The 72089-nt window shown below is 34.4% G+C and overlaps 3 protein-coding genes and 3 non-coding genes across 7 annotated transcripts; 1 reads left to right on the forward strand and 5 right to left on the reverse strand.

Annotated features, from left to right (window-relative positions):
* Positions 1–4452: 4452 nt before the first annotated feature.
* Positions 4453–4525, reverse strand: TRNAA-AGC. The gene has a single exon. It is a non-coding gene; the product is annotated as a tRNA-Ala (tRNA).
* A 3886-nt stretch (positions 4526–8411) lies between these two features.
* TRNAA-AGC lies at positions 8412–8484 on the reverse strand. The gene has a single exon. It is a non-coding gene; the product is annotated as a tRNA-Ala (tRNA).
* Positions 8485–12269: 3785 nt separating this feature from the next.
* LOC115971432 (BTB/POZ domain-containing protein At1g63850) lies at positions 12270–15904 on the reverse strand. Of its 2 annotated transcripts, none has more exons than XM_031091354.1 (3): positions 15469–15904; positions 14208–15102; positions 12270–13514 (listed from the first exon to the last, which is right to left on the reverse strand). In XM_031091354.1, the coding sequence occupies exons 1-3, from the start codon at positions 15528–15530 to the stop codon at positions 12576–12578; spliced, it is 1896 nt and encodes a 631-aa protein (XP_030947214.1). In that variant the 5' UTR covers positions 15531–15904; the 3' UTR covers positions 12270–12575. The 2 variants fall into 2 exon arrangements, with proteins under 2 accessions (XP_030947214.1, XP_030947215.1); XM_031091355.1 differs by having other exon boundaries at positions 14208–15084; positions 15451–15904.
* Positions 15905–32864: 16960 nt separating this feature from the next.
* TRNAM-CAU lies at positions 32865–32937 on the reverse strand. Its single transcript has one exon. It is a non-coding gene; the product is annotated as a tRNA-Met (tRNA).
* Positions 32938–48648: 15711 nt separating this feature from the next.
* Positions 48649–49517, forward strand: LOC115971942 (E3 ubiquitin-protein ligase RHA1B-like). Its single transcript, XM_031092060.1, has one exon. It carries the CDS (start codon positions 48805–48807, stop codon positions 49300–49302), a length of 498 nt encoding a protein of 165 aa, XP_030947920.1. The 5' UTR covers positions 48649–48804; the 3' UTR covers positions 49303–49517.
* An 8979-nt stretch (positions 49518–58496) lies between these two features.
* LOC115972025 lies at positions 58497–68937 on the reverse strand. Its single transcript, XM_031092162.1, has 8 exons — positions 68660–68937; positions 68511–68532; positions 66058–66114; positions 65891–65972; positions 59623–59718; positions 59392–59516; positions 59279–59297; positions 58497–59182 (listed from the first exon to the last, which is right to left on the reverse strand). Exons 1-8 carry the CDS (start codon positions 68760–68762, stop codon positions 58931–58933), a joined length of 756 nt encoding a protein of 251 aa, XP_030948022.1. The 5' UTR covers positions 68763–68937; the 3' UTR covers positions 58497–58930.
* Between the last annotated feature and the right edge of the window lie 3152 nt (positions 68938–72089).

Consider the following 72089-nt stretch of genomic DNA (forward strand, 5'->3'; position numbering starts at 1 on the left):
TTCCACAAGGGATCAATGTTTGTTTTATTGGTCCATACATTATTTTTATTTCGTAAAATATTTTTATATCCTCTTCACATTATTCTTTTTTTCTCTTTTTTGTAAATTTAAACACCAATTGAACTATCACCATATTCGGATATTCCTTTTCGATGTCTAGGAAGCTGGAATGGAAGCACCTATAATATGTGTACATGAAATAAGGTCATGTCCAATTGTTAAAAAGATAAAAAGAAAAAAGAAAAAAGAAAAGAAGGACATTTCCATGAGCCCATTACACGTTTGATGTTGATATACAAATGTAGGGCCCAAACTGGACCGAAGTGATTTTTAGAATCCAAAAGATGTTTCAACTTTCAACTCACGAAAGTGAAATTTGATATCAACAATTATGATTTTATGTCATTCCAACAAAAATTGATAAAGTAGTAAAGGAAAAATTGATAAACACAATTAAGTTATGGTTCATATCTAAAAAAAATTAATGTAATTTGGTGTAACCACTTGACATATTCACTTATTACAACCACAGCTCTTAAGTTCAAATTTTATTATATAGTATATGATAATACGATGCTCCAACCGATAATAATACTAAATTTTCATTAATTTTAACCGGACACTAAAATTACACAAAGGAACATAGAACAACCTTGGGAAGTTTACAAGAGAAGTTTCCCAATTTTTATTACTTTCCCAGAAAGTACAAACAAGAACAAATTACTATTCCCTTAACACAAAATACTCACTCAAGGTCACAATGCTACAATACATTGCTCAAAATACAAGAAAATACATTCCTTTCCCAAACACAACAAACCCTCTATATTCCTTCATTAAATTGTTGTTGATACCCCCAAAATTTTCAAGGTAAAATGCAATAAATAATATTCAATGACAGTTACCAACCCTTTTATAACTTGTTGCAAACTTTGGGAATTTGCCTATAGCCATATTGCACTATGTTCACACCAAACAAGCCTCTCTGCTTAGTACTTACTACTTAGCAACCGCTTGGTAATTGTACTATGTTCAACAAATGTGCCCTACTCGTTAAGGCAGATATAATTTAAGGCAGATAACTAATTACCCACTAAAGTGTTAATTTTGATATTGCAAATTAACATTAAATTAGGGTGTATATTACGATATCCTTATAATTTAATTAACCTAAACACACAGGGAAATAGTTTTGATCTGTTCCATTTGATGTATATAACTCCTTTTACGGCTACATTATCTATATAACCTAACCATATCCATACCACCTTATCTTTATAACTATGTCAACGAAATATTGTCTTAACTCTTTGACTTTAAGTAAATCAAACTGGTAGAAATCCCTATAGTTCAGCCAACAAATAGTGGAGTGAAGCTTAATCTGATGAACAATAACTTCTCAGTTGTCAAACAACAAAGATGAGAACAATTGATTCTTCTTTTGTTGCTAAGCATGAATATTTACATCTTTGTTTGAAAAACGTGAAGATGTACCTCATTCCTGATCATGTTGTACTTTTCAGATATCCAAAGGCCCTTGATAGATTGAGGTCTTTTATTTTTATTTTTATGAGAGCTAAAAGGATCTTTAGTGTTGTTAAAATGCACTGATGCGAGCGTTTAGAATAGCTTATTTTTAATTTTGTATTGGCTTCTTTTGCTTAAAAATAAAGTTGGACAAAAATATAACTTGACTTGAATGAATAACAGTAAGGACTTAATTTGTAACGATCCCAAACTGGTATTGGGTTCGTACGTTAAAGGTCCAAACAATAAAATTTGTAGAGCGTGGATGTCCAAGAACTAGGTTAACTCAAAAAGAAAAACGATTAAACCTCACGTTTGTAGATAGATTAGCACAGATATAACGATCAATTTATCCTTGAAACAAATTCAGTTCTTTGGTTCATAAGGTTTTTTTCTGAGTATTCTTTGTTTTTGGTGTACCGATCTCCTTTTCTCAATACTTTCTTTCATGTTATATACTGCCCTCTTGATATCATCTTCACCACACACATGTAAGTTGGGTTCGGGGGATCTCTTTCTGTCCCATCTAACACCTTCCGGAACCTCCAACTAGCAGCTGTAAGGCTACTTCATCACTGTTCAGGCATCACTTCCACATTAATGCGACCAGAGAGTTGGTTGAGAGGCAATTAATGCGGAGGCAGCTGTTGTTATAGATATTTGTTTGCCTTTTCTTTCTTACCCTTGGTCCCATATCCCACTTTTAGTGGTAACGTAGCTCCGAAGTACGTTTGTAATAAGGTGGCGTTCTGGTCGTCTTCGGACTCATATTGCCGAGAAGGATTTTGTCCTCGGATGAATATTGAACTCACCTTACGTGATATCTACTCTTCCTTTCGTTTGGTTACCCTTACAACCTAATATGGGCCTCCTCGGACAGCTTTACGTCCTCGAATAAGCCACAGGCCCAATTAACTAGACTTTAATAATTTATCGATTAACCGACCCCCACAATAACATTTTTTTTTAAAAATGTGAAATTTTAAAGAATGTACCATAAGATGAATTTTTTTTTTTAAAAAAAAAAAAAAAAATTAAGGATAGGTAGATACTGGATAGTAGGGATTGGATCACTAATGCATCATATCTAAAGTAATTAATTAAAAGAGAGGTGATACGTTCACAACATTTTTACAATATTTTCACAACAAATCATAGGTGGTTAATCGTTATTGGTTCTAATTTGAACCTAAGATTAATATTACTTTTTTGTCCCAACAATAACAACCTACCACTTAAGATTTGTTGTAAAAATGTTGTGAATATATCATTTCTCTTAATAAGAAAGTAGAGATTTGGTTCCTAGATCCTGAGATAGTCTGATAGAAAATTTAGGCTTTTGTTAGGGTTAGTTAGATATTATCTCCATAAAAATCTCTAGATTTAGATTTGAATTTGAATTCTAATAGATTAAGTGTAATCCAAAGTCCAAACCATATCACAAAAGCCCGAATTTTTTGTGTAATCCAAACCATATCCTGATTTGCTTGAATGTCAATTAATGATTGAATTACATTTTTACACATGGGTTCACCACTTAAAGTACTCTAATCATTAGTTGACACTCAAACAAGATAATTAGTTGACACCTAAACAAGTAGTTGTAAAGCGTGTACCCAAATGTGTGTCCCTAGACTTTTGGGAATTCTACTCCAAGTTGATTTTGTAACATTTTGAGAATTGTTGTAGATTAGAGAAATGTTATGTCTATAACATTTGCACAATAAATTCTAAGTGGCATATTATTGTTGATAGTTAATATGGTAAGCAAAAATTAATTTTAGTAATATGTTTAAATTAAAACCAGTAACAATTTACCAGCTAAGATTTGTTGTGGAAATATTGTGAGCTAAGCAATTCTCGCATACTTAAGGATCAAATTGGAAGAGCTAGCTCTCCCTATGACTATTCTCTATAGTAAACTAGCTCTCCCTATGACTATTCTATATAGTAAACTAGTACCCATCGCTTAGCAATCCATCATAAACATAGAGCAATTGGAATGTGGAAGCAAAAACTGCTCCTCTACTAGCACAAAGCCAAAACCTTTATAATAACTTCTTCTTTTTCTTTATTGAGAATTTCAACTTATGGCATCTGCTTCTGATAAATACTTTTATAATAACTTTGAAAATATTAATTTGGAGTTACTCTAACAAGTAGCCCAGCATGCACAAGTGCATGTAGTAGTGAAGGCAATAAATGTTATTTATATATATATATATATATATATATTGAATCATGTCATGTCACAGAATCTTACGCATGTAAACAAGGACATTGCACACTCATGCATCCAATTTAAAACTTTTCATAGGATCATCATAATCATAATGCGTGCCAATCATTGAATTACAAGGAAAACTACCATTTGTGAACCCTTAAAAGACAATATATAATCACATCACACGCACGCAAGACGCAAAAAAATCCTTTTTAGATCGAGTTGAAACAAAGCAAAAATGTCGAACAAGAAGGATGAGGAGGAAAAGGCAAAGAAAAGCAGTCCAAATGGGTGCCACGCTTGCAAGAAGAGTGTTGGTATAATAGGGTTCAAATGTAGGTGTGGAAATATTTTTTGTGCAGTTCATAGGTACTCTGATAAACACAACTGCACCTATGATTATCAGGCTGCTGCTAAGGCTGCTATAGCAAAAGCCAACCCTGTTGTCAAAGCTAAGAAGATAGATAAAATTTAGACTATATTGTTTCTACTTTATAGCCTTTCCTAAAACATCATATGGTATATGCCTTGATTATTAAGTTCTGCCAAGAGTCTTGTAACTTAATTGACAATTTTTCATGCATAAAATATTTGGGGATCTAGGTGAGAAAATAGTTCGAGTTAACAGTATTTTGTAACTATCTAGTATTTTGTCACTATCTAAAAAAAACCTTAACTAAAATAAAAAGTTCAGAAATTTTTGGAGATGCAGGGTATCGATCCCTGTACCTCTCGCATGCTAAGCGAGCGCTCTACCATCTGAGCTACATCCCCATTTGGGTTTTTTATCTTTTACTTGAGAAACTAATTATTGAGAGTAAATAATGGGATAATGGATTTCTTCATATCGGCAACGTTCTACTTCTGCTTGATTAGGAAGCCTAGTCAATTAGTTAGAACCTTTTCTTTTACAAACTTCAATTTTCACACACTAATATTTGGTTCAATATGTATCTGGTACTGTATTAAGGAAGCAGGGGTGTAGGGGGAGTTGCTTTGGAATCAATTAAAAAAATAGGTTTTTTTTTTTTAATAACAAATTTCACTCTTGGATTTTTATATTAATGAGTAATTTATTCAAATAAAAGGTTTAGGGATCACGTTGACACCATATATTATATAATAAAAATTAGATTAAGAAGCAATGTTTGCGCTAAGTGAATATTCTATTTAATTGTCAAGTGGTTGCACCAAGATATTTTTTTTAAGAAACAACAATACAATTGTTCTTATCTACTTTTCGTATTAAAAAATAAATAAAAAATGTTTCCTCGCTTTATTGATTTTTTAGATGGACACAAAAACTTAGTTGTTGTTATCAAAATTTTTTTTCTCACATATCATAAAATTGCTATTAAAAACAAATATAAGAATTTTTAGGGAGGAGTATGATAATTTTTTAAAATGCCTTATGATAACTTATTTAAAAATCCTAACTTGATCAGGATTCAAAATTCTTCATCTAATATTTATTATAAAAAATTTCTTTATTTAATAGAATTCTTGCTATTATAAGTATTAATTTTTTTGATAGATAATTCTTCTTACCAACTTTTCCCCTATTGTACACCAAAAAAAAAAAAAACTTTTCCCCTATTGCTTTATCAATTCTTTGCATTTGCTGTTTAGTCTTTGCTTCCTGTCCACACAATGGTCTCTTTGACTTGGCCTACGTCGTGCGTTGGAAAGGTCTAGGTCGTTGTCTCAGACTCTCAGGTCATGCCCTATTGTTTTTTAATGTAGTATTTGTAAGGTACTTTTAACTCTATAATTAGTTTTCCTCCAAAGAAAAAAAAAAAAAAAAAAAAAAAAAAAAAAAAAAAAAAAAAAAAAAAAAAAACCTCTATAATTAGTTGGTATTAGATTTAAAGTAAATTTGATATTCCAAATAACAAATAACATGATAGCCTTTGGTGATTATAGCTATCATTTTTAGTCCCTCAAATGACATGATCAAACTCAAAATTGACATGTTATCATTTCATTGAAACTAAAAGTGATCACTCTAAGTTTTTTAGTAACTAAAATCGATCACCTTAAAGGGTACGTTTGTATAGGCTATTGCAAAACTGTGTTTTGAGTTTAAAATATACGTTTATAAAAAAAGTTATGATGAGTTACTATTGCAAAATGAATTTTGGGATTTTGAGTTTTAAAAATACTTTTTAAGCTTCCAAAACGCCTAACCAAATGGACTTAAAGTATGTTAGAAATTAAAGGTGATCAATTTAAACTTCAAGAACCGAAATCTCTAATAAGCTAAGCTAAATTCAAGGACCAAGACTATATTTTGACTTGAAAAGTGAAAGTAAATTTCTTTTCTGATGACATTGCCAGTGCCCACTTCCTCATTTGTAATTTTCTTCCCAGAGAACCAATATAAAATTAATATCAAGCTCATTTTTTAATTGCTGAGAAAACTGAAGAAAGAATAACATTTTATATTCTTGTGTATTCTGTATAGTGATAGTCACATAACAATGAAATCTGGGTACCCTTTTGCTTTCTATAATTATTTTCTGAGTAACCAAACAGGAAATGCAAAGAAAGAACGGAGGGGCTAACAGCGATGGGGTAGCCGTCGCCTTTAGTACCGAAGGCCATGAAGATAGCAATTGGTTTGCTTCTTTCCTCCATCTCCATCTCCTCTTCCATTGTTGTTTTTGCTTCTTTTTGCTAAAGATTAATATGAGACTTCTGAATTTGGACTTCCATTTTCGAAAAGTGCAAGAAACAAACACACTTAACGATGAAAATTTTGCATAAATTTTAAATTTTTAAAATTGGGAAAGTGTTTTCTTTAGTGTTATAGATTATGGTAAAATAATATTTGCTCCCTAAATTTTTTTTAAAAAAAAAATCATTTTTAAACTTTAAAAAATTTATTTTTCTCCCTAAACTAATGAATTTTTTTTTTAATTCTTAAACTGTTGAAAATAATTTTCTTCATGTTCTAAAAGTTTATTTTTTGTTCTTAAATTATTGAAAAAAAATTCAATTTTGTCTCTAAATTATTTAAAAAACACTTTACAAAGTTTAAGAGTAAAAAAAAAAAAAAAATTTAAAGTTTAGGGATTAAAAAAAAAAAACTTGGTAAAATTTAGGCACCAAAATAATATTTTGCCCTATAAATTATATGAAAATTTGAATTTTTATAATTTTTAATTTGAAAGAAAAAAATTATATATATTTTTTTATATAAGCAGTATAGAAACTCCTCGTTGATTGTTTTTATCATGATCAAAAATATTAATTAGGTTTTTAGTGTAAGCAAAAATTAGACATCATTTGACGACAATAAATTTTACCAATTTAATTATTTAAAATCCACCAAAAAAAAAATTTAATATAAGAAATAATAAAATATGAAGAAATAAAAGTATTCATACTTTGAATCCAATTAACTCAATTAATATCTAATATTTTTTTCATACTTTGAATCCAATTAACTCAATTAATATTAAAAAAATATTAGCTTTTAAATTAATATTAATAGCATTGATATTTGTATCCACATTACTATTCTCTCTCAAAAATCAAGATGGTGGGCATTGGATATCATTTAAAAAAATACGCATAGTACTTTTGTGAATTCATTTTTTGTTGTATTGATTTTGGTCCCCTAAATTTGAGTGTTTTAATTTGGTTCACTAAATTTGATTTCATTTTTAAAATTGTCCCTTCAATATTCTCAATGGCGATTTAGTCTTAAAGTGCCAACGGCCAACATCTCTCTCTCCTGACCATTTTGAAAATAAAATCAAATTGGATGGACCATAATGAAGAGTATAAAATTTAAATTTAAAAAAAATAAAAAATAAAAAAACCTTAATGCAAACAAATCCAAACTTTAAACATCAAAATCATAATTTAGTCCTGTTTTTATTAAAGGATAAAATAGTGCACATAGAAAACTAAAGCTTGGAATTCTCCACTTTAAATGAATAGTGTTCACTTGGAATTGTCCCTACGTTATCTGACAAGGGTTGACAAATGATGTAATAGTCATTCATTTAGTTATTATTTGTATATTCTCACTTCAAAGTTGGAAGATAATATTTGTAAAAATTTCAAAAAGATATATATCCAGATGCTGAACTTTTGGAGCTGATTTTTGGCAGGAATTGTTCTTCACATCGTTCGTTAATGTCAAAAGCAAAAGCAAAAGCATGATGCTAGAGGCACTAAAAAGTAAACCACAATGTTGCCTATGCACTTTCTCCTCTTCAAAAGGAGTCCACGTTTTAGTGCTCCTCATAACTGGCCACATGTTTATTGCATGCAAGCAATAAGGCTACAAATCGAAATCGGACATTGTTAGAACTTGGTTCATGAGCTCTCAATCAAAGAGAGCTCCAAGGCTTGAGATCTATGTCACCTTCCACACCCGATGGTGTTCATTTATAGTCATGGCCGTCCAAGACTCCAAGCATCAAAATAATGTTCAATTTTCCAAAGAGGAAGTAAAATTTGTTGTTCTCTCTATGAAATAAAAGGGAACCACTAGAAAATATTGCATTCTTGCTACTACACAGACAAACGCTCACAATTCCAAAATTTCAGTCTTTTCAGATTGTCTGTCTATTAAGTTGTAAGCAACGACCATTCTTTGAGGCATTTTATCAAACAGGCGTGGGAAAAAGGAAAAAGAAAAATAATGTGGAGATGCGGGGTATCGATCCCCGTACCTCTCGCATGCTAAGCGAGCGCTCTACCATCTGAGCTACATCCCCGAGTTGATGTTCAGCTTTCAACTTTATTTTACTTATAACATAGAGGTCGCAATTGCTGAAGTTGAAGCCAGTTCAGTCACAAACAGAGAGTTCACAGGAACAAGGATTAAGGAAGGTAATATAGGTGCAAAACTAGAACTTGTTAGAGTTAATATTATACTTCAAATGTGCCTTATAAATTGATATTTAACTGGTGAGGGTAATGTCACAGAGCTTTTGGAAAACATTATCTTGTGGAAAAAACTTCACCAATGAGCAGCAAGTGTTGACTTGAAGATGGCCTCTAGTTTGTAATGTCCCTTTAGAGTGTAGACTCAACATACCTATCCACAAACTTCCTTACTACTGGGCCCAAATGTTTATTTGTTTCTTCCTTTTTTATCCTGAAATGTTGCCTTTTTTTCTTTTCTTTTCTTTTATTCTTTTGCGCCCATTGAATTGTTGCCTGTTTTGAATTGTATACCATAAAATATTATCCAAATCAGTGTTTTCCATGAAGTGGGGTTGGTCGAAGAGGCTTGTTGACTTGACTTCCGGGGCTCCAGTCATTCTTAATGTGCTCCGTAGATTGTAGTTTGGGCTTTACAGAGAAGGATTCCCAAGCCAATGAGAGCCACACCATTAATTATCTAACTGTACATCCACTTCTTGTCTCAAAAATGCATTACTTTTGACTTAAGAGAAGGATTAACTTCTAGCAGAATGGGAATCTCATAGCTTGAAGAATTAGATTACAGAATCAAAGATCAATGAAGAAGCAAAACTATATTCCTGATCAATGAAGAAGTAAGACTATATTCCCACAGAAGAACCCATGTATAAGTTATTCTTGAGGATACATAGTCCAAAAAAGTATTAAGCCACGTTCTAACAAACAAAAAAAAAATTAAATCTTATCAGGCCACCCATAAAAGCACCCATCATCTTTGTTCTTTTGCACACCTTATTGATTCTTAACCAACAAGTTGTACACCAGTCATACTCGCAGTGTCATCTTAGCATGGAGTATTGTTAAGATTAGGAAATCATGGACCTTAGCTAATAAGGGCAAACACCTTTCAAATATTTGTATAACCCGAACCCTTGGCCAGTACACCCAAAATTGCAAGCCCAACGTTTTATTCTGAAACAAGTACAGGTTGAGATCTTCGGACTGAAAAAGAGGCTGAGAACTTAAGGCCCGTTTTGGTCATAGTTTTCAAAATTTGTTGTTTTAAAAAATGTGAAAACTATGGTTTAAAAAGTGTTATTGAAATACGTGTTTTTAGTGTGAGTAAAAAAAAAAAAAAGTGTTTGGTATCATAGTTTAAACAATATTTTTCAGTGTTCAAAAAATATAAAATATGTGTTTGGTACGTGTGTTTTAAATGATAAAAAAAGCTGACCAATGTACTTAAATATTATTTTTTTAATCGGGAGAGAGAACATGCATTATATTCCCAGCTCCTCTCTTCCTTCTTCAAATCTTCTCTTCCTTGAGAGCAGAAAACAAAACCCATGGTGTAGTCCTCATCTCCATCAACGCTAAAGAAGGTCCACGGCTGGGCTTCACGTTCCTCGACATCTCATCTCCATTGTCAGCACTCCAAGACCCAGCAAGAAATCGAGCTTTTGTCGCCGCCGTCGTCGACCCATTTTTTTTATCCAGGTTCGAATCTCACTTTCACCTTGCTTGTGTGAGATTGATAGGGGTTATTGGTGATGCGGTGTGTGGGATTTTGACGCGTTTATGAAGCCACTGTTAGGATTAATGGCGCTGGGTCCATGAGGGGTAAGGTGGAATGGCGCTGGGTGAGGGGAGTTATGGAGGTGGGTGAGAGTTCGGACTGTGTGATCTTCTTTGTACCAAGCATTTGGGTTTGGGGCGTGAAGAGATAAGAGTACAAAGAGGAGACAAAGATTCAAAAAAGCTGATCAGGTGGGCCCCTAAGTGTGTTCAATTTTATTACCGAAATGCCACTGGAAACACCTGTTTGTTGTTTAAAATCAACTGCGAGCACATTCCAAAAAACGTTGTTCAAACATGGGTTTTGGAGCAATAATTTTCAAACAACCCTGTTTTGAAAATGGTAACCAAACACATTTTTTAAAATTTTGGACACTAGTGTTCAGTGTTTAAACACTGAACACTGTGTTTTGAAAATGGTGACCAAACGGGCTCTTAGTTCTGCAAACATTGTAGACTCTAAAGTCCCAACACTCAATAACAACAGAATGTAATTGTAGCATCATATTTTCCCAAATCTAAACTAATAAAAAAAGAGTAATGCTACATACACAAACAATTTTACAACATTTTTACAAAATATTGATGTGACTAACTTTTTATTGGTTTTTATCTAGGCCCACCATTAATATCATTTTTTTTATTTACCAATAATCATTCACCACATCAGCAGTTTGTAAAAAATTTTGTAAAATAGTTTATATCTCTAGCATTATTCAAAAAAAAAAAAAAAACTCAATATATAGCAAATAAATAGCAATTATAAAACGAGACATGAATTACAAAGAATATGCGTAATTCATAAATTTGGCAAGAGCCATTGGTAAGGACAACTACAAGCTTTGTTGTGACCACAATTTTTAGAAATTACATGTCAATGAAGAATAATGTGTATGAAATACAAGAACAAAAGAAAGATGAATCTCACCTTGACAAAAAAAAAAATTATAAGAAAATTTTGGAACTCTAGGTGAATCAACTTTTTAAATGAAGCAAATGGAAACAAGAGCATTCATTTGGATGATGAAGTCCGACATATAAGTTATAACCATAAATTAGATATGCATAGATATTATGTGTCAACAGATGTGATTTGCCTAAGGCCTTATTATTCAAGGTAATTGATTGGATAACTCACATGCATATCGCATTATGACTCCAATAGTGACTAGTCAATTTTTTCACCATTTGCCCTCCAAATATATTTTATTGAAATCGAATGTCTGTAAGTTAATCAAATCAAGCTGTATCTTCAATCTGATAAGTCCAAACTTATTCTAGTGCTGACAGGGAGTGAACTGGTTACTTGAACCTGGAATAGGGGACAAGAGCTAGTTAATCATACTTTTTAGGATGCCTTAGCTACCTGCCAGCCTCGTGAAAGAACAACCGGTCCTTGACTACTACAGATTCCAGTTTACCAATATAATTGTTCTTTTAATTAAGAAAGTTAATTCTTCAATTAGAGGAAAGTTAATTCTCCAAAAAGATGACAAAAATAATAAGATAGTTAGGGATATTCTTCAAATTCGCGAACCTGCAAACTAATCCAACCAAACCCGACACCTTGGGTTGGTTTATCACAGGCTGATAGGCTAAGTTATGTTGGATTAGAATTTTATTTTAAGCCTCAAGTTGAATCTGGTTTGGATTGATAATTTTTTCAACATCATTGACCCAATTCGACCCATCTTATTTATGAATTTATTTTATGAACTTTACTTTTACTAGATTTGATTTTAGTATTTTCAAAAATATTTTTGGTGAATTTGAAATTTTAGAATTTAATTTTATCATATCATGTGAATTGTAATAATTTATTAAAAAAGAGCTTAAAAAGTTGATGAAACCCTAATTTTTTATAAGGGATGAGATATGTATACACAATCTACCGACCCATGTGAGTTGGGTTGGAAATTCCTTAACCCAATAAGGTCAAGTTGAGTTAAAAAAATCCTTAAAAAAACACCCATAAACCTCACCCAAACCAACCCGTACACACCCTAAAGATTACAACTACTGGACTAATTGAAACACCAATCCAGATAAAATAGTAAGGGAAAGGAAAAAAGAATTTAACTATCAAATTAGACAAGATAACTAATTCTGAGTATATTTCTCAACAAGATATGGGAGTTGCAAACATAGATCTTTATCTTCTTCCAGGCTAAACCTGGCTACTTTCAGTCAAGGCAAATACACCATACACCTCTATGAAAGTTCACTCCATGAAATACTGTCCATCCTGGTTTAGAAAGGAAGAAGATAAAAGAACAAAATCACCCTAAATAAAGAATCATGACCAAAGTGATCACGAGAAGGTAATGGGAGATAAACAGACCCATTAGCATGTCACTATTGACTTTCAGTTCTCGATGGTAGCAGTTGTAATTCGTAATGGACGTTGCCTTTCCTGCTCGCTATTCCGTCTCCAAAAAGATCTCCTCCACCAAACTTCGAAACCCCTTTGTATGTTTGGACAATCTTCACCAGAGTTCAAGAAACGATTAAACCAAGTGAGCAAAATTTCCTGCTGCCAAGCAAGAGGCAGAGTGAGAATCGTGTTACTAAGTCCATCTTCAATTAAGTGCCGATCAAGGCCCTTGGTTGCTCTCCTCATCCACCCAAAATCATCATAAAATGGCTCTAGCCATGTCCTTAGTAGCAAGCACCTCACATCTTTAGAAGCCAATAGCTGCCCCTTCCCAATCCCAACAAATAGCCGTGCTGTAACTCTGCTAACCTCAAACCTATGAACTGCAGGCACTTTAGAATGTGCCCCAGCCAATTCAGATTGAGATGCCCATGTTTTCAAAAAATCTTCAGCAATCTGCCTATCAATCAGAATATCCAAAATCCAATGCAAATTATCTGCTTGCCGTGCAATCTGACCCACTTCCTTTAAGTCTGACTTTGCTGCCCGCAAAAAATATTGGCAAAGCAATTGCAAACACCCATCACAAGCCGAGTACAACGACTCTTTACGAAGATCATTCTGCGACGAATTCTCATGAAGCATCTTTGAAACCAATCCTTTCATTTCTCGCCTCGCCTTCTCATCTTTCCCTTCAAGAACTACATGTAAGAGTTTCAGCAGCACTTCTTCATTGTCATTGCCATCCTCAGCTCCACTAGTAACCTCAATTGAAACCCTTTTCAAAACTTCCCCTGCTCCAACACCTTCAAGGCGGAGCTCAGACAACAATGAAGCCACCTTCTCTTCTTCATCTTCAGCCCATGGTGCAGCTTCCAAGTATTCCAAACAAGATAAAACGCCAGCATCAAACCCAATTGCAGCTGATACCTAAAAATAAAACAAACAGGAGGCATTTCAATACCACCCAAAACCCTAAACCAAAATTTGAGTATTTTTCATTCACCAGCTGCCCTATACAGAAAATCCACCTAAATTACGCACAAAGGTTAAATTTTTCTCAACTCCCAAACCCCACTTCCAAAAACTTCAAAATTTTTAACACATCCAACTATTTCTATAGTTTCTCAGCAATCAAACAGAGCAATGCATATATGATATAACACTGATGTATCTAAATTTCCCTAAAATAAATAGATTAAAAAAAGAAAACAAATTGGATTCTTTTTCATTCACCAACTTTCCAAAAACAGAAGCCTAAAGTTTTCTCAACTCACAAACCCCAATTCCTAAAACCCAAATTTTTTTTTAGCATATCCAACAACTCCTACAGTTTCTCAGCAATCAAACAGAACAATGCAAAAAACCCTGAAAACAATATCCCCAAACGAAATTTCCCTTAAATAAATAAAAAGAAAACAAATTCGAATCTTGTTCATTCACCAACTTTCCAAAAATAGAAAACCCACCTAAGTTAACCCCAAATGCTTATAGTTTCCCATGCCCATACCCCAAACTCCAAAAACCCATAAATTCTTAACCACATTCCATCTATTCCTTCACTTTCTCAGCAATCAAACAGAAATACACACAACTTTTTCCAAAAATAAACAAAAATGTTACCTTTAAGATACCAAGAACTCTGGGAACGTCCTCTTTCATGAGCTTCTTCCTGAGATCCCTACAGTACATCAACCTCAAGGTCTCGATGTAGACCTCCACGTCATCACAGTCCGCAATCTCAACAATGCAGGGTGACCCAGTTGGCCTCTGACTCTGTTGCTTGGACCCACGCTCAGATAGCTTGACCGCGAAGAACCTACTGTGCGCCACCAGAATCTGACGGTGGAGATTCATCGACACGCTGACACCATCTTTGGAGCTCAGTGTGAGCTTCACGTCGCTGGAGTTCGGGTCGTTGAACTGGTTCCCGGGGCTCCGAGTGGCCAAGATTTCAGAGATTCGTTGCAAGGTGAGAGCTTGTTTGTCCTGTGGCAATGGGGACTTTGTGGGGACCAAAACGGTCGCGTTTTGGTATTGTGGGATCTGAGACAGTGGTCTGGGATGGATATCGGGTTCGCTGGCCATCATTTCGAAAAGGGTCGGGCTGGATCGGGTTTTATCGGGTGGCGGAGGTGGTGACATCGGGTTTAGTAGACCCGCTGTGAGTGCGGAGTTGAATTTGGTGAAGCTTGAAGTAAACGAATCGTGACCGTTCATCGTCGTTGTTGAAGTGGGTGTGAAATCCATTACGGGTGATAGACTACCCGGCGACAATCGGATCCTGAAGCTGGACGAAGACTCGGGTTCCGAGTTCGGATTCGGAGTACGGTGAGGAGGTGGAGATGGGGGAGGTGGTGGTGGTGGGGGTCTTGAGTTTGAAGCTGGACAGCACCAGGGATTGTTTTTGTCAGTTGAAACAATGGTGGGCGGGTCAAGTTTCCGGGTCGGGTATTCAGTGGTGGTAGTTGCAGAGGCTGAGATAGTGGTTTCCCGGTACTTACGGCGTTTGGGCTTGGTGGGTTGGGTTTGGGCTTTGAGTTTAGTACTAGTAGTTGTTGTTGAAGTTGCTGCTGCCATGAAATGTAGGTGTGTGGAGTATGTGGTTTTTTTGTCTTTTTGTTTATGGCATTGGCATCAGAGACACAGAGAGAGAAAGAGAGTTAAGGATTATTAAAAATGGCGGTAGAAACGAGACAGTGTTGGATGTGGATTCAAGTAAAAGACAGGAGAACAGCACAGACGTACTGAGGAAACATTTATTGTGTGTGTTGGAGATCAGATCATGACTATGAGTGAACGATTGAGTCTTTAAAAATATCTACTTTTGTTTTGTTTGTTTGATGACGTGTATGGCTCCCGGTACTTACGGCGTTTGGGCTTGGTGGGTTGGGTTTGGGCTTTGAGTTTAGTACTAGTAGTTGTTGTTGAAGTTGCTGCTGCCATGAAATGTAGGTGTGTGGAGTATGTGGTTTTTTTGTCTTTTTGTTTATGGCATTGGCATCAGAGACACAGAGAGAGAAAGAGAGTTAAGGATTATTAAAAATGGCGGTAGAAACGAGACAGTGTTGGATGTGGATTCAAGTAAAAGACAGGAGAACAGCACAGACGTACTGAGGAAACATTTATTGTGTGTGTTGGAGATCAGATCATGACTATGAGTGAACGATTGAGTCTTTAAAAATATCTACTTTTGTTTTGTTTGTTTGATGACGTGTATGGCTATGTCTGTATGTGTGTGTGTGTGAGCGAGTGTGTAATGGTGATGGGTTTTGGGTTTGCTTTTGGGAGTTTGAGCCCTTGTGGGCTTGGCTATTGTGTCTTTCGAATTGTAACTATCTCATGTATATATATCAATACGCGAGAGATTTATATAATCACAAAGTTTATACCTTATGTATATTCTCCTATATCTCATAATGCATGAAATACCTTTTCAAACCAAGAGAGAGACAGAGATTAGGCCCACAGGTCACAAGTGCACAGTGTTTTTTTTGTTTGTTTTATGCATTATGCAGAAGCGAAGTATTGTGATAATGTCTTTTGTGGTTTCTTGCTTCAATCGGCGGGGAATGTGCTGTGCTACTTGGAAGTATTTGTATTGATTTCTTTGGATTATTTAGGCCTCTGATGTTGGGTTTGGGGCACTCTCAGTCCTGAATACCAATGGGGGTGCTCTTAATTCCAAAAAGATGTTTGATTAGTGACCATAAAATTGAAAACTAGGTGGACTAAGACCTGCTTTTTTCATGTCTTTGACAGTCACACAAGTATCCTAGGTCAATGTAGACCATTGATTGGACTTGCTTGATAACGGTTATAATGATTCCTTTAACTATGGCACTATGATTGATTGAAGGTTGTGAACTTTTATACTTCTGGAAAAAGAATGGCTAATAGATTGATGATAGTGAGTGTCACACACTCAAAGTTTTACAAGTGTCATCACTCGATTAAAAGTGGATCTGTTCTACGTGGTTAATCCATTCTGCACGCAACAATAATCCCATTTTCTATAATATAAACGTAAGTTTCACAAAGATGCAAAGTTGGTGACCACTTTGAGTGTCTAATGAGCAAATTATCAGCATGCATTCCTTTTGTCAAGTGTGACTAAAAACCAGTTATTACCTCAATAATATCATGCCTCTTTACTCACATAATTGTAATTTTTTTGGGGTACAATATTGTTTCGTTCTTAATTGTAATTTTTTTGGGGTACAATATTGTTTTGTTCTTAAACTTTGCATAGAGTTTATTTTGTTTTTTTTTTTTTTAAGTTACAATTTATGTACTGATATACACTTTGGTTAATTTTTATTCTGTGTGGTCCAATGGAATATTGAGTTGGCATAGGGACCTCATTAAAGCTGGGCAGATTTTTTTTTTATTTTATTTATTTATTTATTTTTTTACAAACCAAAAGCAACAATACTTAAAAATAATAAGACTTCATGATAATTTCGTTTGTTTAAAGTTTAACATATCTCACATTTGTTGGCTTCACGAAAAAACATGCTCAATACAAGAATAAAGCATGAAATCCATTTGGGTTTTAAATAATAATTAATTTATGAGGTTGACATGAACATGAATTGAGCACATATATATATATATATATATTTTTTTTTTATCACTAAAATATTACCTTAACAAAATGGATGTGACTTAATCACCATTTTGTATGATTCTACAAGTGGTAGAACAGGGTCTCACCATGGTGGGCACCCTTCTACGTGGTGGGACTACACAATGATTCAAATGGAACCAAGGTATTATTTGTTTCCAAGTGATGGAATAGAAGTTGACTCTCTGTTACTTTCAGACTTCAGACTCCTATTTAAGATGTACAGTGCCTTAATTTTGCAAAAGTGAATGGGAGCTCAAATTACCTTGTTTTTTCCCCCTTTTTTTTTTTATAATTCGCTCAAATCACCTGGTAAAACAACATTATAATAAGCTCTCTTTTTCATTACAGGCTGTGATGTTTTGTTGCTTCCCTTTCACTTTTATTTTGATACCTTGCCATTTTTTGGGTATCATGTGAATCTCTCTCTCTCCCATAGTTTATTTTTTCTCCTGGAGTTATTTATAAAAAGAAGCTGAAAGATGCTAGCACTAGGTCAAAAAAAGATTAACACTACCTATGTGGCATATCCTAGGAGATCCTATCAACTAGATTTGCTTTTATAAAATTGGATAGTTACAATGTATAGAGGAAAAAAAAATTGGATAGTTGCAAATTGAACACTATTCTCCTCCTAGAGGAGAACAATAATAATGTCACATGGCACTAAAATGTACTGTCTTGTGTTCTTTACAGTATAAATTAGAATCATTATATATTTCCTGCGTAGGGCATTCCAACTTATAGCACATATAATTATCTTGATGGCCTCCTATAAAGTATAAAATAACCCAATACAAAAATGCTGGGCTAATAGCATAGTGGTTGGTCCTGACCCACATTTGTATTCATGGTCACCCCAACCATGATAAAATAAATAAATAAAACTAAAAAGCTGTAATTGCCCTGCCGTCAGTATCAGAGTTTAGAAGCACTAATCATTTGTCATAGCAGGAAAGAAAAAAGAAAAGAAGAATCAGCACCAAGGTATCTTAGAATATTTCAAAGGAAGCCCTAATAGGAAAATATTATCTGTCTATAGGGTGCATTTGGTTGGATTTGCAGGGAGGTGAATTGGGCTACATAGAAGAGCATTAGCATTCGGAGATGTAAAAAAAACATATTTTGCATCTTCAAATACTACTTTATCTATTTTACTAATCAATTTTACAACTCACCATACATTCTAATTTTTATTTTTATTTTTATTTTTACATACAATCCAATAAAATAATATAAACCACCTAATAAAATAATAAAAAGTATTATTTTCTTTTTTTTTTCCTCACTCACTTTTTCTCCTCACACACAACTACATATTAAAATAAATTTTTTTTTTTACAACCTATAAACAGCAAGGTTGCATATATACAACCTTACTATTCATAGGTTGCAAATTTTTTTAGTTTAAAAATCCAGTGGAAGTGGGTTTTAGGTGGCTTAAGTTGTAAAACAGCAACTGGAGGGTGCTTAGTTACATCCCCAATTCTAGTGCTCTTAATTTGCTAGTAGAAATTTTTTGTAATTTACCTGTTTGAGAAAAAAAAAATGATATCTTATGTAATGGGTATATATACGGAACACCATATGTATGTAAAGTTTAAGCATGTCGATCCCATATTATGTAAGAGATGTGTTGTATTCATGTATTTCATAATGTACTTTATGTCAACACATGTAATTTAGGAGTAGTTTCTTCAAATACATGTTCGAATGAAATTGCAAGATTTATGTATCTTTAGTCAAACTGAGGCAGTATAAATGACAGCACAACCTGCGTTATCAACATGACAATAATGCCATTATCTTTATCTTCGCAAGGCTGATTATCAAAAGGACAGAACTTCTGATAAAACATTTGTTCTTAATACAATTAGTCAATTGATGTAGAATAGACAGTACAGATCTTCCTAGAGCAGTAAGAGCGTCGAAAGTTACAGCACAAGATCAAGGAGCGCCAATAGAGGCCATCAAGGTGACAATGTCAGAATTGTATGAAATTTGGCAGGTTGAAGAAAAACACCATTCTGATCCAGAATCGAGAAAAACTCGACCATCACCTAAATTTAGGCAAATTCTTTCGTTAAGGTCCTGAAAACAGTTTTTTTTGCTATTTATTGTAATAATTGTTTTTTCTTAATAACTTTTTTGTTTAAAAGTTAGAATAAAGTCTTGTCTATTTTGGGGCATCTCTTAGAGACAATATTTTCAATTTTAGCAATCATTTTAATTTTGCTATTTTTGGCAAAAATCACTATTTTGCCACCTAATTACGTGATTAGCGCGAATTAGGGTTTATGGGCGTTGCCCTAGCCGCCCTAGGGTTTCTTTTATTATTTAAACATATTGTAGCCTCCAGGGCAATTCAATTATTCAGATTTATTAAAAAAAATACAGACTTGGTCTATTTCTCTTTGGTGGATTTCAAGATCCTATCACCTTGGGATTCAAGGAACCCCTCATGAATTCGAGGTTTTCATTCAGAAGCCAACGTGTTTAGTTTCCTTTTTCTTTCTGAAAGTAACGTGTTTATTTTCTTGTAGCTTCCGTGACATCATTAGTAAGGAAAAAATTTCAACTGTAAGGAGTACATCATTGTAAAACATAAATTTCCATGTGGTGCGTACTATGACTTTGGCAACTCTTATAAAGAAATGGACAATTTTTACATTCAGAAAATTGAAGAAAATACAATAGGTTTCAAAGACAAAGCAAGAACAATAAAAAACCAATAGAGGCTCTCTTCCCATTTCTTTTTTTTCTTGGAAATTCTGGGCCCTCTTCACTTCTAATAAACAATTTGACTCAACTCTGAACTCTCACACTTGAAACTCTTTCAAATGCCTATGGTGCTTTGCACATTTCTCACAATATTTGTAGGTTAAAATGGCATCAAGCAATCCTTGATATGCCCATCTCAGATGATCCATCTAAACCTCTCCATTATTGCTTACTATAAAATATTGACACAGAAAAACAGGATGTGATATAATTTTCTTAACACAAGATAGCCAAACCTTTTCAGTGAAATTATTTTCTACTCTTTACTTTCTGGATTTGGTAATTGCCAAAACATGTTGGTGTCTCTCCTTCACTCTCTGCATGTGTGTTTGTGCATGCACTCTGATATTCACACACTTTACAAATAAAGAAGCATGCATAGTGATATACTGATGTACATCTATCTCATAATATTATGTAACTTGATGCTCCATAATAAATCACACTCGCTATTTTTTTCCCCCTTTGAAATAGTAATAATGATATTATTATGATATGCAACCATTAAAATATACGCGTTGAAGGTCCAATCAGTTTATTCTATTCATCAACTTGAATACAAATTAGCAAAAGCCAAAAGGTTTAGGTAATATCTCAAAATGCTTCAACTCTACGAAACATTAATTGAAACAACCAATGATGGTAGTACGGTGATAAACATATGTAGTGAATAACCCACTAAGAGCTCCCATGAGCATTCTTGTATAATAAAGCACCACGTATTCAACCCCTTACAGCTAATTTGGACCTAGTCCAATGCCACGTCCCTTCCTTCAGATTCATCAAATAAAAAAAGGTAAAGAAATCAATTTTCCATGTGAAAATATAAAAAAACTAAAATTAATGGGTAATATATTATTTTGGTCCCTAAATTTTATCTTTTTATCTCTAAATTTTTAAAAAATTCATTTTTTTCATCCCAAACTTTGTAATGATTTTTTTTTTTAATAGTTTGAGACAAAAATAGGGATGAAAAAAAAAAAAAAACTGTTTTCAATAGTTTGGGAAAGAAAAAATAATTTTTTTTTTTTTTAAGTTTAAGGACAAAAAGTGAAACATTTTCAATAATTTAGAGAAAAAAAAAACTTTTCACTAATTTAGAGATGAAAAAAATAAAAATTTTAGGGATAAAAAATTTTTTTTGATAAAATTTAGGGACTAAAAAATAAAAAATTTCAAAGGCAGCTAAATGCCACTATAAAATTTTGTTTGATGTCATATGAATGAGAAATCGACAATACTCATGTATCCACTATCCATGCTTACCAAATATATGCAAGAAATGTGTTAAAAGAAAAATAATTGCAAACCTGCAGCAGAGGACATTATTAAGTTAAGACACCATATAATTCACATAATTATGCTGACCTAGTTTAATCAATGGCAGTGATAACAGCCTGCTCTGCTGTAGGAATTAGGATGGTGCACATGAAAAAGCTATGTAAGCATATTAGTCTCACTGTAGATTCTGAATTTTCAATTGTGTATATATATATATATATATATCTCAACCAAAATACAGACACAGGCAATAATTTTGTTGAATAATTGTGATGGATCGTATGATATGCCACACTGTTCTTCACTCTCAAGCTGGGCTAGGTGGCGCCTATGGGCTCAGAGCCTAGCGGCCTGCTTGGCATAGTCGTGGTGGTACGGTACAAGGTCCCCAAATTTCAACAAGTTTATATATGTGGGAAATTTTTTTGCCGATCTTAAATATTAGCTCTAATGCACGAGGTAGGATTGGGCTTCTAATCTATCAGGCTAAGATATCTATAACAATCAGGATTAGGAGTTGTTATTATTGTTGGTGTCGGTGCTTGATCTCACCTCACGATGATTTCACTCTCAATTTTAAGATTGTAAACGAGCCAAGGCAAAAGTCGAGTATCAAATGTTTCTGATTGTTAATTTTATTTTATTTCAACCAGGAGCTTAGCTCAAACTCTTTATTAAAATGAATTACATCCTTAGGTTTAGTTCAATTTTTTTTCAAACAATCTCGAACATATTCAAAAACATCTACTTGATTATTTTTGTTTCTCATATATAGTAAAAATCACGACTAAATTTTTTTATCTTTTCATAAATATATGTAAATAATTAATGACTAAATTTTGATTGAAATTATAATATTTGATCTAATTAGAAAGAATGATTTATGATCATGAATTTATTAATACTAAATTCACTAGTTTCTCCACACACACACACACACACACACACAAAAGATTCACTAACAATATATTATTAAAAATATATAATTTTCACTTGGAAATTGACTATTTATGTTATTTACAAACTTACACAATAAATTTCAAGTCTATATATTTCTATATTAAATCAAGTCTCATGTTCATAAGCTTATTCACAAACACATTATTATGTGTCTATTTGGACAAAAAGTTTTTATTTTTTGTCTCAGTATTTTTGAAAATATGCAAACTTCTAATTTTTTTTTTTTTATCACACGTTTAGTATAAAAACTACCAAAAACTATATATATTTGCAAATAAGCAATAGGAAACTACAGGGTACCAAATGAACATTATTTTTGAACCTGGTTTATTTAATAATCGAGCATTTTCTCGAGTCAAATTCAAGTTGTTCATAATCCATTTCGTTTATTTCCAATCCTAACAAAAGTAATTCATATTAGAAATTAGGGATTAACATAGATTGGGCAGTTTAGTCATGGACAATTTGCCTATTTAATTCTTCTAGTCTTGCTTGCTGAAAGTTAAAAGAAAAAAAGTTTAGAAGCATATGCTGGCTCATATGTATTCTTGGTGGATTTTATAATCGGTTGATTTGGACCCTAGCCTTTCATTTTGAAGATTTTATGGCCTGAGCCTTGAATGGCTATATAGGTCAGACTCAAAATGCTTAGGCCACTAATGGATTTAGCAAAGGATTTAGGACATAATGAGATTGGCCCATCAAACAAGGCCTGTGCTACGGTTCCATAGCTATTTTTGAACCATAAATCTTATACCCTATCTCTAAATTAATTGTTCTTTAAATGGGGGTTCAAAACTTTAAATGATAACTTAGTGATGATAGTAAAATCTTTGTAGTGTTCTATTTTATGTTCAAATCTCACCGGGCCCCTCTCCTACTATCTACCAACAAACACATATAAGTATAATCTTCAAAGAATATAGTTTAGATACAAAATTAATTGTAGCCTTAAACTACAATTTTACGTAATATCTTTTTATTAGAGGTGAATTTTGACAAATCTACCATTAAATTACATCTTCTTATTATATATTCTATACTTGCAAAAATTTTAGAAAATTAAAAATCAATAGTTATGTCATCAATAAATTGTTTAAGTTTGAAGTTTTTGTAGTTCAAAATTATATATAAAATATAAGCTTATAGATCATATAGTAAATAATATTTGATTGATACAAAATTTGATATGTATATTAAAAATGCATAGAATATACTGCTAGAGATATATTAGCCCATTAGTATAGGCCCAAGCCTAATTCTACTTTGTGTGCAAGATCTTCAGGCAAAGTAGGAGCAGGGGATCCAAGCTCAGGGTTAAGGTTAGGTAACTCGTCTTCAACGATTAGATTTTTAAAATATATAGGAATATTTATTTTATTAAATAAGATTGTAACCTTAAACTACAACCAATTTTATCACTAAACTTTGACAATATTCAAATGAATACCAATTAAAATCAGATTTTTTTTTTCTCAAAATTATGAATTTTTTCCATATTTCAAATTTTAAATTTATATAAATTTCTTTAGCAATTATTGTTTTCCTAAGCATGCATGATTGATACGCATTAATATTTGATGTGAGGTTTAAGGTTGCTTTTTAGGGTCACATATTTTTTGTTTTTATTTTGAGAACATCTTATCAACATGACAACTTCACGTATTGTTTAGTATAAAAATACACATTATTATTGTTTTCAAAAAAAAAAAAAAAAAGTACACATTATTATTAATTTTTTAACCCAAGAGATATTTTCAAATAATATTTTTTAGTACAAAAGTTGTTGCAACATGTAAATGATTCAGTTAATGTATATCTTTACTGTAGACATAGCCATTCATTTTAAGAAATTTTTTATGAGAAACTAAAAGAGCTATTAAGAAAGTCAGTCACTTTCTCATATTTTCATTAAAAAGTTTTTTAAAATAATTTTCCTAAGATATACATTAATAAAACCCTGATGTAAATTAGCATATTTCTCAAAAGAAAATTTATTAACTCGTATGAAAGGAATAAGGTGAGAGGAGAGAGGACTCCTTGTCGGGTGCATGGCACCAAAGGGTCCAGCCCACACATGGGCTTGTATTGTTATTCGCGTGGCCAACAGGAGCTAGAATTCCTAATTAAAGTGGAATTAAAATTTGTGTGCTACCAGGATTGTATGGCGGTTGGGTTATATAAATCATTGTTATTAATTCCGTTCCGTTTCGGTCGGAGCGGTCGAAATTTTTCGTACTGGTATGCAAACTGGTACCAGAATACCCCACGTTCCACCTCGGGTCAAATTTCGGCCCGTTTCGGTCCATTTCGGTCATTCTGGCCAATTCCGGCCGAGATGCAAATTTCGGCCGATATCGGATTTGGCCTATTATTAACTTTTAAAAAAAAAAAAAAATTTATTTGGGAGTTATTTTGGGAGTTCTTTTGATGATGAATTTGATCCTTCTCTCATGGATGATGATGAGGAGGAGGAGTAAATCTTATATTATTTGATATTTAGTTATTGTCTTGTAATCTTCTTATTGTGTGATGTTAAATTGATATTATATTTCAAGTTATTGATGTTTAAGACTTAAGAGTTAAGACTAAATGATTTGTATTATTTGATATTTAGTTATTTATTTATTAGAATTGACAATTTTATGTTCTTCAAGAATATATATAAATTATTTTTTAAGAACTCCGAAACACCCTGAAACGGTACGCCGAAATCTACCGGTACCGAAATATTTCATTCCACTGGACAAACCGAAACGGGGTCCGAAATGGTATTAATAACAATGATATAAATAAGGTTTTTTTTTTTTTTTTTTTTTTTTTTTTTTTTTTTTTTTGCTGCATATACTAGAGAAAAGAAAAAGAAGAGTGCCTTTGGAGAGAAAAAAAGGAAAAGAAAAAGAAGAGCTGTCAGGTGTGATTGGAGAGAGATTTTTTTTAGCTGTGAAACATAAACAAGAGAAGATAATTTTGGAGTTTTTCTCTAGAGATATATTTTGAGTACTAAAACCAAGGGTAGTTGTTGTATTCAGAGTGTGACTGAAGATTTCGGGTGAATTTATATTATTCTTTGGGAGATATTATTGTATTTGGTGTGAATCTTAAGTTAGGCATAAACTTGAGAGGATATTGTATTTTTCTTGATAATAGTAAAATCACTTTAGCTCTGTAGATGAAGGCAAATTGCTGAACCACATAAATATTGTCTTGTGTAATTATTTTCTTTGGCGCATTTTTTTTTTCTTCTATTTTTGCATCTCACAGATCTAAGAATGTGTACCCTTACGACATACATTAATCATTCATTTTAGGATTTTTTTTTTTTTTTTTTTTTTTGAGGAATTGAAAAGCTATCAAGAAAGTCCGTCACTTTTTCATATTTCCATTAAAAATTTTCTTAAAATGGTTTACTAAGGCATACGTTAGTAAAACCCTTATGTAAATTAGCATATCTCTCAAAAGAAAATTTATTAGCTCCTATGGAAGGAATAGGGTGAGAGGAGAAAGAACTCATCCCATAGGAGTGAATAATTTATCCTATCAATATGATATCGTTAAATTGGACTAATCACCTTCAGTTTTTGCAATAATATAGATCTCAATAATTCACATAAGTTTCTACATAGGAATTGATCTCAACAATAATGAATTTTGGGTAAAGGGATAAAACAATTAATGACATAGCTGGGGAAATTTTTTTTTTAATAGATATAATAGAATTTCAACCAATGACGTCCACTCCATGATAATTGCATTTTATCATCAAGTCAATATATCAATTGGTTTTTAGTGTAGGTGGGGTTCAAACCTCGAATTTTTTATTCATCAATATAAGACTTCACCAGTTAAGGTAATCGAAACTCACATGTTGGAGAGAGTTTGTTTTTTGTTTTGTTTGTTTGTTTGCTTTTTTTTTTTTTTTACAAGATGAAAATTCTACTCTAATCTAATCTAAATGTATATGTGTGTAAATTTCCTTACTGAAGACTTGAACCCAACCCTTGTCCCCCACACTCCACAAGTACTTATACTTGTTGGAGAGAGTTAATTCTATTAGATCACTTATTTCTAGAATGTTAATGACATGGCCACAAGTATTTTTTTGCAATTAAATTGAAGAGAAATCAATAGCCTAGAAAATTTGTAACTCTTACAAAGTTATATTGAGTATAACTTGAACCCATCTCAAGTTTTTATGTATTTCTAAATTTTGTTACTCATATCACCCCATGGATTAATTATTTGCTATTTTCCTATTTATAGATATCAAAAAATTAAATGAAATTGAAATAAAGAAAAAAAATAACCTAAAAACCAATAATAGAACAAAAGTCATGGCTTTACTGAATAAGACTTATTAAGTTGCCTTTCCAACTCTTGCTTTTGACATATTAGTTCAAATTCATAATACCTCCTAATCGAGGTGTTAGGACAAACTTTACAATTTAAGCATTTGTCATATTTTAAGACCAATCTAATCCCTTTTATTCACAAGTAAAAAAAAATTGTGACTTCAAAGATGCATCACTATTTTTTCTTCATTTTCGGTGTGGATATAAGTAGTGGGCCTGACTTCCCTAATTTGAACCCACATCCAAAATCAAGTCAATCAAAACTCAACTTGTGGCAAGGCGACGAAAATGACCCCAACAACAACACTAACTTTAATGATATATTTTTCAGATTAACTATGATTCTTAATAGATTTGTTATCACGATTTCAACCGTATACTATGTAGTACTCGTTTCGTTTCGTAAGCATAATCATTAATTTGTTCGTGTACGTTCCTTATTATTTCTCTTTTCATTATGTGAATGGTCATCGTAGCAATTGCTTTTAACACACTTACATAGTGATATGGCAGAGAGCATGATTAATGAAACCCTGTAATTGCTTTGCTGTGTTAATCATGTCTTTTTAAATAGAGTTGGGTATAGCTGTTCAATTTGAGAATTGTTCAAACACGCGTTGAACAACTAGCTAGACAAAAACCAAAACTTAAGAATAGCAGATGGGACAGATGATGACATTATTTATAATAATTATTAGGGCACAAAAGCTAAAAAGCAATTGCAGTACACTGATCAATATTCATTCATAGTTCATTCTATCACTGCCATGCATTAAGACTTTTTAAGAGCTTCAAAAAATAACATTCCCCGTGACTCACAAGTCACAACTTGTACGTGTGCATGTGTATGAGTGTCTCTGTGCTTGTGTGTGTGTGTGTGTGAGAGAGAAAGAGAGAGAGAGAGAGAGGTTGATGGTGAAGACAGTAAGGTAAACATCATATATGGAGATAAGAGTGGATTTACTAGCACTTTTGATTAGGTACAAGAACACCAGACATCCCCACATGCAAACATGACCCACCATTGTGACATATGTCTCTGGTAATATCGTTATCTTTCTGGAAATCTCTTGCTCACTTGGATTTTCTCAACTAGGGTCCCATTCCCATCCAACTACAAAGCCCTATAAAACTACTTTTCAGACCCACCAGACTTTAAACTTAAATAAAAAATCAGCTTATGGTACTAATAAATTGCAGTTCAATTAACCATATTTTTCTCTAAAATATGATTTCTTTAAATAAATAAATAAAAAGTATCCTATACACTATGCTCTTAATTATAAATATATTCTCCCAACTAAAGCCTCACTTTTGAGTAATCTTTGAGAAGCAAACATCCAAACAACATATTTATGACCCAAAAAAAAAAAAAAAAATTCTCTACAAAACATGTCAATAGTTTGTGTGTATGCTGACGCATCCTAGTGTGAACCCTATGTTCATGTATGTCTTTATATCAAGTTATTAATACTTTCGAGAAAAAAATAATAATAAATGGCATGAGCAAAGGAACATTACTTAAAGTGAACCTACCGAAAGCGATAATCATGTAACATAAATAATCAGAAGATATATGAATTAGTTCTTGAAAAAAAAAAGAAAAAAGGACAGGGTTACATATATAATGGCATACTGAGAGAGAATCCAAACCAAGAGTCAAAAGAAGGGACATTCTCACATTGAAGATAACGTAATAATGCTATCATATTGTACGGACAATATGATTGGGGCGTTCGTAAATATAATTGAGAAAAATATCATCTTATACTTGTTTATATCAATATTTATAATTGATACGAGAATGTCGACAATGTAAATATTTAATCATCATTTTGATTAGTTATAGGCTTGTAGCTAGCTAGATACCTTCCCCAATAAATTAAACTCAGTTCTCAGGGGGTTCTGTTGTTGTCACAAACAAAACGTGGGTATACAGTAAAGGCTCTAATAAGTGAGCTGTTCAATAGCAAAAGCAATTGTACAGAATTCTGGAGTACGTCTGGACTGGAAACCAAACAAATGGGGGGATAATATATGGGTAAATGTACTGTGATTATATCGTTTATCAATTACATGTCTCTGATACCTGTCAGTGTACATAACTGCTTTTTCACTTTTTACAGAAATATAAAATGCTAATTGATACATAAGCAACTTGTAGAAAAACTGAAAAAGTGCTAAGCTAGCTCATTTTTTTGTGATCCCAATTTGTCAAGCTATACCACTACTGTATGCCTTGCTTTATTAGTTGTTAGTAACATGCATGCTTGTGTGCATGGTTTTTAGACTCGGACGGGTCAATGAACCCTAAAAGAAATAGATTCAAAGCTTTTAAGGTGAGATTGAGGTCGATCTGTGATGACGTTATAATTAATTTAATAATTATTTAAATATATAAAATTAGTATAAATAGAAAAATTAATTAAAATAATCCAATTAAATATAGAAATCAATCTTTTTTAAATATATTTTTCATATCATAACTTTCACAAGACAAATAAAAAATATCAAATCCTTATCCTATGCAAACTTAAATATAGTATTTATTTATATGTTGATTAATTAAACTTGTGATAATAATAATAATAATAATTATTATTATTATTATTATTATTATTATTATATAAGAATTAGAAGGACACTTGCATTAAATAAAATATTTTTTAAAATTATTTAACAATTTTGAATTTAATAATTATTATATACTTAATTTTATTTATTTCATTTTTAAAAAACTGTAAATATTAATTAAAAATAGAGTAATGCTATTACTACACATTTTACACAATTTTCACACATTTTAACTGTACTACTCATATCTCTCCATGCAGCAAATTATGACAAAAATTGTATAAAAATTATAGTACCAACGTTACTCTTAAAAATAGTTAATATATTTATTGCACACAGCACATCATATTGGGCTAAGCTGAAAAAAGAGCTAAATCTAAGAGCATTTGCAGCAGTGTAGCTATATTGCTATATTTTAGCTACACTGCTGCTAAAATGATGCTCCAGCAGTGGAGCTAAATCTAAAAATTTTAGCTCCACTGCTACAGTGCACATCTAAAAATAGATGTGCACTGTTCATGAGGAGCAAAAAAAAAAATTATTATTTTAATCATCCGGCATTAAAATAATGGCACACTCTCTCTCTCTCATTCACTCTCTCTCTCTCTCATTCATCTTTGAACATCACTCTCTCTCTCAATCCGGTCTCTCCAACTAGCCGCGATTCCACTCGACGAAAATATCGACGAGCTCCGAATGCGACCCATTGGGTCTTGACTCGGACCGTGAAATTGTCCACAGCAGCTTGTACCAGTCGCTCAGAGTCAACCTGCCGAGGCGACTCATGGGATTCTTGGACTACCAGTTTACAGAGAGAAAGGATCCGAGAGAGTTCCCGAGTCACGAGGAAATGCTCTTATACCTTGAGGATTTTGCTAAGGATTTTGGGTTGGTTGAGTTGGTACGGTTCGAGCACGAAGTGGTTCGGGTTGAAAGAGTTGATGAAGTGAGTCACCAGTGGGTTGTTGAGTCGAGGACTCGGAGGAGTGAGTCAGAAGAGGAAGAGGAAGAGGTGTTTGAGGCTGTGGTGGTTTGTAATGGTCATCACACTGAGCCACGAATTGCTCACTTCCTAGGTTTGTTTTGATTTATCTATGCTATTTAAAGGTTTCCTATTTGGCTGTTTTTTTTTTTTTTTTTTTTTTTTTTTTTGCTGTTGTGGATTGGTGGTGGTGGTGGTGGTGGTGGAGGAGGAGGAGGAGGAGGAGGATGTTTGTGCTGTGTGGTGGTGGTGGAGGATGTTTGTGCTGTTTGGTGGGGGTGATATATTATTTTATTGTAGTAGGAATATTATTATTTTATTGTAGTAGAAATATTATTTTATTATGATGAATATATTATTTTATTATATTGAAAGTTAAAATAGATCCACTGCTGCAGCATGTGTGTAGGTAAAATAGATAAAGTAACTTTTGGTGAAGTTAAATTGCTAAAAATTTAGCTCCACTGCTGTGGATGCTCTAATGACTGGAATTTTTTGCTTTTATTCAAAAACCAGAAGCACTCATCATTTCCAATGTAAGTCACAGCAATATTCAACTAAAAAGAGAGTAAATTACTAAGTGATGGAGAAGAACAAAAGAAAGAGGAGAAGAAGCAGCAAAAGACAAAGGCGTGACCCAACGACGGCTTTAGGAATTTTTTTCAGAATGTTTCTTAACAAGCATAAATTACACAATTTAATAAAAATAAAATTTTATATGTTGACAATAACAACAACAAAAATAAAAAAAAAAACACGTAAATACATAAAATTTTACAACATAAAGCTTGTAGAGTTCAGTTGTGGTTGTTGTTAGTGTTGCTGAACAGAAATGGACGGCGATGGCTGGGGAGAATAAGTGAGTTGCTTATTTCCTTTTAGCTTTTAGGTTTGATTTAGTTTTAGTTTAAATTTTTTAATGATTTGTGAATCCACGAGGCACTGAGGCAATGCAGATTTTTTTTTTAATATTTGCTGAATTAAAAACTTAATCGTGTTGGTGTCAAAGTAGTGATAGTCTTAGTCGGAGATAAGATTGATCTTGTACTGAGCTTTTCTATTGGCATTTGGTTTGGGCCTTGTTAGTGGTTTTATTATAATTTTTTTTTCTAGATTTTCATTCAAGTTTTTTTTTTTTGGGGGGGGGGGGGGGTTCCATGGTTTTATAAATCAGTGCAGTGAAAGAATCAAAAAAGTGACTAGTTACTGGTTTTTTGGTCGGACCGAGATCCGACCGATAGTTGAATTGGTGACATCATAAATAATATAATTAATAAAATTTTAAATTATATAAATAAAAAATATAATAAGTTTATTACTAATAATATGATAGCAAAATGTAAAAACATAATATTTAGTGACACTTTTCGTGTAAATTTAATCAAATTTCCTTAGAATGGACAATCACATGTTTAATTATAATCATAAAAATAAAAATAAAAATTTTATTATATATATAATGAATTAATTGATGTTATATTAAAATTAAGTAACTTTTTAAGTTTTTTCACTTAATTAACTAAAACTACTATTTTTTTCTAACCAAAATTATAGGAAAAAGAAAAAAGAAAAGTAATTGCACAATAAAAAAAAGCTAAATTTACGTAACTTTGACCAATTAGTTGTATAATATATATTATAATGTTTTTGAGGAAAAATAGTCATACAATGATAGTGTGTCAGGTAAAGCAAAAACTAAAAGTAAAGCCATAGTATAGGCTTAAAAGAATATAAAAGCATGTAGTTCTTTTTGCTTGAATGTCTCTAATATATTGTTAAGTTGCTCAAATTATAGACCAAAATTTAATTTTATTGGCATAAAAAAAATTCAGGTTGTTCCCAAATTTTTTTTAAAGGTAGATAAATATAAAAATTTAAATTATTATGTATAAAGTTTTTTTTTTTTTTTTTTTTTTTTCAGGTCATGGTGGTTCTGCCCCTAGCGTGACCAACAACTGTGTTGGAAATATGCTGTCTCAACTTGGCGCAGCCTTGCTTCGTTGTCTTCTTCTTCTCTAGGTTTTTTTCTTTTTTCTTTTTTCCTTACAAATTCTTTTGTTCAAGATTTGGAAAAAAAAAAAAAAAAATTTCTAAAGTGCATGTTGGCCAAATCTTTAATTTTGGCTAGCATGGGCCAAAACAAAAAAGAACCATGAGAACTGCGAGAACCATTCACAGTTCTAAGAATTGTGCGATTCAACTGGGTTTCGTACGGGTCCATGCTTTTTGGCATAAAGAGGTTCTTAAGGTTAAAAGAATAGCAAAAATGAGGGATTCACGGTTAACTGGGTCGGACCGTACGGTTCGGTCTAGTTTCAAAACCATGCTTATGTGTATGTAAGAGAGAGAATATTCTTAGGAAAAATTCTAGGGTCACAACTAATTTCACACCCTTTTCACAATTATTTTATGTGACTGACTGTGAGAAGTAGAAAAAAAATTAACGTGAAAAGTACACATAGCTAGTTACCGCATACATAGAATAGTTATGAAAGGTATTGATTGTGATCCTAGAATAACTCTATCGGAAATTTTGAAAGCAACTTCTAGGAGAAAATATGGAATATCTCCATAGTAACTGAATTCTAATGCAACGACAAATCAATTTCAATAAAAAAAATAGAGAAATAAAGTAGGATGGAAAATATACAAAATCAATAAAAGAAGATGAGTAGAAAAACTTATTAGATACCATACCCTTGACTCAGGTATCTAATAAGATATACCTACTATTGGATTTGAACCAATGACTCTTGCCGTATGAAAGCAATACTCTAACCACTGAGTTAAGTAAGTCATTTATCATCACAAAGAGAGAAAAATGGGGCCTATGACATCGATAGATTATAAAATGAGTAAGAATATCTTCATAGTTATCTAATTGGTACAAATACAATACAAGGACATAACATGTATAATTGGTACAAATACAATACAAGGACATAACATGCATATACTTATCTTTTTCAATGACAAGCATCTATGTTTGCAGCGTTGTTGTACAATCAAAAAGTGTTTTTCCATGTTTTTCTCTACATTTGGCTAATGCGAAATGCAAACAAGAAAAAAAAATGAAGGGAAATTTCCCTAATGAGGAAACCAATTTATGGGTTTATTAGTTATTAGTTAAGCCATAAATTTTGTTAATTATAAGCTTATTACTTCTTTCCCATACGCAAGGGGCAAGGACTGCTCACACTAGTGGGAGAATAAAATGTTCACAAACAATGATTAGTGCTTCAATTTCCCAAAACAAAGGGAAAAAAAATGGACACAAGGGAAAAAAAGCCATGTGGTCCTTGTCAGTTTTGACAGTTTATATCACCAATGAGGCAGTGATCAACGTGCTTTCACATGTTGCCTTAAAATTAAGCATGACCCAGCAAACCATTTTGCATATGCTTTTACAATACAAGTTGCGGCTGCTAATTAATTCTGCCACTAAGTATTCATATGTTTTTTGGCCATTGCTATGAAGCATAGACAATATCTGATCAGCAAGGTTGGACAGAATTTGATCTTTTAACTTATTAGTAGACCGAGTTGTGATGCTTAGTTCAACATAATGGCAGGCAATTTCTGATTATTAGTTATTAATTTAGGAAACGTAGAGAACTAATTACGTACAAATCTCATCTTTCAAGTAAAATGTCTAGGCAATGAGTAAAAAAGAAGCCAGAACTCTGAACTTATTGGATTAAATATTACCATTGGAATAGTTTTGGCTTAAGATATTAGCATTACACCTTGGTTTAGAAAGAAATCACAGTTGGATTTAGTTGGCTGACCTGTTAATCTGATCCTAATAGGGCCAAAATGCCAGAGTACTCGCAAATACTCAAACTTGTGCCTCATTTGAATTTGTGGTTTTGTTTATGTTAAACTTACTAACAAATTGCTTTCACAACCTGGTCCTTCTAGGCCATTAATTAAGCTATTAAGGTAGCACGATAAGCATGTGCCTCAAGAATTTTGCACTGCTCAAAAGATGAAGAAGCAAACACACCAAAAGAGATGCAGACAAAACTCACCAAATAACTTTTATTATGGACTAATTAGGATTCTCAAATCCTTCTATTTTGAGTTCAAAACAAAGATAATCACTTTCCCATTAGACTTTGAAAGTATCCTCGCAACCACATTAGCTAACAATGGCACTTCACTAATACATTCATTGTTGTCTGAAAATAAATTTATAAACAAAATAAACAAATGAAAAAAAAGACCCATTCAAACGCACACTCAAGTGACCCAAAATTTGTTTTGCTTAAATGAAAATTACGAATACACACAATATTTATAAAAATAAGACTAGCTACTGTCTTTTATGAATAGTATCTTACATATATTAAGCCAGTTTTGATAACATAAAATAGTGAAGAATGTGAATGTGATTCGGATTGGGAGTCCAGGGCATGGACACACAAACAAATTAAGAATGAGACAAAGAAGGTGGTGGTGACTGGTGAGAGGTCTGGTCCTGGTGGTCGGGAGGTGGGTGCGTAGGGCTTATAATACTATAATATATATTTGGGAGTGGATGTTAGAATTAAAAGAATAAACAAGTATGGGGCTGTGAATCTGTTATAGGGTGGGGCAATGATGTTGTGGCTGTATTCGGACATGTGTCAGAGCAAAATTGGTAATAGGACCTTGGTGCTGCATGGTGATGATCAGCATCAACTAAGCATATATATATGTATATGCCACTCGCTACCCACGTTGTGCTCACACATATTGCCACGCCCTTCTCTTCTTCCAACTTCTAATCCATACTCCTTTCTTGTTTTGGCTAGGCCTCACCAATCTCTCTCGTTGAAAGTGTTGATTGGTTCAAAACTATACAAAATATATATATATCAGGTCTTGAGTCAGAGTTCTCATGATTGTCATTAGTGAGAGCATTGGTGTTCATCTTCATTTGTAAAATGGTAATCTATATGTAATTATATATAGTGATTGAATTAGAACTAAGGGTGCGATTGTATAAACTGTTGGAAGCGATATTTTGAGTTTAAAATGAGTTTTTAAAAAAAAATAATAAAATAATAATAAAAACTATAAAGAGTTGCGGTTGCACAACAAAATTTTAAGTTTTAAAAATGTTCTTTTAAATTTTCAAATGGCCCCATAAATCAAACGTAAGTCGTGAGAGGTATTAATTCATGAACTTTTTTTTTTGTTTTTGTTTTTGAGAAATCAATTATTCATGAACTATTTGTTTTCATGAGAACATGTTTTATGTCTACCACTACCATTAATATTGTTAGATGCTTTTCGTTTGAGGGTCGCTACATCCACTTTTCACTTTAGTACGTAAAAGTTAGTAAAGCAAAAAAAAAAATGGTCAGCATCATTTGTATATAAATGCTTTTCGTGACATTATTCATAAAATTGACTTGTAAATGAACTTCGTATCTTTGTTTTGTGTATAAATGTCTAGTCATCACCTGCATTAATCAATGTATTATGATTTGAAAGTCATGCATAATGCACTTTTTTTTAGGGTCCAAAGGTTCCTTATCATAGATCAAAACACTTGGGTAATCTTTTCTTAAATTAACATAGTATCATGTGGGAAGTTCTAATCAATTAGTGTTCTTTAATGACTCGCATTTTAAGTTTTGTGCTCCTCAATTTTCTTTGCAACTGTTGTGTGTGTGTGTGTCTCTCTCTCAAATAGGCTATTTGATTCAGCAAATAAAGAAGTGCAATTTGACATGTCTAGTGGCGATTCAATCTATAATTGAGAGACCTAAAAACGTTGTCTCAAACAAGCTTATAAAAGCCATTTGCTATGTTCAAAAGTGGTGCCCCCAACTTATTAAGAATGGGCAATGGCACCATGATATGTCAGAAGACACCAAATTAGTATCACCCAATAGCCATAATATAACCAGGCCCTCCTTTTGCCATTGTTTTCTTTTATATATGTGTAGCTTCTTTTGGTGGAACTATCAGCCCCCACACTTCATGTTTAGGACATTTCATTTTCAACACCATGACTCTCTTTTTCCCACTACTTTATTTGATGATTGATCCCTAGCTAATAATTAATCTTCGGCTGTCCTGTCCATTTTTACAACTTTCAATTATTACTAAGGATATATATATACCTTTGTCTTGATTAAACGAACGATTCGGTTGTTACTGACGTCATTTTCAAGGGATCATAGTTTTATTTTATGAATCAATAACATGGACCCTATCGACAAATTAAGCCACCGAATAGGATCTAATTATGTACGTGATAATTAGTCACACCAAAAAAAAAATCATCGAAGCCGTTTGTACTTTGTATTCCAAGAAAATTTTTGTCACCTTTAGATTTGTCAAATGCTAATGGTTAATGCGTTAGTTAAATGGAAGAGTTTTGGGATAATTTGTATAACAATTTTGTCACCTGTGGATCTGACAAATGCACTCGGTACTAATTAGGAAGGCTATGATGAATCCCTATATGTCTCCTCTTTTTTTCTTTTTTCTTTTTTTTACCAGATTAGGATAGTAAATAAGTTGATCCAGTCAAGTCGAATATTAAAAGGACAAAGTTTTACTACAAAATTGATTATAACCTAAAACTACAACCTTACTCAATATCTTTTTATTAGATGTGAATTTTGACAAATCTACCATTGGATTATATTTTCTTCTTATATCCTTCATACTTACAAAATTACTAGAAAATTAAAGATCAATAGCTATATCATCAATAAATTGTTTAAATTGCAAGTTTTTGTGGTTTAAAATTATGCATAAAATATAAACTTATAGATAATATAGTAAATAATATCTAAATAACACAAAATTTGACATGTGTATTAAAAGCATAAAAAACATGCAATTTAATGGTTAGATTTTCAAAATATATAGCAATATTTATTTTATTGACTAAAGCTGTAGTCTTAGGTTATAACCAATTTTGTAGCTAAATTTTGTCCATATTAAAATTATTATTATTATTATTATTATTATATATAAAACAAGAGTTGAGCTTAAGCTTATCATCAAATTAGATTACATATTCAAGCTTTGTTTAAGTTTTCGTCAAACAAGCTACATAAGCTTATTCACAAGTTATTTGATTAATTTATTTTTTTCCATATATATAATAAATAGTACAACAACAAAAAAAATTACCCCTTTCATAAATCTATTATAACACTCTGTTTGTTTCAGTATTAACGTTTTCTTGAAAATGGTTTATTTTCCAAAGAACATTTTCTAAAAAATTATCTCATTTTCTGGTGTTTAGTAACAACCTTGAAAATGTACTTGAGAATGTTTTATGGTGTTTGGTATGCATAAAATTTCTATAACATTTCATGTATAATTTAAAACATGTGTATTATGTAAATCAACTAATGTAATCAATATAAATAAAAAACCAAGAATGAATTTGGTTTTCATACTAAAATTTTGACAATAAATACAATAAAAAATAGTTGTTCAATTTTCATGATCTCTACCAATCATCTTGCTTATATATATGAACAGTAATTCTCATTGTAAGGACACGATTCTTTGGCGGCCCAATAAGGATGTTGGGCTCGTGCATGAAAGATCCCTCACAATATGATTTGTAGAGAGTGGACTTGAAAAACTAGCCGTTGGTCACGGGGCGATGCTCCGGTCTTGATTTTAGAGGAATTCATATAGCAAGAGGGGTTGGGTTTGAATATTTAAGCTCTGCAGGGTCGCATCCTATGGGGTTGGACTCCTCGGACTTGATCTGAGGGTCATTAAGGTCTTATCCCGGTTACCCGACAGTGGGTTTTTCTGTGATGTGCAGGTGTTCTCCTGATATTTTCCCCCATGGAGTCTTTGTTTTTTGGAGGTGGAAGGGGGCCTCCCCTTAGATTTACTTACTTTCTTCTTTTATACTCGTCTGCGTTAACTGTCCTTCGTCCACGTGTAGGGTCAACCTTTACAAGACTGATATTTGTCCCATCAGTCTAATCCCAGAATTGTTAGGGATGATTGATAAGGCTGAAGAATACGGCTCTGCTAGGTGCAGAGTCTTATCTGGGAAGGGTCATAAGGGTAACTTTCCCAAGATATTTTAGGTCTCTTTTCAAGTTTAGTCCTATACCAGTTTTACCCCTTTATTCCGGTGGGATTTTGGATCTGCCGAGGACTGAACTGTCCTCGGCTGTATTCCAAAACAGTCTTGTGCTCTATGTTATCGGGTTTGGGCCATAGCTCTCCTCGGCTTGGGCCATAGCTCTCCTCGGCTTGGGCCTTCGGACTCTCCACGAGCAAATGGGCCTGGCCCATAGATTATTGGGCCCCACAATAGCCCCTCAAAACCCGGCTGTTCAACCTCCCGGTTGGAAAGGGGGGTTTTGGCAATGCCGAGCCTTTATTACTGCTCCTTTAATATAGCCCTCCATTAATGCTGACGGTTTCTCCACCTGCCCAAAAGATATATCGGCTTACAAGGCGCTCCCTTTAATTTGCTCGTGACTCGCTCCTGCCGTTTGGCTGTCCAAGACGCGCCTTTAATGACATTCCCTTTACGAGACTTATTTACGTCCGACGGCTCATCTGATGAGGTGGGGAAATGGAACGGACACATCTTTATTCTTCAGATTCTTTTGGAAACCTGAATGAATTTAATACCTTCCGTTTTGCCCCTCCTATAAGAAGGCAAGTAGGAAGCCATCACTTTTGTGCAGACACCCCTCCATCTTTCTGAGATCTGAAACCCTCATCCTTCCTTAGCGTTCACTTAACCCAATTGTTATACACCCAATCAGAATACGTTTATCATAACGAGTGATGAAGGAACCATACCCCTCCTCAAAGCACCGTGTTCTAATAAAACTCGAAATGGCTCGGTCAGGGCAAAGGTGGCGAAGACTTAAGATTCGTCTCACCTTCCCTTCAGCCAAAATCCGAAGCAGGGACTCATCACGTCCAACTTTCGGCGTGACTGAGTCGAGAACTCCCATCATCACAACCAACCGCTCTCTTATGAGCTCACCTAATATGGCCCCAGCGTGTTAGGAGTCAGGACCGAGGCAGGGACTAAGTGTCTCTGCTTCTTCCTCTCTTCGTTCACTGGTGGCCTTCTCCGCTTCCCTTTCTTAGTCTTCCCAGCACCAGATCCATTCTGGTGCTTTCTCTTCTCCCTCTTTTGCTCATTTTCTTTCTTTTCATCTCTTCTCTCTTCTTCTCCTCCTTCTTTACTCATGTCCTCCATCTTCCTCATTCATCTCCTCCATCTTCTTCATTGATTTCTTCCTTACTATTTCCTTCTCCTTCATCTTTTTCCAAAGAAGGTTTTTATCGTAATATGAGCAGTATTGAGGCAGAGATTGGAGAGACTTTGAAGACGAGTTTAAAAGACGTCTGACTATTTACTTATCTGTACTGCGGATGTTATCGTTGCTTAGGCAGTTTACATTTTGTATAGGCTTGTTTGAGCCCCTCTTTGTACGTTGTAATAATTTTTCGTATTAATAAAAATTGTTGTTATTTTATTTCGCATGTTCTGTCTCTATGCTTTTTTTTTAAAATTTGCAAACGCTGTTCGGCACAATAATATAGCATTTGAATCGATGATAAATAAGGCCAAAATACTCGCTGATAAAAAGATGTCACCATAACTTTAACAGAGTTGCTTAACATAGCAATGCGTACTTGTGAATAACGATACTTGCCCGAAACAATGCTGGGATTAGAACTGGATGCTCTATGCGGTGTAGGAAGTAATCATTCAAAGACATATCATCCGCCAAAATGAACAGCCCCCTTAGGCTACCGAATAGTGGAGTGTCCCACCATCATCATAACACTTTTATCGGCCTTAACATTTTACAGTATCTGAGCCGGGGACTTTCCCATCCGAGCAGTTGGTTTCCCCATAGGCTTGAGTCCGAGGACTATGCAAGGCCTTGGTTTTGTATAAAACTTGTAATTTCTTTTTTTTTTACTCGGTTTCCCCATAGGCTTGAGTCCGAGGACCATGCAAGGCCTTGGTTCTGTCCAAAACTTGTAAGATTTCTTTTTTTGTACTTGGTTTCCCCATAGGCTTGAGTCCGAGGACCATGCAAGACCTTGGTTCTGTCCAAAACTTGTAAGATTTCTTTTTTTGTACTTGGTTTCCCCATAGGCTTGAGTCCGAGGACCATGCAAGGCCTTGGTTCTGTCCAAAACTTGTAAGATTTCTTTTTGTACTTGGTTTCCCCATAGGCTTGAGTCCGAAGACCATGCAAGGCCTTGGTTCTGTCCAAAACTTGTAAGATTTCTTTTTTGTACTTGGTTTCCCCATAGGCTTGAGTCCGAGGACCATGCAAAGCCTTGGTTCTATCCAAAACTTGTAAGATTTCTTTTTTGTACTTGGTTTCCCCATAGGCTTGAGTCCGAGGACCATGCAAGGCCTTGGTTCTGTCCAAAACTTGTAAGGATTTCTTTTTTGTACTTGGTTTCCCCATAGGCTTGAGTCCGAGGACCACGCAAGGCCTTGGTTCTGTCCAAAACTTGTGATTTGATTTTTTTTTTTTTTTTTTTTTTTTATAGGCTTGAGTCCGAGAACCATGCAAGGCCTGGGTTCTGTCCCTGGGCCCATATGCTGAACGGGCCTGGGCCGCGAATTTACTGGGCCCACAAATTAAGAGGTATTTCCGTAGTCTTTGATCACGCAGTACTTTTTGGCGTCCCAGTGTTCGAGATGCGCCTTCTCGAGACTCCTTTAACCTCAGGGTTGCAGACGACGTTGGAAATCGAGTCAGAGACATTTTGTCTGTAGCGTTCCTTGGGACGCTGCGTGAATTAAATGCCACCACCTCATCTTTTTAAATAAATAAGAGAGAAAGTTGCTTTACCTACGCACAAATCCTTCAGTTTCCTCCCTTAGCACATCATGTTTGAGGCGAGGGTTGGGGAAAAGGAACTCTCTCCGCCACAGAGGCGTCGTGTCCTCCTGAGACTCAAAAGAGTGATGTACGGGCAAAGGAGGCATAAATTCAAGAGAATATTCCAGTTCGATAGAGGGGAAAGGGTGTTTCTCCCTCTTTTAGTCAAAATCCGAAGCAGGTCCTGTTTATGCCAGAATTTTGGTGTGTCAGAAGAAAGATTCTCCGCCACCAGCGCCTCTGCCTTGTCGCAGGCAAACTTTTGGTGAAGGCTCCTCAGCTTCCGACTCCCCGCATCTTCCCTTCAGAGGTGTGAGGCTCAAGTTGAGTTTTTTTACTGCCTGAGTTATGGGCGTGCAATAGCATTGAGGAGGAATAAGGTCTCGAAGCAGTAGCCAACCTCTCCTCTGTGCTACCTCCTCGGCTTTATCTTCACTCTCTTGTATTTTTCTTTACTTACGTAGTTAGCTTTAATGTAAGTTTGTTTCAGCTGTTCATTGTACACTGTACTGTTCCTTTGTCTTAATAAAAGATAAGTTTATTTCTTTATACATACTTTTCTTCTCTGCAACAACTACTTTGTGCATGAATATTAAATGTAAGCTTGCCCTTAATGATATTCCGGGCAGAAAAACGCCTTAACGCAGATTCCTACCAGTTTAAACTCACAAATATTATCAAGTATAACAAGGGTAAGCCTTAATAAATTAAACTCTTGGAACTAACCGGGATAACCGCTGAGTGCTGCGCAATGCATGCTAGACCAATGTCCGAGAACGATAAACTCGAAATAATTCGTCCGAGAGGGTGGCCGAGTAGCGAGGGACTTTGATTGTGTTTTTGGGTAATATATTGCACTATATCACATCAATCCCTTTGGTGTTGGGGATCCGAGGGTAGACTGAGGGATCCGTGCAGTTTTAGGGATCAACCCAACTGTTAACGGGGAGTTCTCCTCGGATGGATTTTAATGTTCAAGTAACAGTTTTTATTTTATGTACTTGGTTTCCCCATAGGCTTGAGTCCGAGAACCACGCGAGGCCTTGGTTCTGTCCAAAACTTGTGGATTTTCTTTTTTGTACTTGGTTTCCCCATAGGCTTGAGTCCGAGGACCATGCAAGGCCTTGGTTTTGTCCAAAACTTATAAGATTTCTTTTTTTGTACTTGGTTTCCCCATAGGCTTGAGTCCGAGGACCATGCAAGGCCTTGGTTCTGTCCAAAACTTGTAAGATTTCTTTTTTGTACTTGATTTCCCCATAGGCTTGAGTCCGAGGACCATGCAAGGCCTTGGTTCTGTCCAAAACTTGTAAGATTTATTTTTTTGTACTTGGTTTCCCCATAGGCTTGAGTCCGAGGACCATGCAAGGCCTTGGTTCTGTCCAAAACTTGTAAGATTTCTTTTTTTGTACTTGGTTTCCCCATAGGCTTGAGTCCGAGGACCATGCAAGGCCTTGGTTCTGTCCAAAACTTGTAAGATTTCTTTTTTTGTACTTGGTTTCCCCATAGGCTTGAGTCCGAGGACCATGCAAGGCCTTGGTTCTGTCCAAAACTTGTAAGATTTCTTTTTTTGTACTTGGTTTCCCCATAGGCTTGAGTCCGAGGACCATGCAAGGCCTTGGTTCTGTCCAAAACTTGTAAGATTTCTTTTTTTGTACTTGGTTTCCCCATAGGCTTGAGTCCGAGGACCATGCAAGGCCTTGGTTCTGTCCAAAACTTGTAAGATTTCTTTTTTTGTACTTGGTTTCCCCATAGGCTTGAGTCCGAGGACCATGCAAGGCCTTGGTTCTGTCCAAAACTTGTAATATTTCTTTTCTGTACTTGGTTTCCCCATAGGCTTGAGTCCGAGGACCATGCAAGGCCTTGGTTCTGTCCAAAACTTGTAAGATTTCTTTTTTTGTACTTGGTTTCCCCATAGGCTTGAGTCCGAGAACCATGCAAGGCCTTGGTTCTGTCCAAAACTTGTAATTTTTTCTTTTACATTCGTTTATGTTTCGAACGTAAGCCCCTAGACCAGGGCGGGGAGAGCTGGTTTGTGGCCAAAAGCCCTTAGAGCTGCCCGCGTCGTTGGCAATACAAGGCGTAACCCCTAGCAGAAGTTTATGTCGGAGCAACCGCTGTGTGTTGCCGGAGACGTAGGAAACCTCACGAACCTCTGCTTGCTAGAGAGTCGACTCCACCGCCACCCGCGCCAACGCGCAAGCCTTTCCCACAGACGGCGCCAATTGTAAGAACACGATTCTTTGGCGGCCCAATAAGGATGTTGGGCTCGCGCATGAAAGATCCCTCACAATATGATTTGTAGAGAGTGGACTTGAAAAACTAGCCGTTGGTCACGGGGCGATGCTCCGGTCTTGATTTTAGAGGAATTCATATAGCAAGAGGGGTTGGGTTTGAATATTTAAGCTCTGCAGGGTCGCATCCTATGGGGTTGGACTCCTCGGACTTGATCTGAGGGTCATTAAGGTCTTACCCCGGTTACCCGACAGTGGGTTTTTCTATGATGTGCAGGTGTTCTCCTGATGTTTTCCCCCATGGAGTCTTTGTTTTTTGGAGGTGGAAGGGGGCCTCCCCTTAGATTTACTTACTTTCTTCTTTTATACTCGTCTGCGTTAACTGTCCTTCGTCCACGTGTAGGGTCAACCTTTACAAGACTGATATTTGTCCCATCAGTCTAATCCCAGAATTGTTGGAGATGATTGATAAAGCTGAAGAATACAGCTCTGCTAGGTGCAGAGTCTTATCTGGGAAGGGTCATAAGGGTAACTTTCCCAAGATATTTTAGGTCTCTTTTCAAGTTTAGTCCTATACCAGTTTTACCCCTTTATTCCGGTGGGATTTTGGATCTGCCGAGGACTGAACTGTCCTCGGCTGTATTCCAAAACAGTCTTGTGCTCTATGTTATCGGGCTTGGGCCATAGCTCTCCTCGGCTTGGGTCATAGCTCTCCTCGGCTTGGGCCTTCGGACTTTCCACGAGCAAATAGGCCTGGCCCATAGATTATTGGGCCCCACACTCATAATTCAAAATAACCATAAGATCCATTTTAAATAGTTCAAAAACATAGGCCAAATAGTTTAAGCTACAAAATAATCTAGTACAAATAATTTGATAACCACCAAAATGCCAAATTGTCCAAATTGACACGTCCAAATTCTAACAAAATTCACCTACATAATCAAAATTGGCTTGAATAGTTGTTAAAGAAGTTCAGCCATTGTCTACAAAGTTTGTCATTTTTCAACATTAATGTATAAGTATAACTTACACTTATTAGATATTGGACTAATGGGCAATTTAGTAATCTGCAATTAGGAAGTAAATAGAGGTTAAACTTAAATGTCAGACACATGGGAAACTGACCTGGGGATGCATATATATTCTTAACATATATTTGTGGTTGATTGAATCAACATTTTTGGAGAACAACCTATTATCTGTCTTGTGGACAGAAATATCTCAAATAGTATATATTTAGTGGATGAAAGAAGAGTACCCACAATATACTTCTTCTCACTATGTATACCAGGACGAAGATTGGAAATGGACTTGTTACCATTGATTTAGTTTTTACACAGGGATACATATCACTTTATTATACATGTTTCAGACAGAAGGAAATTTATGCTTGCACAGTCTATTCTAGTTTGATGACCAAATTTTATTAGATGGTTCTAAGTCCTTTGGAACAAGAAATCAAGCTTATATATGCCTGTGTCATGCATACATGAATTAAAAATAATAATAATAACAATAATAATAATAATTAAAAGCTATATTTTGTCCATAAAAGATAAAGAACATAGATTCATACCACAGTACAATCTGAAATTCATCCCATGACCTCCTAATGGCTTAGATCCTAATATTTAGAGCTAAACAATTATCTCTCAATTGGAAACTTATTCGGCAACTAACCAACCACTCCTATGAGTATGGTGATAACAACGATAAGAACTAACAATAGATTACAAAATCAAAATAATAATAGAATGATAAATAATTAAAGATGACAATAAGGCGGCAAAAAATTTATGTTTCATGCGGCTAAAGAAGAATGCAATATTTATAGGAGATGAGAGGCCTAAGAGAGAGATTGTTTTCCTTTTTTTTTTTTTTTTTTTTTTTTTTTTTTTTGTGAAAAACAACATATAGAAAATAAGTCTTATTTTTATTAAGATTTTTCATTAACTAAATATAGTTTTCCATTGACCAATTTTTTTTGTACTACCAAATACTGGAAAATGTGGAAAACTATTTTTATAGAAGGTTTTCCAATGAAACAAACAAAGCGTAATAATCAATAGCTAAATTGTAATAAAAATTATATAATTTGATTAATTAAGTAGCTAAAAGTTGTTTACGAACTATGTAATTATTAGTATTTTTTTTTTTTACCCTTTTTGCATTATTGTGTTTGTTCTCAACTTGTGTAATAGTTAAATAAGCAAATAAGAAAATATAAATAATTTTTATTAAAAAAATTAAATCTGAGTTATTCATAGACAACTTTGTTTATTTACAATCGCGGACTAGCTAGATTGACGATTTTTCTAATCTTCTTTAGTAGCGAACTTAAAATGACTCCTTCTTGTGTAATAGTTAAATAAGCAAATAAGCAAATATAAATAATTTTTATTAAAAATAAATAAATATGAGTTATTCTTAGACAACTTTGTTTATTTACAATCGCGGACTAGATTGAGGATTTTTCTAATCTTCTTTAGTAGTAAACTTAAAATGAATCCTTAATTAAGCTTGAACCTTTAGGAGTTATGTTGCCAAACATGGCATATTTCAATACATAGAGTATAACATATAACATTAAATGTGTGATATAAGATTTTTATCTTTTGTATAGTGACAATAAACTTGAGCGTTAAATAATTAAACTTAACTAAGTGAGTGTTTACTGCTAAATTAAATCAATCAAACCACCGCACACCCTTGGTGCAATGGTTACTTCCCAAGTATAAGTTCTTGTGGGGTGTGGGGGGCAAGAGCCGGGGTTCAAGTCTCCAGAAGGGAGTTTCACACACATATACACTTAGATTAGGTTAGAGTAGAATTCTATCTTGTATAAAAAAATTTAAAAAAAAAAAAAAAAAATCAATCAAATGAATATGACCTATGACCTAGTAGAAGCATTTGTAACCAAATTAAGGCTACTTCCTTTTACTTTTTAGGAAAATTTAAATTTGTGCAATAACATTTTTTTTATACAAGATAGAAATTCTACCCTAACCTAATCTAAAGGTATATATGCGTGAAACTCCTTTCTAAACACTTGAATCTTGGCTGCCCCTCCCCCCCCCCCCTGTTACGGTCCTAGTGTCCCACAAGTATTAAGTGTAAATTTAACCATGTGTTTATAAACTCTTGGACATCTTTCTCTTATAAGCTAGTTTTCAAGTGTAAGTTCTACCCATGAGTTTGTAACATTTGGTATCAAAGCCAACCACCACCCTAATTAAGCAAGTGTAGCTCTAAAGGTTAGATTAAAATTACGGGTCAATGTCACTAGAGTGGGCCATCATGGATATCAGTTGTGAAATGTGGTGGTATGTTATGATTCTAGTGTCCCATATGGATTAAGTGTAAGCTCAACCATGTGTTTATAAGCTCTTGGGCACCATTCCCTTATAAACCGGTTTTCAAGAGTAAGTTCTACTCATGGGTTCATAACACCCCCCTCCCCCCCCCCCCCCCAACTCCACAAGAATTACATTACAATTAAAACCAACTAAACATTCTATCAACCCCCTACCTTTGCTTCATAAGCTCTTAGTATTCTGACTCCCCAAAACGGTGAGGTAGTTCAACTTCCATTATTATAGTCTAAAGCCTTATAACTTTTAGTTACATTATCCAATTCTATCATGAAGGGAAAACTAGTTTCAAATCCCCCATCTCACCTTATAGTTAGCAAAACAAACTTTCCTCTTTTTTTTTTTCTTTTCTTGGTAACATTTCCAATCATAAACTAATTAATAAGCTAATTGACATTAACCCCATGATTAATTGGTGAGATCAGATTTGGCTTTGATGTTGCTTATATTTTTAAGGTTAAATGGGTAGATGTACACGTTTGTGTGGGTAAGGGGAGGGGGGGGGGGGGAGGATATTAGAAATAACATAGCTATTTCTAGTTGTTTTAGATATTATATCTGTAAGGGTAGGTTTTGGATCCTAAGCCCATAAGGTAATAGGATTAAGGTCCAAAGAGCCCAATACAAAGAATTTTTAGAGAGTGGGTTGAAAACTAGGTTTCGGTGAGTTGAACAACGCTCATAATGGATTAAAGATTGAAATAAAACACAGAAAAATAGGTTTTATGCAAAAAAATCCTTCCTCGGCAAAGTCCGAAGAAAGTAGCTCTTGAGTATATTCTTCTTAGTCTATTACAGTGTTTTTCAGATTCTCAGATGAACCTCCCCCTTTCCCTGGAGGATCTCTCACATTATATAGCCTCTTTTGGCTAATCTTGGCCCTCAATTTGTTGATTATGCAGGCCACTACTCGAGTGCTTGTCCCATCAGACACCCTCTCAAGTCTTTTGTGAGTTGCGGCAACCAAGATAACGCTGTTCAGGGGTTTTCTCCACATAAATACGGCCAAGGAGTTTGGTGGGGTGCATTAAATGTGGTGGCAGCTACCATCCCCCCAAACATGTCAGGGCTAACCCTTTCTCTGAAGCTCTTCCTCTACAGTTTGGCCCCCTCTAGTAATGTGCCATTGACGTGGCTATGGCTCGCCTCTCTGGCTTTACTGTCCGAGTGTATAGACTCCTTGGAACTATATTGGCCTCCTCGGCCTTAGGTATGACACGTGGCATTATTACCTTATTAAATTTTTGTATCCCCAAATAACAATCTGTAGATTTTGTGTAAAATGGATTTTGTATAAATTTATGATTTTGTGTAAATGATTTCTATAACTGTTAAGTAAGAATATATAATTAGTATTTATTTAAGTGAAGATAGAGGGAAAACTAGTTTCAAATCCCCCATCTCCCCTTATGATAAGCAAAACAAACTTTCCTATCGTTTTTTTAAAATAAACTAATTAATAAGCTAGTTGACATTAAGATTTTCTATCTTCAATTGAAAAAATAATTATCTATTCTTAACAGTTATAGAAACCATTTACACAAAATCATAAAATTATACAAAACCATTTTCCACAAAATCTACAGTTTTGTCATAATATCTTTTTTTTTTTTTTTTTGAGGAACATTTTTGTCATAATATCTAAAGCAAATAGAAATAGGTATTTTATTTCTATCCATTCAACCTTAAAAATAGAAAAAACATCAAAGCCAAATCTGTTTTCACTTCTCACCAACCAGGGCCAAAAGTAATTAATTTATGCTAAAGTTTTACCCTGGTGGCTCATCCCCATCTGTAAGAGACTAAAAGTCCAATTTATAATCTTTTTTTGATAAACAAAAGTCCAATTTATAATCACAGCCATAATAATCGATTGATTTCATACACTCAGTGACTCAAGCAATTTACATTTGATTTTTGTACTCACATCAGCAGTAAAAGACAGCTGAATAGTGAAATAGTACCATAAACTGTCATTCAAAATAAACCTCAGACCCATTATTGACATTTACACATCCTCCATGCCTCTTTATATAGCTCTCACTCTCAGTCTCTCTCCCCCCCTCTCCATCTCTCTCTCTCTCTCTCTCTCTCTCTCTACTACCATAAAAAAACACAAAAAGAAACAAATCCCTCCTAGTACTATAGCTATACACAAACACAAGCTCAAAAACTATCTTGCTCCTTTGTTTCTCTACTATGGGGTTCCCAGTGGGTTATTCAGAGCTTCTCTTACCAAAGATCTTTATCTACGCACTTTCCTTTCTGGGTTTCTTAAGAAAACTCATCTACACCATGTTTCACTACGTGGGTCTGTCCGATTTCTTCGAACCCGACATTGCGTTGCTGGACACGGCGACACGTGTCCCCGAATTCAACTCCGTGTCGGCCGTGCTTATCCGAGAAATCCTCCCCGTCGTGAAGTTCTCGGACCTGGTCGACCAGCCCGAGTCCTGCGCTGTCTGCCTCTACGATTTCGAACCCAACGACGAGATCCGACCGCTCACAAACTGTCGTCACATCTTCCACAAAGGCTGCCTCGACCGTTGGATGGGATACGAGCAGAAAACGTGTCCGCTGTGTCGGACACCGTTCATTCCTGATGATATGCAAGAAACTTTCAACGAGAGACTCTGGGCTGCTTCTGGGATCCCTGACTTTTATGGAGATTATTATTCTCTTCCCACTGGTTTGTAGTACTCCTATTTAACTAGAAACTCTTAGTTTACAAAATTATTATAAAACAAAAAAAAAAAAAAAAAAAAAAGGATTTTGGTTATTTGGACTGGTTCATGTGTATATATTTTCGAAAAATATTCACAATTTGAGTCTAGTTATCAGAAATCAGATGGTTTTGTAATTTGTACAGTTTCATTTCTTTTGGGATAATGAATTTTTTTGAAATTCGGATCTTTATTTATTTATTTATTTAATAATTCGAGTTTTTTCTTTTTCTTTTTTTGAGATATGAATCTAGATGTCTCCATAATCAGGGATGTCAATTGCTCTCGTTATTGATTATTTATTTATATTTCTTTTTTTTTTTTTATAGGAAGTTTTTGGAGTATTGGTTTGGTTCATGAATAATTTTATGTTATGAGTGGGTTGTGATAACGTTTGCAATGGCGAGATTAAATGTGTTTTGTCAAATGCAATATTATGATTGAGTATGACATGGTCATATCGGTGACCAAATTGGGACAAAGCTATGGTCACGGGCGACAAATATGTCTTAATAGCTTTTAAAATTTGCCTGTGGGGACAGATATAGTGAGAGTAGAGTCTCTCTCGCTTCTGGTAACGTAGCAAGGAACAAGAAACAAATGAGTGAGAACTGAAAGTTGATAATGTAATTATCAAAAACATTACAACAACTAGAAAGTGTTTTTCTTTATTTTTGTTTTTGTTTTTCATATAAGTGTGATGGGATTTGTACAAAGATTTTTGTTGTTGTTGTTGTTGTGGTTGTACTAGTCTGACAGAAGTGTTGCAAGTGTTTATAGTTCTAATCTATGTTGCCACCGGCAAGTTTCGTGGGATCTAATTATTAAATTGTGAAAATATATAAAATGATGTTCTCCGGGTTTTCAGGGAAACATGGGAGTACTGTTTCCTGTGCTTTGAGAAATTTGAGAATCTAATTAGGCATGGTGTTTCCTTTTTCTTTCTCAATCATTCTCTTTGGGATAAAATTTGAACCATTCCTATCCGCTCTTTTTTATTTTTGTTATTTATCATTTACTAAATACTAATGGATTTCTTTTTTATATAAACGGATTTTTATTCAATAATATATAAATAATTGAGTTTACTAAAAAAAAAAAAGACAAATTACACTTTTTTTATCTTAATATTTCATCTCAATTACGCGGAATATTTTGAATTATCAAAATGCACGATTGATTATCTTATTATCTATTTTGATGTTAAGTGTGATGGAATTTAACGTTGAAAAACTAATTTACCTCTCTCCTAAACAAAGTAAACTGATTCAATGCAAAATTTTGTTAAGACTTAAGTACTTAACAATAAAACAAATATTAGAAAATTAATGTATAATTTGGGACCAAAAAAAAAAAGTTTGACAGTGTAAAAACCCATGGGAAAAAATTATGTCATGATTCATGAATGCTCCCTATTTTAAAACAAATTGAAAAGTTCAAAGCCGTGCCATTTTTCTTTAATATTATCGTTACCGTATGAAATAGGAAGCATATATTTTTCTTTTTTATATCAGGGAGGAGGAAGTATGAATGAAGACATCTTTTCATCTGAATTGACATACAATAAATTTGCAGTCGTGAATAAGCTATTCTTTACTTGCACTGTGTTATCAAGTTGTATAAATAAATTAAAAAAAGGGGAAAAAAAAACTAAAATAACTACAAGCTGTTGATTCTTTTTTTTTTTTTTTTTTTGAGAAGGCAAGTTGTTGATTCTTAAAAAAATAATAATAACAACTACAAATATGTTGTTGGTTCCAATCTTTTATATATAATCAAACCCAGATTTTTTGTTCGATAATAAAATATTTTACTAGTTTTTTTTTTAGAGACTTCCAACCTATGACGTCCGTTCCTAATGATATAGTTATTTATCATTAGACCAAGACACCAATCAATTTTTGGTGTAAGCAGGGATTGAACCCTAAATCTCTTATACAACCATTAGAGACTTTACCAGTTAAGTTAACTGGAACCCACAAAATATTTTACTAGTTGAGTTAATTAAAATCCACAAAAATAAATTATATTGATAGAAAATCAAGACGAGCATTTATTCCTATATGTTTATGCATCTATTTATAACACTAGAAAGTACTAATTAAGTCTCTTATCTTTATGTAAGAAATTTGTGATTCAAACCCTATCTACAGTAAATAAATCAATTGATTTTTTTGGCTTGATAATAAAAAAACAATTGTAAGGACGCGATTCGTGGCGGACCGTAACAGTGTCGGCTTCGCACGTGAAAAGGCCCCTAACAATATCATTTGTAGGGCGTGGGTTTGGAAGGCTAGGCCTTGGTCGACAGGCGGTGGGCTTTTTGTGGTATTCATACAAGTTTCGGTTTTCCTTCACCCCTGGAGTCTTTCTCCTGGAGGTGGGCTGGGTGGCTCTGGTTTTTGGCCATTTTTCCCAACCTACCTCTTAGGTTACTTGTTTTTTCCTTTTACATTCGCCTGCGTTCATTGTCCTTCGTCCACGTATAGGGTCAACCTTTCCAAGATTGATACTTGTCCCATCAGCCCATATTCAAAGTCGTTGGGGGTGGCTGTAAAAGCCAAAGAACGCGGCTCTGTCAGGTTCAGAGCATTGAATGGCAGTAAGGGCAGCTTTCCTTGGATATTTTAGATCTTTCTTCCTAGTTTCAGTCCTATACCGTTTTTACCCTTCTTTCAGGGGGGACTTTGGGTCTGCCGAGGACTGAGCTGTCCTCGGCGGTATCCATAGGCTATTTTGTTGAGTTTGGGTCATAGCCCTCCTCGGCTTAGGCCTTCGGATTCTCCCCGGATAGATGGGCCTGGCCCATAAATCATTTGGGCCCCACAACAATCATAACGGAGTTTTTTTTTTTTTTTTTTTTTTTTTTGAGAAGCTATATAATAACTTTTCAATTATGAAAATCTAGAAGATCGTAGTTTAATCATAACCCAAAAAACTATAGAAGTTATGCTAACACTAAATTATCTAGTTCTTTTAATGAAAAATATCAAATAATATGCCATACAACAAAAATGTGGGCAAATTATAGATATCACCCATTTAGTATATAGTTATACAGCTTTAAAACGTGAAACTATTCTTTTTGTTTTATTTTGAGACACTTAACTCCGTTATAATTTGTTTAATGAGGGATTTACTTTCCATATGGTCTACTTTTTTTTTTTTTTTGATGGGGCCATATGGTCTACTTTATTAGGTATTTTCATCAGCTTTGACATAATTTGATGATGTGACAAGTACCAACAATGCCAATTGAGACAAAATTAAAGAAAAATATTATTCCATCTTAAAACTTACCTCTTGTAAACATTCACAAACCCAAATGAATATTAAAAGAGAAAATTAGAAAGAGAATTAGAAATGTGGGATAGAACCATCTTTTTCTTCTATTCATATTGTTGGCATTAGTCACATAAAATTAGCGAAAATACTCCATAAAGAAAACCATAACAGAGATAAATATCTCATAAAACAAATCACCAAAGGTAAGTGTAATTACAAACTTAACCATATAATTCTACGTTTTAAAGATGTACAATAGGAGTGATATGTGTAGTTTACCAAATTTTTTGGATAAAATTTTATCCAATATTTTGGATAAATTTTTTTTTTTTTAAAATAGAGAACAACTTATTTGTTCTTATCGATTTCTTTAAATAAAATAACAATAAATGTTTTAACAAAATATGCAACATGCATTTTGTGGGGCCTAAATGATTTATGGGCCAGGCCCATCTACCCGGGGAGAATCCGAAGGCCCAAGCCGAGGAGGGCTATGGCCCAAGCTCGATAAAGATAGCCTTTGGATACCACCGAGGACAGCTCAGTCCTCGGCAGACCCAAAGTCCCCCCTGAAAGAAGGGTAAAAACGGTATAGGACTGAAATTAGGAAGAAAGATCTAAAATATCCAGGGAAAGCTGCCCTTACTGCCATTCAATGCTCTGAACCTGACAGAGCCGCATTCTTTGGCTTTTACAACCACCCCCAACGACTTTGAATATGGGCTGATGGGACAAGTATCACTCTTGGAAAGGTTGACCCTATACGTGGACGAAGGACAATGAACGCAGGCGAATATAAAAGGAAAAACAAGTAACCTAAAGAGGGGGTTGGGAAAAATGGCCAAAAACCAGAGCCTCCCAGCCCACTTCCAGGAGAAAGACTCCAGGGGTGAAGGAAAACTTAAACTTGGACGAATACCGCGAAAAACCCACCGCCTGTCAACCAAGGCCTAGCCTTCCAAACCCACGCTCTACAAATGATATTGTTAGGGGCCTTTTTACGTGCGAATCCGACACTGTTACGGTCCGCCACGAATCGCGTCCTTACACATTTAAATTTCAATTGATAGAGACAACAATTTATTTATTCTTATCAATTTCTTTAGATAAAATAACAATAAATGTTTTAACACGGAACATACATCTAAGTTTGAGTTGATTGAGATAACAATTTTTGTGTGTGGATAGCTTTTGCCATGCCACGTTGCGCGCAATTAAAAGATAAGTCCACGTTCTTATAATCCTATTTTTAATTTCCATTTATTTTTACGTTAAATAATGTATGAATTGCCGTGGGAGTTCAACTTTCAAAAGGCGAGGCTACGTGGGTTAGGAATTCTTTAAATGATGTTTGGTTAAATTAAATACCTAATTCTTCTAGATGTACACGTTTATTAGATTCTTTCTTTTTCTTTTTCTTTTTTGTTCTCTGTTTTCCTAGGCTGAGCCCCACGGTTCCTAATGCAAGCCTCACCATTTTTCAAAGGAAGCAATGACAAGAATAGATACAAACGACTGGTACTAAAAGGAAGCTTCATGTGGATCAAGAAGGTGTTAAGAATTTTCTCATTTTGAAGAAGATTAATTGTATTTGGTCTTAAAAGTAGGCTTCATTCTAGAAACATGGTAAAATAACTTTCCTCAATACCATATATATATATAAAAGGTTTAGACAGCCGGTTTCTATTAGAAAAGAGTTAAGCAAATTAAATTTTTTAACAAATTTTTTTTTTGGAAGAATTTTTTTTTAACTAACTTCATAACATTAGCTTGACTTATTTTAATTAGAATATAAGAAATTTCACAAAATTTTTTAAAGCTTTTTGAATAGTTAATTATAGATTGATATTAGTCACATTCACAGGACTTATCATTAATATCACTTTTATTGTATAATAATCAAAATATATCACCTCTAAACCTGTCAAAGTTTTTTTTTTTTTTTTTTTTTTTTTAAATTTATAGTTTTGACTGGATTCATTGTATTCATTTTTGTTTAATGCAAGTTAATTAAAAGCTTTGCAAACTATTCTGACAACAAAGTGTAATATCAATTTCATATGGCTCATCATTGACGTCATTTTTAAAATTGTACGCCAATAAAAAGATATCGCCTCAATAAATTAATGTGAAAATAAAAAAGTGTAATTAGAAATATTTCTTCATTTTTGTTTGATACAAACTAAAATCTTTGTAAGATTGCCTTGACAATTAAGTGTAATATCCACTTTCATATAGCTCACAATTAACATGACTTTTAAATTACACCGACCGATCAAAACATATCATCACAATATTACAGTTAACAAATAATGAATTTTTCTTATGTCACTAGATTGTTTGCTTAATTTTTATTTAATTTTTAAACTTATTATAATATTATTATAATAACTTTAGCATTTTATTAAAGCTTTAAATAAGACTTGAGAGTTGAGAACAATATCTAACATCGCTTTCCCATGGCCTACTACCGGCGTTACTCCTAACCTACAATAATCAAAACATATCACCTCAAACAATTGTATAAAAATTCAATTAAAAAATATATAATTATAGATAGAGATGAAATTTTTTGGGTTAGTACTTCGTACTTTATTTTTGTTGAATGCAAAGCCAAAACGTGTGAACAAGTCCAATTAGTGAGTATATAATCAAATATGAGCACGTACGGGTTTGATAGAAAAAATAAATAAATAAATTAGTCAAAACGAAAAGCTGAAAAACATTTTCATTGGTTTTACCAAAATGAACTGTTTGACGTAGTTATTTCCGTGTAGAATTTGAGAACCCAATAAACGTGTCTAGGTTCTAGAAATGGTATTAGTCGTCCCATGAAACTTTAAAGAGTTCGATTTAAAGGGCATACGCGATGGTGTCAATTGTCAAATACAGTTCAATAGTACAAGCAAAACCTTTGGCATATAGGGAAAAAATGAATACTTGTGTGGCTGAATCGAGATCAGGCAGTCATGTCAGCATAGGTAGTACCGTATTAGGTAGTGAGAAATAAGGTTTCATGAACTAACTGGGTAGGTACTAAAAATTGAGCTGGGTTTGGTACGACCATTGGATTTAGGTTCTATTGGGCGAGAGTTTAGTTTAGATAAAGAATCATCCTCAGTTGACTACTCAGTGTTGTAGCCTCTGAGAGAGAGACGTAGAGAGATAGGTATATCTGGACAAGAACAAGAAGTCAAGAATTGTAAACCAATATATGCATCATGCATGCGCACGGCACACTCTCACACACACACACACACATTCTTTGAGCTTACTATTTTTATTCCCTTGATCTTTGCGTGCTTACCTTAGCTACATATGTGATATGTCATCCAGATTACCATAAGACCTAACGGAAGGTAATTCTAATACAAATATATATATTAAGCTATGATTGAAGCATGATAAAAATAGTATCAATGATAAACCCAAGTAAAGATAAGTGGCATCATAAGGAAATGACACATATAAAGGGAATATAACATCGTTTAACATATTTAAAACATAGATATAATGTGACCACATCATAACTAAAAATATAAAATTGAAGCAAGAAGATCGTTGCAATTACAAAGATTTAAAAATAATAGATAATTCATAGAGATTAACTTAATGCCAAGTGCAGTAAAAAATTAAGGATGAAATTTCATTGAGAAAAAATAACCGTAAGACCTTAAAGTATAAATAAAAACTCATCTCAAAGCAACACAAGCATATCTAAGACTTTTTTTACTTTATATCTCATTCATCTTATTAGGCTTGGGCTCATTGTAGTATTGTACTTGCCCTACACTCATTTTACTTGTATTACACATAGTGTGTCTATATAAAATAAAAGACTCTCTCTTGTATGGTGTTAGTCACACAAAATATACAAATTATTAAGTTCATATAAAAGTAACAAGCAATCAATTACAGCCTGCCACATACGACAATTGCAGAAAATAGTTTGTTAAAAATTATGGTACTAAAATAACCATGGAGGAAGCTGGTTATTTACATCCATTTAAAGTTTAGTTTTGCTTTATTTCATTAATTGCTTCATAGTTTAAGCTTTTTCTATTGAAGTAGTTATTACTTTGTACTTCCCTTTTTTTTGGATAAACCACAATATAAACATTAAACTAAGAATTTACAAGTCTATTACAAAACATGCTAGCTTTATCAAAAGCTAACAAAGTCTCCACCACAGGCGACGGGTTACAAAAAACAACAAAATGGGTGAAGGATTGTGCTCCTAACTTGGCCAAAGCATCCGTTTGTACTTCCCTTTGATGATTGACACAATTTATCTGAGTTATTATTGATACTTTCGAATTGATTTTTGATAAAGTAAAAATCCTCTTTATTCAGGAAAAAGAAAAACAAACCACATCCTTATTTGAAACTAGGTCAAATCATTAGATAGAAGGCTTAGTGTGCGTTTGGGAAGCGCGTTTTCCCAAACGCACGTTTTGCGTTTTCAGCTGTTTTCTTTTTTTTTTTTCTTTTTTCTTTTTGAGTTGAAATGTTTGACTTTTCTCGTGAACAGTGCACGATATGCACTATTCACAGACCCACAAATTTTACTTTTTAGCAACTTTTTTATTAAAAATGAGTCTCACGATACTATTCACACATTTAAAAATTATTTTGCTACAGTGTTTTTCAATTTTCAGTTTTCAACTATATCCAAACGGATCCTTAGAATAGCCCTGGGCTTCATTTACCAAAAATTAAAATAAGTGCAAAGAGAAGCCATTCAACTCATTTTTTTCTGTCCATAAAAAATAATAATAATTAAATCTAAAATTATACAATTGCTCTAGCTAAGTAACTCACATTTTTTGCCTCACCTGTTTAAACTATGCGTGGACCATTTTATTCTGTGAAGATTGAAGAAAGATCAGGAATATATATATATAGAGAGAGAGAGAGAGAGAGAGTGAGAACGTAAGGGGAAGAAAATTACACTTCCATCTACACTTTAAATGGGTGACAGTTTCAGCACTAGCAACGCTATTACTAAAGCTGCAATAATGGCATTTTTGCAGGAAGGGATCCAGGTAAATTTGAACTTGAATTGAAATTTATATTTAACCGGTACTTATTAAATAGCATGCAATATCTATAAACCATTAACAAACAGAAGGGCATTGTGTATAACTCTTCTAACTACCATGTGCAAATTCTACCAGTTTGTAATCATTTTACTGGAAGGAGAAGTAATCACAAAAATCAAAGTTTGCTTATAAGATGACTAGAACTTCATCCATACTTATATTTTGGCTATGATTTGCTAAGTTCAATTCTTACAATTGATTGGGAGAGTGAAAGACAAGCTAACCTTCATGCAATCAGTATAAACATATCTCCAGCATTCAGAATGGTATTCCTTCCACCTCCCAAAGCAATCAGCATTTTATCAAGAGGGACAAAGGAAATAACTAAATACTGATAGTCTAAAGAATAGTTGAGCAGATATGTTGCACACACTTTATTACAGAAATAAACGAGTTCAAATCTTCTATTCCACTTTTTCTGCTCCACTATATACTCCACAAATAAAAACATGTCACATGTCCATCTATTTTATTAAATGCTAAATTTATGTCTTCTGTTATTTCAATTTCCTAAAATAAATAACCCATCATATTTAGGTAATTGAAATAACAGAAGGCATAAATTTAGCATTTAATAAAATAGATGGACATGTGGCATGTTTTTATTTGTGGAGTATATAGTGGAGTAGGGAGAGTGGGATAGAAGATTTGGACTCAAAATAAAAAGTGTTCCCAATTTGGCATGCAATATTTAGTGCAATAGACGAGCAAAGACATTTCATGACATTTATTGTAGAAATAAACAATGTTCCCAATTTGCCAAGCAATATTTAGTGCAATAGACGTGCAAAGACATTTCATGACATTTATTACAGAAACAAAGTTTCCAATTTCCAGCATAAGCGACTGAACAAGAACACAAGTCCAGTTCCTCAGCTGCATGTTACACAAGTATATGCATATACTTGATATACAAATCTATAAATACACCCAGAGGCAAAAGAAATAACATACAAGAAATACATAGAATTAGCTAGGATTTATTTAAAAATTTTGTTGTTTTTAATTGGCAAAAAAGAGGGGTCAAGCCACACACAAATGTATCACTATTTCTAACACCCCTCAGCAAACAAGTATAAAAATAAAATACAAGTGCCTGGTCCAGAGACATTTTGATTGATAGAGGATTTCACAGTGATGTTACTTGCAGACCAACATTTCAACACCCAAAATATCACCTGAAATAGGAAATTGACCAGGAACATCGCAATGAAATCACCTAGAGTATCCAGAAGGTGGATAAGCAGGAGGAGGATAAGCAGATGGAGGATAACCCGCAGCCGGATAGCCTTGAGCCTGAGGAGGTGGGTAACCGTAGGGCTGTCCATATGCTGGTTGAGGTGGATATCCAACAGAAGGAGGAATTGGCTGGTCAATGCGAGACATCTGCTGCATGGGGGGTATTGCCATTACTGGTTGAGGCCCAAACTTGCCATCTCGCTTGTCCATTTCAACCTTGTGTTGTGTCTGCAAATAACCCCAGTTAGCGAGTATAAAACGTTATTTCATTTCAAATACTTACATATGTTTTCCCACTTGCATGTATTTTTATCACTTTCATACCTGCATACAAGCGCAAACCCTACAAAAAGGAAAATTAATCATAAAATCAGTAAGTAATTTTGACCCACCTTAACTGAGAAAGATCAGTACGAAATAGGGAAGAAGAGTCTTACGTGCAGTATACCATGTCCGACAAGCAAGACAATATTTGAGATGCCTCTTGAATTTCACTACTTCCAACAATCATTGCAACTATGGAAAAGATGCACGCAAGTTGTTGTAGGCAGAACATGAAACCCTGAAAAGAGGAGTTAAAATGTATACAGAGTTGCAAATAAACTCAACACACACTCACACACACACACACACATAGAGAGAGAGAGAGAGAGAGAGAGAGAGAGTACAATGATGCAATTATCACATTGTGTTGTCTGTATATTAAACTCATCTTGTAACATAAACCGGGTTGAAGCCACTGAATTTCCAAAGCAGAGAAAAACCTGGATGATCAAACACATGATAATAATACCATTAATTACAGCAACAGAGGATCTTTATGACTACCACAGAAATTTGAAAATTGTTCACAGGTAATAGAAAACCTTCATCTATTTATATCCATTATATGAATGATTTCAAATGAAAGATGTAATCACTTTTGAGAGCCCCAAATATCAATAGCCATAACTGACAGAGGGTAGAGTATATTGCCATAAAGCCAGAACTGAGCAATCTCAGGAATTATAATTGCTTTGTTGATGCAGCATAAAGACAGTCCAGTACTCTTCTTCTGCTTCTTCTTTCTCTTTTTTTATTTATTTTTTATTTTTTAAATTAAGTTACTCAATTGGTCGGACATTGGTGCGATGGCAAGTGTCTTCCACCACAAGTGACAAGTCACAGATTTGAGTTTGGGTATCAGCCTTATCAGCCTCTCCAACAAATTAAGGGTAAGGCTGCCTACTATGACCTCTCTCAAACCCCACAAAAGTCGGAGCTTTGAGCAGTAGGTAGGACTTTTTTTATAAATAAATCAATTACTCTATTCTTCTCCATGAGGAATAGACATGCACCATAATTAAATAATGGGACTACAGCAAGGGATCCCCCCCACCCCAATTAACGTGAAAAGCTATCTCACGAAACTTCTCTCTCACAACATGTGGGACCCACGTGTGTGGGATCATACATGTGAAAGAGATGCCTTGTGAGACTGTCTCATAAGATAATTTTTCCATTTTATTTATTTATATAATACGTAGAACTAGTGAATGTTACAAAAGGAGAGTTGCTTGTATAAACTATCACATTTACTTTATGCACAACATGTGCCTATTTTGTAGACGGTAAAGCAATTGATAAATTACTGATTATCCCAAAAATTTAAGTGGTTAGAAAATGGGGAATTTATTTATTTATTTAATCTGAGATACAAGGTTTGATCTAGGACTCCTACACTAATACAATGATAAATTACAAATTGTCTCAAAAGTTTAAGCCGTTAAAAGATGGTGAATTTAATCATTTAATCTAACAGCATACATATGGAAGCAAAAGAGATAAACAACGACATTAGTGAATTTTCAGAAGTATTTAACCACTAAGATTGGGGCTTTTCTTTTATTTAACTTTTCTAGAATATAATTCCAACAAAGTATATCTCTTATTTTGGCCAAAAAATAGGCATACGATATCAAGATATAGCCCAAATCAAGTGCACTAGGCATACAATATCAAGATATAGCCCAAATCAAGGCCTAGTGCATTGCAACAGACCTCCAATTGATGAATTAATAAGTGATGATATAAATCTAACTCTAATAAAATTTTAAAACTTCAATTAATAAGTTCAGAGGAAGGAATAATTTGGTCTAGCACTGGCACCAATCTCTACAATACAGCACCAGGCATTACAGTGCCCGACAGGCAGGAACCATAACAAGAAAGTATCAAAAATAAATAATTTTGACATTTTAAATGGGGAAGAGAATCAACAATAAATATTTATTGATATTTAAAATTTAGGGATGGCAATGGCACAGGCCTGGGTCAGATCATGGAGGCCCCATCTCCACCCCATCTTTTTTTTGGGGGGGGGGGGGGGGAGGAAGGGGAGGCGATAAGATTATTGAGAGAGGAAAACAAGTTTTTTTTTGGAAGGTTGAGGATGTGTATAAAAAAGTCTCAAACCATAAACATGAGTTCAGAAGTTCTGTTATGCATGGAGAAGGTGTTAAGAAGAACACCCCCCCCCCCCTTCAAAAAAAAAAAAAGGTACCTCATTTTAACTGATTCTCAATCTTCACTTAATGGAAAAAGAAAAAAAATTTAAGCATTGGGTTTGGGTTTCTAGGGTAGGATGTTGGGATGTTCCATCATAATGTATTTACATCAAGAGTACTGTAAATGGGTTGGTTAAGGATTGCTGACCCTAAAGTTTTGGGACTAAGACTTGGTTGTTATTATCATTATCATAGTGATGCAAACGGGTGACAACATTTGTTTTAATGCGATGTGTTTGAAAACTAGAGAAAAGCATTTTTGTGTGGAAAATCATTTTAGAAAAACGAGGGGCGACAGTAGGTTAGCGTCAAGATATATTTGGAAACCCAACATAACCTAGTCAACCACGTCTACTTCACCCTCTAAATCATACTGCTCTTATTGGGTTAGGAGCAACATGGTCTTTTATTGGAGAGGATAGGTCAGTAGGGGCCCAAACAAAAACCCAAAGAAGGGACAAGTGTGGCCTCCACCAGTGTTAGTGAATGATGAGTGGTTTACTGTGTATGACATGCAACATCATTGGTGCCTACCACACACTTCAACTTGAGACTTTGGAATTTCTACCACAAAAATACTAGAATCGAAGCAAAAATCCCACTGTGGGGGTGATAAACCGGGAAGCCCAAACCAATGTATATGTTGGGCCAGGGGCCCAGCCCAAGGAAGAACTCCTCCTCAGACAGGCCAGGCCAAGGAGAAAGGGGACGATCAGCCGTCTGAAAGTGACCCATCAAACCACTCCACGAAAGAGGATAAGTATGAAAAAAGAAAAGGATAAGGAGAGGCATGGAGATATCTAAGAGAAAGCTGCTGCCAATTCATTAAGTGTTTTGCAATCAACTGAACCCTGCTTTCAAGCCTTTACAATCACTCCCAACGACTTTGGGGAAGGGCTGATGGGACAAATATCAGCACCATAAATCCAAATCTACACGTAGATGGTGGAGATGGGAGGAAGATAGTATAAAATTGGGAGGGGGGGGGGGACAAAGTAGGAAGAGGGAATCAACCTCCTCCTCAGACCAAATCCGAGGATGACTCTCCCTAGGAAACTGATGTTATCTTTCTCTTTTTATCACTTAGACATGTTGGTCGCTCATCTGATTCGCTAAGACCCAGATTTCCAACCCATTCTCTACAAATTAATTGTATTGGGCTCACTGGACCAAGATTCCATACATTTTGGACTTGGATCCCAAATTATGACCCTACAATTGGCGCCATTTGTGGGGAACCCGGTGTTTTAGTGAACTGAATGCTCAATATACCGAAGCAATGCAACAATGTATCGACCATTAATGGAAGAGATCATTTTTGCCGTGGTGCATGCTACGCGGAGAATTGCTTCGTGCGGAACAATATTGGGGGCTTTCAACATTAAATATACGTCCTATGCCTCCGTCAAGGGCCAGTTTCTCACAGACCTAGCGGCCAAGACCGTTAAACCCTTGCCAAATGAAATGACAAAAGCACAAGATGTATATGGAAATTAGTTAGTACAGTCTCGCGGTATAGAATCCTTTGTCCAAAATAGTGCATATTGATGGCACTACGAATCAAAGATGATCCGAAGTGGGGCTGGTAGAACATCTCTGTGAAGTGCTTAAACAGAACCTAACGCATGCCTGAGTCCTCGGACCAAATGCTTGAGGGAAATTAACACTAGAACATCTCTGTGAAGTGCTTAAACAGAACCTAAATCTTGGATGGCTCCTCGAACCACAGGTTTAGAAGAAACTAACTACACTGTCATCTTATCATTTATTTAAACAGAACCTAACGCATGCCTGAGTCCTCGGATCAGATGCTTAGAGGAATTAAACAGAACCCTAGTACACGATGGTCCCCTCGGATCACTTACTTCAAATTCTACACTCTTTAATGGTTGCACTGTTTGCAGTATAGAGCACACGGTTATTTTCCTGAGTAATCCTACATAGTTAACTTATCCAAAGTTAGCAGTCGGGTGCCACTGTCAGTTTTGATAAAGTCAGGGTGACAACTTTTCATTACAATCAACAACATCAATTCTAAGCCCTATTTGAAAGAAAAATACCAACACACCCATTCATGAAACAATTATTGCAAAAGGAAAGACTCATAAAGTAAGAATGCAGTTCTCATTTATTAAATAAAGGGAAAGCACATCATATACAAAATGGCTTAGACAAGCTTGTTTCAAAAGCTAACTAAAAAATAAAAAATAAAAAATAAAAAAAAAAAGCTCACAAGAATGGTAGGTCCACAATCTTGTTCTAGCAGCAATCGAGCCAATATGGATCGTACTGGCTATGAGAAAAAAGAAGTAACGAAGACGCTAGATCCACAATCTTGTTCTAGCAGTAATTGAGCTAGTATGGATGATACCGGAGATGAGAAAGAAGAGGAAGCGTAGATGGTACCAGCGAAGAGAAAGAAGAAGAGGTGGGAACACTTGATGGACCCCTCCTCTCCTAGTTACAGGGTGTTCTGCTATCAAGGCTGAGAAACGGGTGGGACTCAAACCTTGTCGCACCAAAAATCTGATGCGATCTACACCTACTTCGGGTCTTGACTGAAGGAGGAGTGATTTTCTTCTTGCTCGGTTGAGAGGAAGGAACGCCTTTGGCCTCTGCTTCCCTTGTCTTAACTGCATCATCCCGGATCTTGGCGGCATCCTTGATTTCCGAGGAGGGCTTGTTTCCCTTGCCCTCACCTTTATCCATAGCCACCTCATTCCCTAGACTTTGATCACCATCATGGTGGGGTCCCTGGAAATGCCTAACGGAAGAAGAACTCGAGGTTCCTGCAGAACTCAAGAATCTGTGAATGAGGAAGAATGATTCCCCCAAAGGTGCCTTATATAGAAGGCGAAATCTGGTGGAAATTAATTCGCCCAAGTTTCAAAGAGAGAGTTATGGGTAAAAATAAATCCCGTACAATTTCCAAAGAGGTCTTTAAACCATTGGATCTACATCACTTCACAAGGATCTTAATGGAGACGCGCCTCGTGTACCGAAACATCAGGAACGTGGCCTGGGTAAAATAGGAAATAATCTTGTTGTCAGAAATGGGGTGAAATGGGCGTGAAGGAGTTTTTATCACATCGAGATCCTCCTTTCCTCCTAGGAAGAAGAAAAAAAGAATCCCGAGGGGCTATTGTGGGGGTGATAAACCGGGAAGCCTATACCAATGTATATGTTGGGCCAGGGGACCAGCCCAAGGAAGAACTCCTCCTTGGACAGGCCAGGCCGAGGAGAAAGGGGACGATCAGCCGTCTGAAAGTGACGCATTGGACCACTCCACGAAAGAGGATAAGTATGAAAAAAGAAAAGGATAAGGAGAGGCATGGAAATATCTAAGAGAAAGCTGCTGCCAATACATTAAGTGTTCTGCAATCAACTGAACCCTGCTTTCAAGCCTTTACAACCACTCCCAACGACTTTGGGGAAGGCTGATGGGACAAGTATCAACACCATAAATCCAAATCTACACGTGAACGGTGGAGATGGGAGGAAGATAGTATAAAATGGGGGGGGGGGGGGGGGGGACAGGGAATCAACCTCCTCCTCGGACCAAATCCGAGGATGACTCTCCCTAGGGAACTGATGTTATCTTTCTCTTTTTATCACTTAGACATGTTGGTCGCTCGTCTGATTCGCTAAGACCTGGGTTTCCAACCTATTCTCTACAAATTAATTGTATTGGGCTTACTGGACCAAGACTCCATACATTTTGGACTTGGATCCCAAATTATGACCCTACACCCACAAACATCATCCATAATTTCATATGAAGCAACATCTAAATAATCATTTTAATCAATGCTTTTTTATCCTTTTTCTTTCATCATGTCATATTTTGCTAATATTTTCAAGTTATGAAATGAATTCTCTCACATTGAAAGGGTCAAGGTGAATTGAAGTTGGGACCATTGATGAAGCATTAGACTGTATTGTTATTCTCAAGAATATCTTGCCAAAAGACAACCAAGATTCCATGTAGCTTCGTAAGGTAAGCTATTAGTTGAATTTTCAATGGCTTTTGCTGGGATACAGAACATTTCCAGTTGAGTGATGCCTTTGGCTATTTTAAAAACCTGAAATTCATTTCTCTATCTTCTCATTGGTAATTAATCTGATATGTCAAGAGGCATTTGCAGTTAAAGAGACACTGACTCAAGTATTGTCTATGTGCAAATATAAGAAACTTCATGATTGACTGTGTTGCTTATTTTTAAAGTCATTGACTATACATATAATTCAATTTTACGTGGTAAAGGGTTCAAATGATGGATGATTGATAATTTATTACAAATATAAGACAGATAGCTTGTTAAACAAAAATGTATCTAAACAAACAGCTAAAACAGCAAGCTTGCTGACCAAAGTCAAATAGAATCTGTACCTCAGTGGCTAGACAAAATTCAGGACATTTACTTTCTCCACACCTGCCACTACAGGGCATATAACCAGCACAACATACATATCTACAACATATAAGAGAACAATATGTTAGCATGGAGAGGTCATGCCTTTAGATCAGACTCTTAGGGAATCAAAAGCATCAATTACCTTGACATATCATTGTAAAGTGCTCGTTTGCGGAGCAAGTATGATACACACGGCCCACTACAATGAAACAAAAGTAAATTAGATTCATTGCAAGGGGAGAAAAAACGCTTAAGATAATTAAATAGCATGTCTGTTATCAGAAATCAAGCTTAAGATATTGACACAAACATGGGGTTTTCATTTTCCTAAAATGCAGAGAGAGAGCATGATTTACACATATAATGCCTAAGAAATGCAACATACTGATATATTTGCTAAAACTTAAAAAGTAATGATAATAATACTCCCTAGTCCCTTCATTCCAAAATAGATGGAAGTTTTCAAATGGAAGATTTTAAATTAACATAACAATTTCCCTAAAATGTTCTTTGGTGGACCTAGAAAGGTGGGTTCAAGTTTAAGAATAATGGGAAGTTAAATGGATAACTGCTTTCATATTTTAAAACTCCAATTTATTCAGGACAACCCAGAGGGGAAAGCACCCCATCTATTCTGGGATAGAAGAAATACTTACAAGTTCAAGTCTCAGAAAGTAAGGAGAAATCCCTTACAAATGTTTCGTGGTAATAGTGACCCAATATTAAGGTGGCCTTAGCCATTTATTAGTTTTCTTAGTTTAAAAGATTCAGAAGTAATACCAGTCATACCAAAAATAAATCTTGTTTCAAAGGATATACATAGAACATACATATGCATGCCAACTTGTGTCCATGCATGCCTAGATATAATACGCTAGTGGCTTAGTTTAAATCCAAATTTGCAACAATTCAGTCAATTTTCAGTGATAACACACCTTCATATATGCACCCAAATTTTGTTTGAAAAAGGAGTTGTGTTTGTTGCTTTCAACAAAGTCATTGTGTTAGTTATATATGTTGGCGTATATCAAGATGTGAAGAGCACATGTAGATGTAGTACCTCAAGTTATTTTAGACTGATAAAATAAAGGTTGTCTACGAATCTTTCCTAATGATTAATTTTGGTATCACTTTGTCACAATTGTAAACAACATCATACTTGAGTGAAAGATAAACTTATCCAAGTTTGTTCTCGAAAATATCAATTATATCAGAGAGATATTGCTGAAATTTGAGATATTAGTTAACATATTTCATGAAAACCGATTTTTTTTTTCTTATCAATCCCATCATTTTCCAAATTTTTTGTTCAATTTTTTTTTTTCTTTTTCAAAGTAAATTTTCATACATTTTTGCAATATTGTTGCTGACAATGATATGTTAAGATATCATTTCTTATTTTACAATTTGCGAGATTTTAAACCATGAGCTTGTCTCACCCGTATTATATCTTAGTCATTTTCTGAAAAATAGGCCATTGCAAGACAAATCAATGGGTGTCAAAGTCACACTTCACTCATCAAGATTGCATGTCTTTTCATTGAAGTTAAGCTGAGGAGTGAGGACAGTCTCTAATTCCCCAATTGCTGAACATTGACTACAAAAAACCCTCCCAACCTCAAAGTAACTTTCATAGGAGTTAATACACATCTTCAAATCACTCCAAACCTCAAAGCAATCAACTGCAACAATAGACACAATGTCCTCCCTTACCTCCAAAATTGGGTCCATGAAAGGCCATTCTTGAATAATAGACCAACAATACCTCGGTTAAGTACCTCAATTATAGTCAAGATAATCTCACTAAAGAATCAACATGTTTCCAATCCAGCCATTTAGAGAAGGAATAGGTCAGCTGAAAAATAGCTAGAAGAGTGAAATTTTTTTGGCCCAAACTACATTAATGGTGTCAAATAAAGGATATCCAAGATTTAAAACCGCAGTCCAGAAAATATGCGGAGGAAGACTGAATCTAACGCCTTCCCACTCTCTATAGATGCCACATAAGCAATCAATGGTATGGTTGTAATGGTACTTTCCAAAACAAGGCAAAATCAACACATCAGAAAATTAAGAAGCTCTTCATACCACTTACACAAACAGACAAAAACATGAACTCATAGCCTTAGAATTAAAGTTTGAAAAAGAAAACAAATGCCTCAGTTTCACTGCTTTTACGTTTGAGTTGTGTCAGCATAGAAATTGTCTTCCATCTTCACCACAAAAGGGTAAAGTAAAGTACTTACATACCCACATTACCAAATTCAAATAGAATTCGTAAAACCATATACTCCCAATTTTACATCATAACAACAAACATAAATCAGCACAATCACTCAGAAATTACTCCTAAACTTTAACGTAGCAATTCAATTGAATCATGGTCAGTAAACCCAACCATCCGTTCATATCATCAAAGAAGCAGGAATCAAATAGCATTAAAAAATTTCACAGAGATCAAAACGAATTCACGAAGTCAACCAATGTCAAAAAACCAAGTCAAAGTCAAAACAGCTCCTCAGAAACCCACAACACAATCAAGATCCACAAGTTCAAGCTCAAAATTCAAATTCAAGAGATCGAGATATCACTTACCAAAAAAACGCAAAGCAGCAATCTGCACAAACACACACAGAAAAACACAACCGTATCAGCAAAAACGAAATTCCCTACACATACATACATATATACAAAACAGTGTATATCTGTGTTTGTAAAAAGAGAAAGTAAGAGAGAGAGTATACAGGGAGTGTCTGCTTGAATGGTGCCCATGAGATCGGTGTGCCAGACATTCCGGTAGTTCTGGCGAAGCTGCATCTTGTCCATGTACTCCTGAGAAGCCGCCATGTCCGTAAGATCTCTCTCTCTCTCTCTCTCTCTTGCTCGCTAGCTCTGAGTGTGAGCTACAAGAAACGAAGCCCTAGATCTTGACGAAGAAGGAAGGTTTTAACAGCGGAGATTGAAGAGAGCGTTTATTTTTTAAAAAAATTTAATTGGAACGAGTGAGAGGAAGCTGAAGGCCTAAGCTTGCTAATAGATGAATAATGAGAAATTGACTTGGACCTTTTTGGAGGTTGGGGCCCACCACTTTCGATGTGGGACTTTTTGTTTTCTTGTATTTTTAATATACTAATTGCTTACGTGGCAGATTCTTATTGGTCCATTCGAATTCTTCAAAACTCTGTGCGTGCAAGAGACAGTGCATTTTCATTTTTTCACATTATTTCCTTAGGTGGCAAGTTTCACGCAATAATAAATTTCTCCTATAGAATTTCATGGGTGGGATCCACGTAATTATGATGGGCTTGCTTCATGGAAGACCTTCTAGATGTGCATCAATCCAACGAGTGGTGTTATTGATTTTGATTAGGACACACATTAGTAAAATCCATAATAAATTTTTCTTTTCTATAGAATTTCATGGGTGGGATTCACGTAATTATGATGGGCTTGCTTCATGGAAGACCTTCTAGATGTGCATCAATACAACAAGAGTGGTGCTATTGACTCTCTTAAAATAGTGACTTCAAATTACAAGTTTTGTTGTTTAGGGATGTATTTGCAAAACGATATGGATTAACTTATATACAATGACATTTACTCAAATATTAGTTTATGTTATCTTATTTATTCTACTATCTAAAGGATTTCTCCGGTTTAAAATTCTCATTTTAAATGTCCAAAATATTCTTAGTATATGTTTAGATTAAGCTTTTGCATCTGCATCTGTGCGTTTCACGTCTGCGCGTTTCCCTTTTTTTTTTTTTTGATGCACGCATTAGAGCACTATTCACGTGACCCACAACCACTTTATTCAAAAAAAAATATTAAAAATGGGTCTCACAACACTATTCACACATTTAAAAATTATTTTACTACAGTGATTTTAGTTTTCAGCAAAATAAGCTATATCTAAATGGACTCTTAAACTCTATAGTTAAAAATTTTAAATAATAGGGTTAGACATATAAAATTACTAATTATAACACATAAATTTTAGTTAAATTTAAAATAATAATAATAAAACCGTTTTTTTAACCAAATTTCCCCCTCTTTTTTCAAAGTTTCTTTGGCATGTTTGGTTTGTATTGAGCATGTATTGATTTTCTATTTTTATTTTCTGTACTCATTTTCTATACTCAAATCTTGTACTTATTTTTTGTTCCCATCTATTTTTTTGTTTGGCATCATTTTCTACTTTGTCTTCCCCTTCACTTTTTTTTTGACAACCCACCAACAGAGAGAGAGAGAGAGAGAGCGTCTGTTCTTTGATGTGACAAGTCAGTGATAGTGGAACTCACATATTTGATTTTTTTACAAAAATGTCATTGTATTCATTTTCAAGAAAATGAAAACACCAAAAGTTGTATTCAGTTATTGTATTTATTTCACTTTTTTTTTTAATACTAAAAATAAAAACTGAATACAAATATAAAGCCAAACAAGTTTTTTAATGGTGGGTCCCAAAAAAAATTGAAAATGAATACAAAATACACTCATTTTTTGCTCAAACAAAAAATGCCCTTTGTTGCTTCTTCTTTTTCCTTGCTCCCTCTTTTTCTCACATATAAGAGCATCCATATTGGTGGAGCCATAAATTTAGCAATTTAGCACCACAAAAAGCTACTTTATCTATTTTACCACCTCCATTTACAAAATACACAATATTAGTGATTTATTTTAACTTTCAATATAATAAAATGATATAAACAACACAATAAATTAATTTTTTTTGCTTTATTTTATTATTCAACACAACACCAACAACAGAACACCCACCACCACCACCACTTGCAACAAATGAACCCATAAAATCCACAAAACCCAGCAACCAAAAACCCACAAAACCTAGCAAAAAACCAACCCACACCACCCCTACCACCATTGCCACCCACAAATCACAACCCACAGTCGTCACAACCACACAATCAACACAACCGAACCACATAAACCCACACCACCACTAAAACCACCAACCCAAACCACACAAACGTAGACAAACCCGACCAAAACTGGCCCACCAGCACGAACAAACTAGCCGACCCACATCGGCCCACCACCACGAACCCACACCGACGTCCGACGATCTCAACGAACTAGGTGACACCACAAAGAGAAGAAAGGCTCAGTCGAGAGGAGATAGGGATAGCGTTGGAGAGAAGACCAGAGAGAAAATGATGAGAGAGGAGCTTGCAATGGGAAATGAGAAAGAAGAGAAAAAAAAAATTAAATAATCTAACCTAGTGTGAACACAATAAATAATTTGTTTTTAACATTTAAGCTACAATGCACATGCAAAGATAGTTGTGTACTATAACTAAGAAGCAAAAAATTATTGCTTTAGCTCCACCAATGCAGCTCCAGTTTTGTAGTTTGTGGTGTTAAAAATAGCAATTTAGCTTTTTTGTACCACCAATACTAGAGAAAATTGCTTTCTTTTTTAGGTTTTTTTGAAAAGCTTCTCTCTCTCTCTCTCTCTCTCTCTCTCTCTCATTAGTCATCTTTTTCATCTTCTTTTTCTTTTAAAATAAAACTGCTTCTTCTTCTTCTTCTTTTTAACAGTCCCTCTTTTTCACATGTTAAAGGATAATTACCAAGTAGTTATCCAAATTCAAAACTTTAAACTCCACCTCCGAACTCACTACTATAGTTATCCAAATTCAAAACTTACCAAGAGAAGTTGTATAAGAAAATGATCAAGTAGTTTTTTTTCTTCTCATTTGAACGCCACTGCCACTTGCTTTTAATTATAGAATTGCATCTTGACTCAACTCTTACAAGTAAACATAAAAATAAAATAAAAATAAATTTTTTTATAAATCTCATTGTCTTTGAAATTTTATAATTCTTTTATTTTTCCTTATAAACCTGGCAATGAAATTGCAACAATTATTGTGTTCAGATATCATGTTCAGATATCATGTTCAAAGCTAATGACACGGGTAATTTTTCTCATCCACCAAATCCCTATATATTGACTTAAGTATGGTCATTTCAAAATGACATTACATAAATATTACTCAATGTAAATGTTTTTTTATTATGTTGTTTCTTTCTTTCTTTGCTCGGTTAAATTTACTTTGGGTATATTTCGATTTCTTTTGCCTTTTCTTTTCTTTTTTATACTTTTTAAGGAAATAATCTAAATTTTTTTCCCAGGTCAAGAACTCAGGC

The sequence above is a fragment of the Quercus lobata genome, chromosome 12 (genome assembly GCF_001633185.2).
Source record: "Quercus lobata isolate SW786 chromosome 12, ValleyOak3.0 Primary Assembly, whole genome shotgun sequence".
Lineage (NCBI taxonomy): Eukaryota > Viridiplantae > Streptophyta > Magnoliopsida > Fagales > Fagaceae > Quercus > Quercus lobata.

Coding starts and splice junctions, on each gene's coding strand:
- LOC115971942 (XM_031092060.1), top strand. CDS start 48,805: ATGGGGTTCCCAGTGGGTTATTCAGAGCTTCTCTTACCAAAGATCTTT.
- LOC115972025 (XM_031092162.1), bottom strand. CDS start 68,762: ATGGCGGCTTCTCAGGAGTACATGGACAAGATGCAGCTTCGCCAGAAC. Junction 65,973..66,057: donor CTTTACAATGATATGTCAAG/GTAATTGATGCT, acceptor TATATGTTGTAG/ATATGTATGTTGTGCTGGTT. Junction 59,719..65,890: donor AATTTTGTCTAGCCACTGAG/GTACAGATTCTA, acceptor TTGATCATCCAG/GTTTTTCTCTGCTTTGGAAA.
- LOC115971432 (XM_031091354.1), bottom strand. CDS start 15,530: ATGGCAGCAGCAACTTCAACAACAACTACTAGTACTAAACTCAAAGCC. Junction 15,103..15,468: donor AAAGCCCAAACCCAACCCAC/CAAGCCCAAACG, acceptor AACCCAACCCAC/CAAGCCCAAACGCCGTAAGT. Junction 13,515..14,207: donor GAGTTCTTGGTATCTTAAAG/GTAACATTTTTG, acceptor TTTTATTTTTAG/GTATCAGCTGCAATTGGGTT.